The following is a 72,089-nucleotide window of genomic DNA, read 5'->3' as shown; positions in this document are numbered from 1 at the left end:
ACTTTTTACAGGCTTCTGTCTCCAGCCTGGGTATCTGGAAATCCAATATCTGCACTGGAAGTGAAGTGATTTGTCTCAAGATGATTCTGACTACATTCCCTGCTGTTGAGATTTGTTCAGTGGTTCCCATTGACTCAAGTTCTGCTGAACTCAACACATAAGGCCCTTCATGATCTGGATCCTCTTCACTGGAATAATGATCTTCTTGTGTCTCTCCCATGCTAGACAGCAGGCCTCTCAGAGACAGCAGCCTTGCATTCGTGAGCACCCAGACTGGTGTCTGGCACACAGCAGATGCTCAGTAAGTGTTGCTGAATAAATGAGCATGCTCTTAGTCAAGAGATTCTATCAAGAATGGTTATAACTTCATATTTAAGGTCTATAGTGGGAAAAAAATATTGAGTTAATTTTGGTTTCATGGGCCAGATAGAATATTTTTGTAGTCCTATTATGTCTTCCCTCCTGCCTCATCGCACCCTTCTTCCTTTTTCCCTTCCTTCCTTCTTCCCTTCCTTCCTTCCTTCCTTCCTTCCTTCCTTCCTTCCTTCCTTCCTCCCTCCCTCCCTCCCTCCCCCCCTCCCTCTCTCTTTTCTTTCTTTCTTTCTTTCTTTCTTTCTTTCTTTCTTTCTTTCAACAGCTTACATTTATTGCATACTCATGGCTGGCTAGTGGAAGATGAAAAATAGGAACACAGAACACATAATGAGAATTATATGCGAAAATCCTTTGAAAAGTATAAAATGCCATAGAAATGTCCGAGTTGGTGATGATGATGATAATGCAATCCCAGCCTATTGGTTGCAGGCCTATTATTTTCCAAAATTGTTTGCAAGTTAGCAATTAAGCCATTAATGCAAATCTTCATGTCCTTGCTTACTCTCCCTGACCCATTCCTCTCAAGCTTGAGTAAGTGATCACTTACAGAACATTAAGTTAAGTCCATTTTAAGTCATATGCCTGATTTTGAAGCAAAATATCTTTTTTTATTATTTCAACCAAAGCCAAGTTGTTTTCGTTGTTGTTTGTTAAAGCAGTTGCACATTATCCCTGCTCTGCAGATACGAAGGTTGCTTATTCACAGGCAGGATTTGGCAGTAACTGTAGAGAATGACTTTGGCAGACGTAGCTGAACGGACTTAAACTTGAGTACTGGCTGCTTCCCACATAGAAATTCCCAAAGCTATTCTTAACAGGCCTCACAAATCTAACAGTGAAATGATTTGCTGATGAGAAACATCTGCCTTTGGGCCTAGTGAAGATTCCATAGAAAGTTCTACTTTCTACCCTGCAACCTTAAATGGGTTTCCCCTACTAATCTTTATCATGGGGAAAACCCTTGAAACATTCTCTCCCAGTTTCATCATGGGCTTTTACATACTGTCTCTCCTTAGCAGAACAGATTAGATTGTCTTGTTGTTAGAAAGAACAGAGAGGCTATTGAAGATGATGGAGTTAACCCCTACCCCATTATTGGTGTAGGACCTGAAACTTTGGGTCTCTTTAGGAGTGAACATAGAAAATGCCAAAAAAAAAGGACCTGTATTCATCGGAAGATGATTTAAATATTTACCAACATATATTTAAAGAAATATGAATGCGGTATGTTTGATCATTTTAGAAATTTTCTGATTTGTATCTAAGGAAAGGGCAGTGTGATATTGGTTTCAGGTGTATAATGCAGTGATTCGACAATTCTATACATTACACAGTGCTCGCCATGATCAGTGTCGTTGCCGTCTGTCACCAAAGTTATCACAATATTATTGACTATATTCCCTATGCTGTACTTCTCAGCCTGTGACTTATTTATTGTATAATTTTGGAATGAAAGAAACTCAGCTCACTACACGCAGCAGTATATCCAGTCTAACCCAAGACCACATAAATGGGCATTAAAGAAGAGGAACGAAAATCAACCAGTATAAAAACCATTCAGTGCTAGACAGAAAAAAAAATGGTCAAGTCCTTAATGAATGTTTGATTCAAACATCAGCTTAAAATTTAGGGTCCACATTTTCTAACTAAAATGGGAGATTTAGATTCACAAGCAATAAAGAATGAGGGGCTATTAATGAAGAAAGACAAATGCTACAGTTGGGGGAGCCTGAGTTATATTTCTAACACCTACTGAAGAAGCCCCATGTTATACTACATCTTGCAGAAAGGAGTGCTTCTTTCTGGTGATGCATCTTCTACACCCCCGCTCTCTTGGTAGGAAAAATCTAATTTTAATGTGTGCTTAGGCATGTGGTGTTTATGGGAAAAGTTGTGTGTGGGGGTGTACTTAACTACTCAGGAGGGATCTGAAGTATGATTCAAATTTCAGAAGGTTTTCCTACTTCTGAATATCAAGGAACCAAAACAGGCAAGGAGATGAATCTACTTACAAGCCAAGAAAAGCAACAAGGCATTTTCATATCACAAAAGTAGGGTAAATTTTTGCCATGAATTATTTAAGAAATACTTTCCATCCCCTGAACAGATGATCTAGTTCCTGTCCTAAATTAGCAGTTTCCTTTTAAAGACTACATGAAGGGTATTTTGATTCAAGACAAATGAAAACCAATCAGTAAGTTTTCCATCTGACAGCTCTGCCATCTTTAACGTCAGAGAGACCGGTACAATATTTAATACGTTATACTGTCCAGGTATTGTACCATATCTTAATCAACATTATAAAAGCTAGGTTTTATAACTTAATCTTAATTTTTGAAAAATACACAAAAGGCATAAAAATATAAATTTTCATAACCATTTTGTCATCATTTACTATTTACACAGTCTTGGTTTCTGTTGAATTTTGGAAAATTCGAGATCTCAGTCTGCTAATGAATCAGAGTCCAAAATAACTGCAGGGACGGCATCCTTTCGAGGCCAATTTCATGATCCTTCCTGGCCTCTGAGTGTTGACCTGTTGCCCTGAGATGAATGAGTTGACAGGGGAAAGAGAAGGAAGAAAGAACCTAGCCCTGTACAGAGTCATGGCCTCAATTCTTGGTTTTGTTAGTTGGCGTAGTGAGTGAGAATTTCTTCTACGCCTTGATGTTTGTAATAGAAATCCCTGGGGTAGAATATAGACATGCAAAAGCTCAGATACCCTTGATGAGAGTTGCTTCATAAGTTTTGGCGCCCACTGGTACTTTTTTCCCAGTCCAGGGAAATGGATAATTATCTTGGTTCATGGTGGGTGGCATATCACTGCCAAATTGTTCTCTTGAGAGCACAACAGCCTCAGGTTTTGCAGCTAATGGTCTGAAATTTTTGGACTAATTGATTTAGATTTGTAATACTTCTTTGTTTTATGTAAAAACTCTTGGTCTTAACACTGAAGGACCATTGTAGCCTTGCAGCTTTAAATTTTTGGTCTAATTGAATTAGATTTGTAATACTTCTTTGTTTTATGTGGAAACTTGTAATTACCACTGAAAGACCACTGTAGCCTTGCAGCTTCTCCCAGGGAAACTTACCTCTTTGTTCTACAAAGCTTCCCGAAAGATAGTAAGCTTCAGGAAGGTAGGCAGTAAGCCTGCTTTCCTAGCTTTTTCTTCTTCCGCCATGATGGAGCACCGTTCTCTGCCACAGAACATTCCACGGAGGCTTTGCTGAACCGAATCCTGTACGTGTGTCCCTGCTTCTGGTGGCGATTAGACATGAGAAGCTGCCTGTATGAGTGGAAAGAAAAGTAGAAATAATAGTCTGGCAACCATTGTCCAGGTTCTGTCTTTGCTGCCTATTAGTCATGTTATCTTGAGTAAATCACTTAACCTATCTTCAGCTTCATCTTTTTTTTTTTTTTTTGGCCTATAAAATGGAGTATCAGAACATACCGATACTGGAGAAAGAGTATCATGGTGATCAAGGGAGAAAATGTATGTGTGAAAAAAATGTGTCCTATATATAGGACACACTGTGTGGTAGAAATCCAAAGCATAATTAGAACTACACATTACAGTGGCGAAGTATTGAATTTCAGTGTCTAGCTGATTCTCTGATGGGGATCTGAAATCTTGAGTAAGGCACCTCCCGTGACCCCCATGCTGCCCCAGGACTCATTTGTCTCATCGATGCTTAACCTGTTTCTCTCCAAGATTTCCTTCAGATGTAAATATCTTATTTCAAGCCCCAATTCCCTGATTTGTATAAATGAGAGATCATGTACTATCCATTGAATTATATCTTTGTATGTTATTCAGTATTTTAATTTATCCAAAAAATAAAGGACTGGGCACATAGAAAGTAAACAAAAGAGGCCGAAGTGTCACTGGAATTCTAGGCACTTTAGTTTTACTCCAGTGAGTATTCTGCTTCCTGGACTCTTCCTGCAGAGCTTCTCCTCTGTGGGGCTCAAACTCCACTAGGTCCAGATAACAAGGCCATTACGGGGCCATTGTAGTGGTATGGCAGTGGCGATCAACTTCGATAAAGAAGTTTCTTAAGGAGATCATTTTTATGATTGTTTCATTGTCAGGGTGGGAGAGTTCAGCCTCCCTTTCAACACTCAGCTCAAGTGACCCATTCTCCAAGAAGTTTCCCCGACCCTCGCTTCAGCAGGCAGTTGAAGTGACCACTGCCCACTTTGTGTGCCCATCCTGTGCTCTGCAGAGAGGTCTCTCACGCTTCACCCAGCCATTCATGACACCACTTGGCTTCCGTGATTACTTCCCTTTACCTGACTTGCCCTTTAGGACAAGACTGCGTCTGTGGATCGTGTTTGGTAGACTTAATGAAGTTAACTGGTTACATAAATGGAAGATACAAAAACAAAATGAAGTCCAGAATAAGAAGGATGAGCAAAAAGAAGTAACTGTGCTAAGTTAGCTGAAGAGAACTGTAATAGCAAGTTTGGGAGATGTCGTAGAACAAGCTGTTTGTTGTATGACTTCATGATAGCAGCCGGGCTATGGATGAGCAGTGGTGGGCAGGTCAAAATGGCTGATGTGGCCAAGTCAATACCAACCAGGCTTCCAAAGCCGATTCAAAATTTTGACCTGAGAAGGTTAATAGGACAAGATGATTCATGCTATTTAATGCATATTCTTAGCCTGGGTGATGATGACAGGCTCAAGTGTGATGTGGGACATTATGAATCTAAGCAGGACAACAAAGATGGCTTCCCCCTGCTGGTTAAACAGCAGGGCTGTGGCTTGGGACAGATCTTGTTTGGGTCCCCATCCTCTCTAGCTGGGTGGCTTAATACAACTTCCTTTACTTAAACATCCACAGCTTTATTTTCCTAATTTTAAAATGAAGTTGACTATAAAGGCGACTCCCTCAAAGCACTCTGAAGTTTGAGTACAATGGTCCATTTAAAGCACAGAGACATTGCCTGGTCATAGCAGAGAACAAGCAATGCTTCATTTTTGAGCACTGGAAACGTTGAAAACTTTGCAAGAACAGGATGAAGTCATTATGCCTTGAGCCCTTGGACACCTGCTTTTGGGAACTTGAATCATGAAAAGTTGCCTTTCTTTCTCTATTTATTCAAAATATTTATTGAACGTTACAAAGCACAGGGCTAGGTTCTAGGAGAGATACAAGCACATTATGTATAAAATGCCATCTCTGTGTTTCAGTGTCTTGCAAATGAATAAAGATAAGACACATGTATAAAACAGTGAAATTAAAAAAAAACCTGCATATAATGAGCTGAGAAGCAGAAAAAAAAAAAAAAGGCTCTGATGGGAGAGATCAGAGAGTCAAGTTTAAGTCCCAGACTCTTATTCGTTTTCTGGGCTTGGGTTAGTCTTATGAACTTTCTAGCCTTTGGCTTCCTCACCTGGAATGTGAGAATGTTGATTTCTCAGATCTCAAGATTGCTATTGGGCCTGAGGATTCCAAGCCCAGTAGGGTTATCGCTGCCATTCTGACCAATGCTGGAGGTTGAATCTTCAGGAACTCAGGGAATGATTTACATAGAGTGAATACATTTTGGCCTGGTCCTGAAGGATGAGTAAGATTTCTATGAGCAGAGAAAGAAGGAGGCTGGTCTTAGAAAACGTGGGAGCAAAAATCCGGAGGTGGATAGTGACAGGACTTTTTGCATTTGTCTATGAAACTAGACTCGGAGGATGGGTTTAGTCAAGTAATTCAATCTCAGATTTAAGTAAGTCTTTTTTTAAGATTTTATTTATTTATTTGAGAGAGGGAGGAAGAGTGGGGGGAGGGGCAGAGGAAGAGGGAGAAGCAGACTCCCTGTTGATCGGGGAGCCCTATGCGGAACTTAATCCCAGAACCCTGAGATCATGACCTGATCCGAAGGCAGATGCTTAACCGACTGAGCCACCAGGCACACCATCAGATTTAAATAAGTTTTACTGATAATATTTCCTTAACAAGCACCAGCCTGGGTCTTTCACATATGTCACCTAATTTAACTGGCCAGCAATATGGTGTGATATGGGTATCACTAACCCTCTTGAGCAGATGTTAAATGGATATACATGCAGCTGACCGCAGAGCCACACAGATAATGCAAAAGAGTGACGTTCATTGTCTGGGGCAAAAGGCACATCTGGATTCACATGTGGCCCATAAGCACTCTTGTCAGCTTTTGGCATGTGGAAACTGAAGTTCAGAGAGTTTAATGGAACACAGTGGCTGTATCATAAGCCTGGATTCAAATCTGGGTATCTTGAATCGAAGTCTGGTGTTTTTCCTCACGGCACGATCTTCCTACTAGAAACATTGGGAGAGAATCCTGGAATGATAGGTAGTACCCCGAATCCTGGAATGGTAGGTAGTACCCCGAATCCTGGAATGGTAGGTAGTACCCAGATTGTAAATAGCCTTAACATCTGCCCAAGGATTCAGATGGTGTTCAGTGACCTGCTGAAGACTCTGAACAGGACCATGAAAGAATCAAAATGGTAGTTTGTGTCTGTTAGAGACGCAGGGTGGTGGTGACGAGAGTTGAGTTTAGGGGTGGTGTTCTAAGGATAGAAGTAGGGTGATTGAATGGAAATGAGATGTGAAAAATGCATCACTGGCTATTGATAGAGCCGAGGAAAGACATCAATCAAACGTGACGTGTTCCTGTGCTAGGGAGGTCTTTCTTAGGCCATCCCCCCTGGCCTACTCGAAGGAACTGACATATACAGACAGTAGTTGAAGCTATGTGAACGGTTCAAGGAAAAAACACTTAAAGTCCCGTGATGGAATCTACATCCGTGCAGCACAATTCACCAGATCGTAAACCGGTTACAGGAAACTCCATCCCCTGCAACGATAACCAAGGCAGAGATGTGCGGATTCAGAAATGTCTCCCCTAGGAATACGGGGTGGGGCTTCAAACGGTAATACCAAAACTCAAAAAAATCAGTCCAAATTCAGAGAGCGTTTTGGTTGGTAAGTGAGCACCACTTTGCTGCGAAGGGCTTAGCTAGATGAGCCTGAAGGAGAAACTATCTTCTTGTGTGTGACCTCATCAGTTTCTCTGTTTTAATGGGCTCTTTGCAATTGCTTATCTGCCAATACCCTGATTATACAGTTGCCCTTATAACCACAAATGGATACTTTTTTTTTTTTTTCCTGCAGTGGAACTTCACAAATACTGCTTTGAATTGGAAACTGGAAGATCTGATGGAAAGACAAGTACTAAATGCCCAAGGTACATCTGACATGGATGATTTGAAGCATTATAAAGCTTCCTAATGAAATGAAAAATGGTAAACTTCAGTAAATTACTACTAATTAAAGCGTTTTTTAGTATAGTTAGAGGACAATGTTACGTTAGTTTCAGGTGTACGTGCTGACCACAGTGTAAGTTACCATGATTAAAAAAAAAATCTATTGAATACAGAGGTAAATCATTACTATTAATTTAAAAAATCTATTGAATATAGAGGTAAATTGTGAATATAAAGTGGCCAATCCTTTCTGTTACCACCAACAGTGTCAATTCAAACCCAATGTGGGGCAAAAATTGAAAAAAATTGAAATGACCAGTGTAGCTTTTAGCGCAATTTGAAAAATATTTATCTCAGTGTCCATCTTATTAAAACAGAAAACCTTTAAAAGCATGTTGGAAAGACGACGATTGCTCTCTTACCTAATGGGATCCTTAATTATGAATAGCTCATATACGGTACAATTAGAATATAGCAAAGCAAAACTGAAGGTAATGTAATAGAAAATGCAAATACATCTACTCTGTTACGTTTTTCAAAAGTCATCTGAGCTGGAATCCTGTGCAATGTATCATGGACTCCTCCTATTCCTCTCAATTCTAAAAAGTCCAGGCAACATGTGGAAAAATATGATAATATGGGAAAGTATACCTCGTATTAAATATGCTACGAATCAGGGCACATCAGTTTGCCTAGATGCACAAAAATCATGTGGACTGGTTTTTATTGAGTAGATATTCTAAGGTTAAAAATTGGCGTTCTTTGCCAATATGAACCCTTAATCTAAATATTTGTGATTTTCTTTTCCCTTTCTTTCTTTCTTTCTTTCTTTCTTTCTTTCTTTCTTTCTTTCTTTCTTTCTCCCACATGAAGCCCTTCGACTTAAGCATAGTGATCGAAGACAAGGTCTTGCCATCCAGAAGGATTGTGGACAGAAGAGAGATTGAAATTGGTGGGTAATGTTATTGCTTTTTTTCCGTTCATAACTGCAAAGCCATGTGCTAATCGAGCAAGTCTGTGTGCACACATGAGCTTCCTGTCTGGGTGGGGGTCCTGATGGGTCCCAGATCCCCTTGCTTTCCAGGTGGGTAACAGCCTTCGAGTCAGTCTTTTGTGCTCTCTGTACCTTGATTTGGTAATGGTATGAGAAGAAGGTGCAAACCCTAGTAATATTTTTACAGCCAGAGTTAAATCAGATCAGCCAGATTTTCGCATGACGGTTTTTCCTGACTTACTTCGATATACGGTATTTTTCTAAAGAGTGCTCAGAATCATTCCAAGCCTGACACAATTAATCTCATTTGTGTTTTATTTTTCCCCCTACATGAAGTAACACAGATATAGTATTACATGGCCCCCAAACCTTGTTACCAAAGTAAGAAACACAAACTTTGGATGCGATTTCACTATGCTGCACGTGGGAATAAGCCCCCACAGCGACCACTCAGTACCATCTCCTACTTATTTTTATTTATTTATTTATTTTAGCCTGGGATCCTGGATGGGGTGGGCCGTTTTGTTCATGCATTGCTCCTGTTCACATTTTTTCCTTTCTTTAAAATTGCCGAAGCTTGGCTGTTGCTATTTGGTGTTGCTCGACCCCTCTGGTCCGCAAAGGACTCCCGAGGGTGGAGGAGAGCTTCCTAAAGTTCTGAAGGAGAAAATTTAATCAGCAAAGTAATCATTTCTGCTGTGATGGAAAAAAAGGAGGCCAGTGTGAATGACAAAGCAGCTGTAGACCACCAAAAAAGTCAATGGAATTGGAAGGAGGTAGACCTTAAAAAAAAATTGCTCCAAAGACATAGCTTTAAAGGGAAAATGAATCAGAAAAGAGCTCTGAAGTGCTAGAATGCAATGCCTAATAACTTTAAATAGTCCATTGGGTCTTCCGGAATTTTTTTTGTTCTTCTTCAAGAATAATCTGCTTACATCGTTAAGACCTCAGCTAAGCTCAGTAACACAAATTACCAGATGTTGTATCCCCGAGTTTTTCCATCAAAAGACCAACCACCAAGCTTGTTGAAAGAGAGAGGTCATTGTCCCTCCCTGGCTATAAAACTATTTTTGCAACTCCTAACAAATGAAATGAGAATACCTTTCAGCTGTCGAAGGAAACTATCTCCCGCTCCTTCGAAGTCTCCCTGTTTCGCTTTGTTATTTTCTAATAATGCACTCATGTGTAAGCTAATAATGTGAACAGAGGGAAAATGAAGAGACTTAAAAAAAAAAAAAAGGAAAAAAGCAGAATGAATTAGGGCAATTGAGGTCGCTCTGTTTCATTTTTTGCTGGAAGGATTTTAGCCCTAGTTTTTACCTTATCGCTTATTACACAATTTACGATAAAATGAGATGTGATTCCATTCTTATTGTTGGGCTATAGCCTATTGAACATGCATATATAGAATTCATTTCAGATTTAAACACTATCTTAATTATAAACTGAATAAAATGGACAACCTATCGGGTTCTCTAAATTGCATTCGAACAAATAGTTTCATTTTTTATCACATTTCTACCGATGACATACTGGGTATAATAATGTTCAGGGACTATTCCGTTTTTATGCAGTGCCTTAATTGGGCCAAAGTATTTCCCATGTGACAACTAATAGTTTGTTTCTGACTTACAAGTTTGAGAACTTGAGCCATATGTCATGCCTCGCAATGTTTTTCACGAGGCTCTGCTTCAATCACATTACCAGGAAATCTTCCTGTTTTAAAATCACCTGCAAATGATATAAATATTGCATGATGAACACATAGTAATTATATTACGTGTAACTTTCTATTTTTTAAAAAAATAATGTCATTATTTGTATTTAGGATTCATGTATAGAAGCTTTTCCAACAAAAGCCATGCACCAAATTGGAAATATTGCAAGAAATATTCTGATTGGGTTTAAAAATGAAAGATACATTTAATAAGATATCTAATGCAATTTTTGAAGAAAACACATATATGCATGAGCCTAAAAAGTTTAGTCTTACGTTTGTACTTACTTGCTACAACCTCTGAAAATTGCTGTAAAGAAGTTATGTACATGATGAAACATAGTTTAGTTATTTGGCATAGTCCTTCCAAGTACAAGCTAACATAATAATATAGGTCCTACTTGTCAAAATATGATACTGTGTATTCTATTAAAACATTGATTTATAGTCATAGGATACTTTGCAACACAGAAGAATCATGTTTAGAAAAACTATTAGAAATTGTAGGCAACATACGGTTTTGTAATTAAATGTATATTTTAATATATGTAGCGTTGTTGGAGAATTTCTAACTTAAAATGACTTAAAAGTAATTTCACGTATCAAAGAAGTAACTACTTCTGTAGCAACAAGGGAAAGCAAAATAATTAACACTTCGATGTTAATTGTTTGTTAATGTGTTAAATTTTCCAAACTGCCCCATTTACTTACTAGGTAGTTTTGTTTAGCACCCAAAGAAAATGACACATACATACAGATAAACACACACCCATATACTTTAGATGTTTGTCTTCTTTTTAAAGTTTCCTTGCGGCATCTATTTAAAAAACAAAAACAAAAACCTGGGCCGACCAGTCATTTAGAATAGAGCCTGGCATTTTCTGAACTTTGCACCTAGACCACAAAATAAAACAGTTGTCCTGTATGACCCGCGGGCCACCCTGTCCCCCAATGTCCTCTTGCAGATACTTTTTTTGAACAGTCCAAATGAAAGTCGATTCATTTCTCCCTTTTACTTTTACTTTAAGCAGGGGGGTTGTCCAACACACACATGTGCGCGCGCTCACACACACACACACGCACACGCGAATACAATTTTTAGTCATTTTTTCAATTTAAATGATTTGCTATCACAGTTAGTCCATCTTTTATCTCTAAAATAGTTTCAACCCTGTTAATGTGTGCATGTACTTTTTTCTTATCAGCCTCTCAGCAGCATTTGTGATTCATAGCACCATCAAAGTGATAATAAACTCATTCACAATACTAACAAACACGGGGCTCCCAGTTATTTACGAGGCAAATTCACTGCGAGGCTGGGCTGCGGAACAGGGGAGAATCAAGATGGTGTTGATTGATAAATTGACAGGTTAATTTACAAGTGGATAATAGGAGTTAGACCCAGAGGGAAAGAGGGAAGGTCTGGATTCTAGCTTGGTTGCACTGCCATCTGTCTTATGCTCAGAAATCTGCAGGGCTGCCGACTGTCAGGATCAAATACATCCGCATTCTTCCCAACTTAAAGACAAAGACCTCCATTGACTGCTGTGTGATGGGCTTGTTGCCTTGGTTCTTCACACAATTGACCCTCAACGTGTCAAAAACAGTGCCGCGTCCCAGTGTGTTTTAAAGTACCACTTAGAACATGATTTAGAATGTTATTCTGTCAGCTTCGCAGAATAAACAACGAACAAAATTGTTTTCAAGACGGTATTTCACAAATATTAATTGTTGTTTGATTGCTGATGGTTGAAATGTATTCTTTCAAGGTTCGGGGCCCTTGATATGTCTTTGTTTTAGGGAGCGCGTCTTCCCCATCCCCCCAAATACCCCCTTTTCTTCTTTATCTTCGATGCTGGCTGGTCTAGCTGTTTATAGCATATGATAAAACAAATCCTATGCATCTCCTCCTATCAACCTCCCCTATTATTCTTGTTCTTCTAGAGTTTTGTTTTTGTAAATTTTGAACGTCTTTGAGAATTTGAAAAAAAAAAACAAGTTCACCAAGTACTTTGGAAAATGGAGTATTCGTACATTTGTTTATTTTTCTCTTCCAAGGGAACATTTTATCTTACGGGTCAGCCATTTATGTTATTAGTTTTGGAGGAAAAATCTTCACCAGCCAATTTTGTTTTCCTCCTCCAGGTCTGGTATAACAGGAACGTTTCATCGTAAGTTGTCAGGATAGCACCCCTTTATTGGGCTAATGCCACTGTTAGATCTCGAGTCTGTAACTATTGCCACTTGAGAAAGAGCCTAGGCTTTGGTCTTTTAAAATCAGCTGGTTGGAGACTGTTGGGAGCACTGGCCGTGCCCCGTGCCTCTCAGACAGCGGGCTTTTGGTTCTTACTTACTAGCACCTATAATCAAGGGGGCTGAAATTCTCTGCTCTTGACCTGAACTCTTCTTCCCCAGATCGCCACGTTGTAAGCGAACGCCCTTCTCAGATTCGAAAGTTCATTTAATGCTTAGCTTAATGTTAAAACTTGGTAGATTTGAACAAATACTGGGCAGTTCAACATGTTTTGAAAGGAAATTCAAAAAGGCACAAAAAAAGCATGTCTGCTCAGCTTCTGTAATTCATTACAAAGCGCCAACACTAATATTTTTAAACAGATTGTCTCCTATTCATCAAGGTATTAAAATGAACTATTAAAACTATGCCTTTAAGTTGAATAACATGACAAAGCCCATGGAAAATATCTGATCAAGAATGAATGTCAGAAAAATAAAAACAAATAACTTTGCTCGCATGGAATTTTATGGTGTCACAAGGTTAAAAATGTCTCCTTAAAGGGTAAATATCCTTTGAAAAGAAAATGCATTTATGTGTGAATGGGAGGTTGAATGGCTCTCACTGCTTTGTTTAAAAGTAGACAATCATCTTTGTAATTTTTTTGGCAAGTTGTATGGTTTTCAAAAAAGACTCATAAAGGATCATAAGTTTATATTTCAGATTGCTAATTTTTCTTGATGTGGTGACCGTTTTATTAAAAGGATCTCTTTTAGTCAGATAAGGATTTTAAGTAGTGTTTAAACTCCATAATATACTCAGTAAACCTGAATTCTTTCTTTAGACTGAAGCAAGGTATTTTTCTTTTCTGAGGACTAGGAAATATTGCATTACATAATGTCTTTCTATGCAGAAACTTAATGACAAGAGATATCTTATACAAAATAGAGGAATAATTGATAGCCGATTTATAGAAATATGTGATTTTATGCCATGTTTCTATAAGGAATCTATCAGAAGATAAATGTGTTCAAAATTCAGTCTAATGTTAGTTTCCTCCTATTTCTAAATTCCAGTGGTAAGACTATTGGAGTTACGGAGACACAATCTCCAACATGCTCTACTTTTCTAACTTCAAACGCGTACGTTAACTTTCTAGAGATTTATTTTTTAGTTAATAGTTCTAAAAGCCCACGATCCCACTAGAAGGTGGCCAGGCTTATTTTAAACAGAAGCATGTTGATATAAAAGAGAAGAAAAACCCAAGGCAAAATGGACAGGCACCTCTCATTTTATGGGTTTGCAATTTTGAATTCTTTTTTAATAAGACACACTCCTTTCTGTGGAAGTTGAGGAGAGATTTTCTGCCTTTTTCTCTCTGTAGGTACTAAAAGAAATTCTGAAGTAAAAAAAAAAAAAGATATCAGATCTAATATCCCACCCAATTTCTGAGTTAAGCCCGTGACAGGTATGTTTCGAAGCAGGACTATTTAGACACATTGATTTTTCTTGTCACTTTCTTCTTATTTCATATGTCACATCAAGGCTTGGAAATTAGATGAATGTAAGAAGGGTCCGCTGATCATTGTTCCTCAGGAGGGATTTTCAAAGTCAGCTAGCTGTGTTTGATAAGAGTAGTGCTGCTCGGAGCTTCCCTCTGCCTACAGGGAAGTTTAGGCAAACTCCATTTTACCACGTCTCCCATATTACTGAGATTCTTGGTTGTCAAGTAGGCGTCTATGTCACTGAAGTCTGGTAAATCTCAAAAGTAAAACGTTAAGGAAAAGAAAAAAAAAAAAAAGCTTGAATCATCTTTATCCCTCTTACTTCAAAGTCCTTTGAAATGAACGAGGAACTCCAATTCTGGTAAACAAATTTTGTGAAGTAAGTCATGCAGGTAATTCTTGCTTCAATGGTACGTTTCCAAGATCACATGTTGACATCCAATCTTTGTGTTGGGAAGCGTTTGTAATAATAAATAGAAATCAATGCTGGAGACGGAAGGGTGCATCAATTATGTTTCTTTTATTTCCCAGATTCTTTTCTATGTCGTGTCTATCTGTCCCTGTGATTTTTTTTCCCGCATTTTAAAGCGTACTGTTGTTTAATTGGCAACACAGATTCTGAGTGCTGATTGAGCCTGAATTGTATTTGACAGAAATAAAAAGCTGGCTTTATTTTACATGAAGTATGAAATATTATCATGGTCCTTGAGTTTGAATAGGGAGATTTTTTTTTTTTGGTGTATCATACTTAAAAAGAAATTTCAGAACAGGTATGAAAAATTAAAAAAATAATAAATTAAGCAAAGTCCTGTAGAGCTGCTTGGCCCAGGAAAAGAGAAAAAAAAAAAAAAAGCCAAAAGAGCTGAAATAGAAGAAGGGAGGGCAGGGGATATATATCAAAAAGTTTAAAATTGAAAATATTTAGGAAAAAGAGGACCTTCATTTCATTCCCCTAGGAATATGTTCTTTCGTCTATCCTTTATTTACTATAGAGAGGGGGAGTTCAGAATGGCCTGGCAAAGTTGCAGGAGGAAGCTGGTTCGGACGTCTGAGGTGGGCACTTTGCTTAGCTCTCAGGCAGACGGGGCTCACGCTCCTCCACAGACCGTGCAAATTTCATGGCCAGAGTCTCAATTATGAAACGTTGCATGGAGATTTGGGGAGGAGGAAAGGATCATGGATACCATCCTAGTATAACATAGGGATCTCCTTTTCAGAGCGCTTACAATTCCTTTCCCGCCCGTGGTCAATCTAGAGTCTTTAGGAAATTTTATTTGAGCCCACGGGGAGAGAGCGCTGGCTAAGCTGTAATTTCCTATGATTTGAAATATGGCATCTGCAGGCCTCCCGGGTAGGATCCCTCAGCAAAAAACAAAAACAAAAACAAAAACAAAAAACAGGTTTTATCTTTTAAACTTGGCTGAATACCCAGTCATTTTTTAACACAAATTCCCTTTAATACATTTTCCTTTAAAAATACGTCCACGTAATTGTGTGGACACTTTTGGACAGTGGCATATTGGACTATGTTAATTTTTTATTAACATGATATTTTTAGCCTAAATGAAATGTTTCTCCTAGTCCCATTATTTCAAATAATGAATTAAATTAATTAATACAAAAGAATGTTAATGTATTAATATAAATGAGCATTTATGAAAACTAAGACTGAGGTCAAAATGCTAAATCAGAGAACAACAACAACACAAAAAAGTAGAATTTCCCGGAGTAAAAAATCATAGAAATTTAAAGTTCTAAACCTGGGTGATGCTATGGTTCCACCTTTGCCACAATTTTGACAGTGTAGGGAGCCGAAATCCAGAAAGATAAAATGAGGTCCCAAGTTCTCGTGGGTAGTTAATATCAAATCAGTGGCCAGGATCCAAGTCTGTGGATTCCCAGACTGGGCTGGTTCCCACAACAGCATGCTGGAGACAGATCCTGTGGCCGTACGATTAGAGGGGCTACAGTGAGCAAAGAAAGCTTGCCTCTGAGCCTCGGTGTTTACCATCTCTAAAATGGAGACAAGCACACTGTCTTCTATTTCTAAGCATTAAAAACAAGACTTTAGAATTTCACCAAACATTGAATTAATGGGGAAAAAACAAGGGAAGAACAGATGGGATATCATTTATGATAAATGTGGATTCTTTCATCCATCAGTAGGGAATACAAGGCGGGAATGCAGGTTGACCATGGCAATGATCATTCTAGATTATATCTTGGCAAAGTTATGGGGCAGTTATGGCCCATCATCTCTTCTATGAATACACACACACACACACACACACACACACACACACACATGCATGTGGATTCTTTCTCAGAGAATTCCTTCTGCCATATAACTATTTTGAATTTCATAAAATGGGACCAGAGTTTGGGGTAAAAGTGTCACTCTTCCCTTGGGAAGAAATTTAAGTCCATATTTCCCCTCGACCCTTGAATTGTAGTGACACAAAACTGTCCTTGATGAATTCTCAAGATATTTGAATCTGTCCAGATAATCAGGCAGTGTGTGTGTGGTGTGCATACGTGTGTGTGTGTGTGTGTGCGTGTGTGTGTGTGGTGTGCAAATGAATGTGTGTGCATTTTGGGAGAGGAGGGTGCCTAGTGTGGTTATTGGGCACTTGAGAAAGGAGCCAGCGAAGAGGTGACACATAATGGGAGGAGATAGATGTAGGGTAGTTTGACATAGTTTTTTAAAATGAAGTTGAGCCTTGAACAACACAGGTTTGAACTCCCCAGGTCCACCTATATGCAGATTTTTTTCGATAGATACAGTACAGTATTTTCATGTATTTTCTCTTCCTTATGATTTTCTTCATAACATTTTCTTTCCTCTAGCTTATGTTATTGTAAGAATACAGCATAAAAATACATATAATGTACAAAATATGTGTTAATCAACTGTTTGTGTTATCTGTAAGGCTTCGGGTCAACAATGGGCTACTAACAGTTAAGGCTCTGGGGAGTCAAAAGTTACACATCAATTTGTAACTGTGCAGGCAGTGGGTGTATGCAACCCCTCACAATGTTCAAGGTTAACCGTACTTCTTAACTTGGTGACCATGACCACAATCTTAGATAGTGGTCATGGTCAAAATACCTGGGAAATTGACATTGGGTTCAAGGCATGTGTAGTCCCAAGGGCAAATGGAGGACCAAAACTTCTGTGCCTGTTTGGGCTGCTTTGGCAGGTTGGTGACCCCATGGTTCAAAAAACAAATGGATTTCACTAAGATGTCATCAATTTGCAGTCAAATTTACATATTGATATTACTTCTGGTGTTTCTCCATAGGTCTGCTTAGTGATGGTGGTGATGATGATGATGATGATGATGAAGACGATAGCATTTATACAGTGCTTGTTACGTTCTGAGCACTTTATTACTTGTATTAGACAGGCTTCTTTAGAGAAACAGGACCAGTAGGAGATAAAAGAAGATTTATTATGAGGAATTGGCTCATGTGATTACGGACGCTGAGAAGTCCCACGATTTACCGTCTACAAACTGAAGACCCAGCTGGTGGTGTAATTCAGTACAAGTCCAAAGGGTCAGGGAAGATGAGATGAGAAGTCCCAGCTCAAGCATGCAGCAGGAAGCAAAAAGGGGCAAATCCCTCCTTCTTCTACCTTTTGTTCTATTCAAGCCTTCAATAGATTTGATGATGCCCACCCACACTGGGGATGGCAATCTACTTTACGGAGCCCACCGATTCAAATGCTAATCTCATCTGAAAACACTTTCTAAGACATACCCTAAAATAATGTCTAATCTGGGCACCCCATGGCCAGTCAAGTTGACACATAAAATTAACAATCACAGATATCATCCTCTCCACCACTTGTGATTGATTCTATTACTATTGCTATTTCATAAATGAGGGCATAAAAGTCAGAGACATTGGATAAGTTTATCCAATGTCACCTAATAAGTAAATGATGAGGGTGGGATTCAAACCCAGGGAGTCTGATCTAAAGACAAATGCTTAATCACTACACAGTACTCTCTCTGTTAGGGAAACAGAGATAAATTGTTATTGTGGATGATGAGCAAAGAGAACTGCATATTCAGTGAATTGTCAGGAAAATTGTTGAATTGGCATGAGGTCAATTCAAATAGATAATGTTCCCAGAACTGTTCACCTGACATCCTCTTCCCTCCCTATATCCTGCATTCGTTGAAAAGATTTTATTCACATTTTCACACTGTCTTACCTCCCTCCCCCTTCTCACTCCATGATAAAGTCAGGGCAAGAAAACGGTTCATGTTTCTTTCAATTGGTACGTTTCTTGACACAAGATAAGAGTTTCTGGCACATATCATTTCTTTGTTGTGGCTGTTAGGAAACTCGGAAGTAAGTTTTGTGCCCATTTCCTATATATTTTTTTTCTTAGACAGCTCTTAGTAAATGATGATGTGTGTTTTGGGGGCTTTTGATGTCTATGGGATCATTTTGTTTTTTTATCTCCATTCCTGTGTGGATGGAAGATAGGGTTGAAGGAATATTTGAATAAATGAACTTCAAATATCCAGAAATACCTTCCAAAAAGTGAATTGGAAAACTATTTTTAAGCCACTTCTTTTTGAGGAAAGCTAGCTAATGAATCTATAAAATATAAATGTCACATTGTGTTTTCTAATTACGATAATATATGTCCATGGTAGAAAGTCTCACCACACAGAGAGAGCCACCACTAGTGTGGGTATTCTATCATGAATTCGTAGCTAATAAAAGTCATGAACTATATATAATTTTGTGTATGTCTGTGTGTCTACGTGTACAACCTACATTTTGGCAAATTTGGGGTCATGTTACGTACTCTTTCAGAACTTGTTTTTACCATGTAACAATATATTCTGAGTATTCCCCACATCATTACATATTCTCCCAATTATTTTCAAACAGTCTTACAACGGGATTCACTTCAGGGCTGACCTCCTATAAGTAAGGGTTCATCTCGTGCATTTAAATGTTTATTTACATGTAGCAACATAATCCATGCAATCTTGCATAAATCCCGCTATGTAATTATGTTCATGGACTATTATTGACGGGATTATTTTTCTTTTCCAGCAAATCTAAGCATATCTTGAATATGGAACATGCATTCTTATAACAACATTATATCAATAATTTCAAACTCAGTTTACAAAACTCTCCTTCCATACCTGAAGTTATTTTCACAGCTTTGGCCATGGGGCCACCGGAGACAAGAGCTATAATTTCTTCTAGGCTTTCATGGGACTCCAAAAGAAACTGAATCCCAGAGATGAGGAGAAACTCTTTATCTGAACTGTGATGTAACCCCACTTCCTCCCTACCCTCTGAGAGCAGTTCTGAAGGCACACGCTTCAATGTTCTTACTTCCTAGCCCTCAGAGAACAGGTGCTACATTCATCACAGTGGTAACTTGTCCAGTGTCTCCTCTCAACCAAGACATATAATTATCTTGGCAGCCCACTCTTACGTCCCTGGGCAAGAGGACCTTTATTCTCTTTACTATCCACTAACTTTAGGACTCTGTTCTCTTTTTAGGTCTTCCTATCCTTTCTAGAAAGTTCCTTCCTATTCCCATAGAGCTTCCCAATGGTCTCTTAGCCCACACAGATTTCCTATGCCACTCCTCCCTATATTAAATTCTTGTTCTACACTCTCATTAGCTTCCAATAATTCTTTATTAGGAAGTATTTATGTTGGTGAAAAGATGTTCAACATCATTCTTCATCAGGGAAATACAAATCAAAACCACAATGAGATACTAACTCACACCTGTAAGAATGACTGAAATTAACAACTTAGGAAACAACAGGTGTTGTTTGGTGAGATAAAGATGTCGGGAAAGGGGAACCCTCTTATACTGTTGGTGGGAATGCAAGCTGGTGCAACCACTCTGGAGAACAGTATGGAACTTCCTCAAAAAGTTAAAAATAGGGGTGCCTGGGTGGCTCAGTCAGTTAAGCATCTGCCTTTGGCTCAGGTCATGATCCCAGGGTCCTGGGATCAAGCCCGGTGTCAGGTTCTCTGCCCAGCAGGAAGCCTGCTTCTCCCTCTCCCTCTGCCTGCCACTCCCCCTGCTTGTGCACTCTCTCTTTCTCTCTGTGTCAAATAAATAAATAAAAATCTTTTTTTTTAAAGTTAAAAATAGAACTACTCTACAACTCAGCAATTGCCCTAATAGGTATTTACCCAAAGAACACAAAAATAGTGATTTGAAGGGGCACATGCAGCCTGATGCATTATCAACAATAGCCAAATTATGGAAAGAGCCCAAATGTCCATCGACTAATGAATGGATAAAGAAGATGTGTGTGTATATATATATATAATGGAATATTACTCAGCCACCTAAAAGAATGAAATCTTGCCATTTGCAACAATGTGGATGAAGCAAGAATGTATTATGCTAAGCAAAATAAGTCAGTCAGAGAAAAATAAATACCATATGATTTCACTCATACATGGAATTTAAGAAACAAAACAGATGAACATAAAGGAAGCAGGGAAAAGAGAAGGAAGCAAACCATAAGAGCCTCTTAACTATAGGAAACAAACTGCAGATTGCTGGAGGGGAAGTTGGTGGGCGGATGGGCTAAATGGGTGTTGGACATTATGGAGGGTACTTGTTGTGATAAGGACTGGGTGTTATATGTAAGCGATGAGTCACTAAATTCCACTCCCAAAACCAATATTACCCTCTATGTTAACTAACTGGAATTTAAATAAAAACTTGAAGCCAACAAACAAAAAGGACGTATTTACGTTGGAAAGCTGGGTTGACAGAGTACTTCAACACCAGCCAGTTGAAGAAGAATCAGAGTTGAAGCCAGGGCATCACTGAAATTTCACTGAGAACAAGCGAGAAGTATGGTTAAAATAAGATTAGTTCACAATATTTCCAAACACAGCTATTATCTTAGACTATTTACATCGGCCTGATATAGCCAATGACTTTCTAAGAACCTCAATGTAAGTCATATGGCATTTTCTGAAAGCACTGGATGTAATGAGAAGTGGGTGGAGAAATCCATTTTGACTTGTAAAGGAATTTTGATATTGGGAGGAAGGACAAAGCCTCATAAAAACTTAGATAAAAAAATTGGAATGCTGCAATGATTGTGATTCTAAGGGAAAAAAAATATCCTGTTGAGTATATTTAATACTTCACAGCCAGAGTCTTTAAGAAGCTTCACCATCTTACATCATTTATTCCTTGGTTTCTTCCACTTCAGGTCAAGATCAGTCAACACCAAAAGGTAGTCCTGATGCCTGGTGCTCACTCTCATGGCCCTGTTTTTCACAAATCTTTCTGATTAATGGACTTTGTTCTTGAAGAGTAGGACCGTGTTTCATCTTCTGTAATCATGTCTATAGGAAAATGCCCACTTGTGCCTATACCCTGGGACCATAGGGATTTTGTCCTTAAATATCATCTAATCAGGGTAACACATTTTTTTTTTCAGTGCTGGAATCCAATTTTCAAATGGAATCTGACACTGAACCTCCAAATAAATGCTAATAAAAGAAGGTCAGTGAAGGATTATTCAACCCACACTTATTCAGGCTCCCTCTCGACCATTCCTTTCTTTTTGGCAACCCTGGAAAGACAGGAATAGAACCATATGCACGGTTCTGTTGATTACAGTGGAGAATGAGTGATCTCATATAACCTCCTAATTTTGCTTGGGAAACTGAGGGTTCAAGAGATGAAGCCACAGAGCAGGAGTAAAGCAACAAGCATTAGATAAAGCTGAGTCTAGAAGTCAGATCTCCTGAAAATACCCATTATGTCTTTTTTTTTTTAAAGATTTTATTTATTTATTTGACAGAGAGAGAGACAGCCAGAGAGAGAGAGAGGGAACACAAGCAGTGGGAGTGGGAGAGGAAGAAGCAGGCTCCCAGCAGAGCAGGGAGCCCATCGCGGGGCCCTGAGCTGAAGGCAGACGTCCAATGACTGAGCCACCCAGGTGCCCTCCATTATATCTTTCTTTTAAGCAGGAGGGAAAAAAAAAAAGAGTCTAAATAGAAAAAATAGAAAACCTTCCTGCAGGATACAACTTTGAGAAGAGTTTACACGTTTTTTTAAAGATTTTATTTATTTATTTGAGAAAGCAAGAGAGAGAGAGAGAGAGAGCGCGCGCACAAGTGGGGGAGGGGCAGAAGGAGAGGGAGAAGCAGACTCTCTGCTGAGCAGGGAGACTGACATGGGGCTTGATCCAAGGACCTTGAGATCATGACTTGAGCCAAAGGCAGATGCTTAACCAACTAAGCCACCCAGGCACCCCAAGAGTTTATATGTTTTAAAGTCCATGTAGACATAGGAATGTTAGGTGCTGAGGATTTAAGCCATGAGTCCACATTTCTTAATTTCTCTATTTCCTTTGTACTTCTTGAATGTACCCGTGGATCATATTAGTGGTACCTGAAATCCATAGGCAGATGGCTCTGTTGGGTATTCAATACTATTAACGTTCACTTAGGACTCTGCTACTGATATCATTGTGATGATAGACACGAGCTTGATAAAGATATGGAGCAAATGGATGACAATTTTTTTTTAAGCATTCTGAAAATGAGAATAGCATCAGATCTCAGAATGTTGCCAAATGTTGTTGTGGACTGTATGGTATCTTCTTCGAACCCATCTTCTCATGGCAGAGGGAAGCCAACCGAAGAGCAGCCCTCTTCTGAAATTCTACCTGAAATACTGAGAGGAACATTAAAAATTTGAAGTGGAATAGGGCTGATAAACAGCAGCTTGTTAGACCTAAATGCTCTTTCTATTTGGGTAAAACGGTGGAGTTCACAAAGATTTCTGGAGTTTCTCATCACAGTCCCTTGTGTCTTTTGCAAGGTGGATAATTAATAATAGTATGTAGCAGAATGAGGGTGGCAGGCCGTCTTCTGTCCCTGGCTGCCTGATTATTACTGTAGGAGGTAGAAATTGGTGGCCTGTTTATTGATAGTTCTACTCGAAGCAAATTATGATTTACTTCCGTTTTATGTGGGAAGGAAAGATCAAGTCAAAGACACAAAGTAGAAATATTGAATCATGGAGTAGGGCTCACGGGCAAAGTCCTAGATTACAGGGGACAGTTGGTGAGAGGAGTAAACATGGAGGGCAAAGGCCTGTCTATAGTTTGTGGTTTCTCTTGAGCTGGAGCAGAAGGGGGAGATTTAGAGACTATTTGTTGTGACAGAAAATCATTTCTGATTGGTTGTGGGGTAGAGAAGTAGAGTTTAGCAGATACGGACAATCTCAAATGAGAAATCTTGACCTGTGTTTCATGGGGCTGTGTGTGCCCGATTAACCGGTTATCACTTCACCCACCCTTACTCCAAGGGAATGCTTTGTCCAATCAAGAAACTAGAGTAAAAATTAGAACTAAGTCCTAGCAAGCTTAGAGGCAATGTAACTAGACAGACGTATAGAAAGTGTCTTTTCTTGAAAAAATTTTCCTAAAAATTGCTGTCTAAAAGCAAAAAACTTGGTTTCTTCCTGCCTCATCTTTATGCTCAAGAAAATCTGGGAGACCAATCTTATTAGTGCAAATGTGTGTAGCAATGGGTGGAGCAAGCTCTCTGTTGTGTTGATGACCCAGTGATGTTCACTGTGGAAGTGTAAATAGGACACATATGAGGCATGGCAGAGACCTTCAAGGGCATTGACCTTGGCATCGTGGAGACCTGGGTCCAGGTCCTCTCTTAAGTCCCTTGCAAGTTTTGTGCCTTTAAGTAGGTTATTTAGTTTTTCTCTGCTTCAGTTTCTTTAGCCGTAAACAGGGGGTAATTGTACCGAGTTCATAAAGCTGCCATGGCAAGTACAAGGCATAAGTGAAATAAATACAATATGAAGCTTTCAGGAATGATAGCTGTGGTTACCATATCCCTTATCCCCCAAATCACCTTTCTCGTGATGGCTTTCGCCTATAGCCCTATTTCTAAGTTTGTATGTTGGAAATCACCTTGTTCCTTTAGACAGCTATTTGGAGATGATCTTTTTCTCCCGCAAAATTCTGTGAAGAATAACCTAGGGTCCCTAGATGTGGTACAAGTCCTTTCTTTTATCTGCTCTGATGATCTGCAGATTCTGCGGCAGAGAGAATTTTGAAAAGGAAAGAGCCAGATCCCACTGTGGGCTCTCCCAACAGCTGGGAACCTAAGAGAATTTTGTAGCTTACTGACGCATCTCTAGACATCACTAATCTGTAAAATGGGTAACTTCCAGGTTCCTGCCCCTAAACTAAAGTCTTCAGCTGTAAATTAAGAAAATATAGGGTGCCTGGGTAGCTCAGTTGGTTAAGTGACTGCCTTTGGCTCAGGTCATGATCCTTGAGGCCCAGGACTGAGTCCTGCATTGGGCTCCCTGCTCGGCAGGGAGACTGCTTCTCCCTCTGACCCTCTCCCCTCTCATGCTCTCTCTCTCTCTCTCAAATAAATAAATTAAAAAAAAAAAAGAAAATATAATAATGAACAATCTCTTAACCTGTTAGGTCATCTATGTGGAATCAAGTTTTCTCCTTTCTAATTACATCATGTCTAAGTCTGATATACATATCACTTTATCTCCATGTAGGATAAGGTTTTAGAAAATTATAAACATGTATTTTTAACTTGCACCCCCACATCCAATTTATTAGAAGTTATTTCTGTCAAGACTTTCTTCAACATACATCCCAAAGCTACCCACTTCTACCCAACAGGGTAGACGAAGTCCCTCCGGACTAGGAGAGGTGTCTTTCACTTGGGCTTCATATTTTCACTCTTGCCTTCCTACAGTCTTACTACCCCTTAGAAGTGGGAGATCTTTAAAAAGGAAATTAGATTTTGTCACTTGCAGACATAAGGACTTCAGATGCTTTTTCACTGTTTTTCATGAGATCTAACCCCCTTATTGCATCTAGAGCTTCACGCGATCTTCCTTTCTACTCACCTTCATTTCCAGTTCTTCCACCACTGACCCTCTTCCCTAGCTGTAGTGAACTCTTGGGTTTCACTAGCACACCAAGCTCTTTTTGGCTCCAGAACTTTGTCTTGTGTCTACCTCTTTCTGTAAAGGGTTTGCATGTTCTCATCTCTCTGAACATTACACCCCAGAGATGGGTTTCTGGAATATTCTATCAAAAATAAGCATCTTATTACTTTCTTTTGGTTTCTTTATATGCTTATCACATCTGCAATTGTATTAAAAATAATAAAAACTTTAATAATTCATTAACCATTGAAGAAACTGAGCTGGTCATAGAAAGCCTCTAGCTTCAGACTGACATGTAGGTAATTTTTCCCCAGCTATATTGAGATAAGTGACATATATAATATTGTGTAAGTTTAAGATGTACTTTGATGATTTGGCAGACATATATAATGCGAAATGTTTATCACAATAAGGTTGGTTAACACGTCCTTCACCTCACATAATTACCATTCTGTTCTTGCTGTTGATATGGTGAGAACATTAAAGCCCTTCTCTCATAGCAACTTTCAAGTACACGATTACAGTGTTGCTAATATAGTTGTCATACTGTGCGTTAGAACCCAGGAACTTATTCTTTTTGTTACTGAAAGTTTATACCTCTTGATTATTGTCTCCCCATTTTCACCACAACAAAGCCCATGGCAACTACCATTCTATTCTCCGTTTCAATAAGTTTGATTTCAGATTCCACGTATAAGTGAGATCATACAATACTTATATTTGTTGGTCTGACTTATTGCACTTAGTAAAAATGCCCTCAAGGTTGTCCCACTGTTGCTACAAATAGTAGAATTTTGTTTATTTTTCATGGTTGAGTAATGTTCTACTCCAAAAACATTCCATTAAAAAATATATATATATATTCCATTTGATATATGTATATTTCATTTATATGTATGTGTGCATATCTATATCTACTCTATCTATCTATCTATCTATTTATCTATCTATCTATCTATCTATCTATCTATCTATCTATCTACAGATTTCCCTTCCTATCTGAAAGTGGAGTGTTCCTGTTAAATCTTTAGTAAGGTGGAATGGTATAAAGGGAAGAACATCTCCAGCTTTCAGCAAGTTTGCATTATATTACTTCACTTTTATGAAAGACCTGCATTAGTGCCTATTTTTGCTAACTGAAAAAAAATTTGAAGAGGATTTTTGCTTTCACAAGAAAAGCTGTTATCATACTAATATGGGTCATTCATAAAAGTAAGGGGGCACAATGAGAACTTTCAGAAAGCTGGGGATACTTGTATACCACATTTTCTTTATCCATTTATCTGTCCACAGACATGTAGCTTGTTTCTGGGACCTAGCTATCATGAATAATGCTTCAACGAACACAGGAGTGAAGACATCAGATATTGATTTCATCTCCTTTGGATACACACCTAAGAGTGGATTTGCTGGATCTATGATAGTGCTATTTTTAATTTTTTAAAGAATCTCCATACTGTTTTCCATAGTGTCTGTACCAGTGTACATTCCCCCCAACAGTGCACAAGGGTTCCCTTTTCTCCCATCCTCCCCAACATTTGTTACATCTTGTCTTTTAATGTTTTAATTGTTATGTTAGTCACCATATAGTACTTCATGAGTTTATGATGTAGTGTTCCATGAGTCATTATTTGTGAATAACACCCAGTGCTCATTGCAATACGTGCCCTCCTTAATACCCATCACTGAGTTACTCCACCCCCCCCCACTTCCCTATCTGCCACCCTCAGTTTGTTTCCCAGAGTCCATAGTCTCTCATGGTTCATCTCCCTCTCTGATTTCTCCCCCTTCAGTTTTCCCTTCCTTCTCGTAATGTCCTCCATGCTATTCCTTATGTTCCACATATGAGTGAAGCCATATGATAATTGTCTTTCTCAAATTGACTTATTTCACTTAGCATAATCCCCTCCAGTTCCATCCATGTCAATGCAAATGGTGGGTATTCATCCTTTCTGATGACTGAATAATGTTCCATTGTATATATGAACCACATCTTCTTTATCCATTCGTCTGTTGAAGGGCATCTTGGCTCCTTCCACAGTTTGGCTATTGTGGACATTATTGCTATAAACATTGGGGTGCATGTGCCCCTTCTTTTCACTACATCTGTATCTTTGGGATAAATACCTAGTAGTGCAATTGCTGGGTCATAGGGTAGCTCTATTTTTAACCTTTGAGGAACCTCCACACTGTTTTCCAGAGTGGCTGTACCAACTTGTATTCCCACCAACAGTGTAAGAGGTTCCCCTTTCTCCACATCCTCTCCAACATTTGTTGTTTCCTGCCTTGTCAATTTTTGCCATTCTAACTGGAGAAAGGTAGTATCTCAATGTGGTTTTGATTTGGATTTCCCTGATGGCTAGTGGTGTTGAACATTTTTTCATGTGTCTACTAGCCATTTGTATGTCTTCTTTGGAGAAGTGTCTTTTCATGTCTTCTGCCCATTTTTGACTCGATTTTTTGTTTTTTGGGTGTTGAGCTTGAGAAGTTCTTTATAGATCTTGGATACCATCCCTTTACCTGTAATATCAATTGCAAATATCTTCTCCCATTCTGTGGGTTGCCTCTGAGTTTTGTTGACTGTTTCCTTTGCTGTGCAGAAGATTTTTCCCTTGATGAAGTCCCAAAAGTTCATTTTTGCTTTTGTTTCCCTTGCTTTTGGAGACGTGACATTAAAGAAGTTTCTGTGGCCGATGTCGAAGAGGTTACTGCCTATGCTCTCCTCTAGGATTTTGATGGCTTCCTGACATTGAGTGCTTTCATCCATTTAGAGTTTATCTTTGTGTATGGTGTAAGAGAATAGTCGAGTTTTATTCTTCTGTATATAGCTGTCCAATTTTCCCAGCACCATTTATTGAAGAGACTGTCTTTTTCCATTGGATATTTTTTCCTGATTTGTTGAAGATTAGTTAGTTGACCATTGAGTTGAGGGTCCATATCCAGGCTCTCTATTCTGTTTCATTGATCTATGTGTCTGTTTTGTGCCAATACTATGCTGTCTTGGTGATCACAGCTTTGTAATATAGCTTGAAATCAAGCAACGTGATGCCCCCAGCTTTGTTTTTCTTTTTCAACATTTCCTTGGCTCTTCGGGGTCTTTTCTGGTTCCATACAAATTTAGGATTGTTTATTCCAGCTCTTTGAAAAATGCCATTGGTATTTTGATTGGGATGGCATTGGAAGTATAGATTGCTCTGGGCAGCATAGACCTTTTAACAATGTCTATTCTTCCAATCCATGAGCATAGAATGTTTTCCCATCTTTTTGTGTCTTCCTCAATTTCTTTCATAAGTGTTTGGTAGTTTCTAGAGTATAGATCCTTTACCTCTTTGGTTAGGTTTATTCCTAGGTATCTTATGGTTTTTGGTGGTATTGTAAATGGAATTGATTCCCTAATTTCTCTTTCTACAGTTACATTGTTAGTGTGTAGAAAAGCAGCTGATTTCTGTGCATTCATATTGTATCTTGCCACGGTATGAGTTCTAGTAATTCGGGGGTGGAGTCTTTTGGGTTTTCCACATAAAGCATTGTGTCATCTGCGAAGAGAGAGAGTTTGACATCTTCTCTGCCAATTTGAATACATTTTATTTCTTTTTGTTGTCTGACTGCTGATGCTAAGATTTCTAGTACTATGTTGAACAATAGTGGTGAGAGTGGGCATCCTTGTCTTGTTCCTGATGTTAAGGGAAAAGCTCTCAGTTTTTCCCCATTGAGAATGATATTTGCTGTGGGCTTTTTGTAGATTGTTTTTATGAAATTGAGGAATGTTCCCTCTTTCCCTACACTCTCAAGAGTTTTAATCAGGAAAGGATGCTGTATTTTGTCAAAAGCTTTTTCTGCATCAATTGAGAGGATAGTATGGTTCTTGTCTTTTCTTTTATTAATGTGTTCTATCACATTGATTGATTTGTGAATGTTGAACCACCCTTTCATCCCAGGAATAAGTTCCACCTGGTCATGATAGATAATCCTTTAAATGTACTGTTGTATCTTATTGGTTAGGATCTTGTTGAGAAATTTGGTATCCATATTCATCAGGGATATTGGTCTGTAATTCTCCTTTTTGATGGGGTCTTTGCCTGGTTTTGGGATCAAGGTAATGTTAGTCTCATAGAACGAGTTTGGAAGTTTTCCTTCTGTTTCTATTTTTTGAAAGAGCTTCAGGAGAATAGGTATCATTTCTTCTTTAAATGTTTGGTAGAATTCCCCTGGGAATCCATCAGGCCCTGGACTCTTGTTTTTTGGGAGGTTTTTGATTACCGCTTCAATTTCATTACCAGTTATTGGTCTAGTCAGATTGTCAGTTTCTTCCTGTTTCAGTCTTGCTCGTTTATAGGTTTCCAGCCAGGCATCCATTTCTTCCAGGTTGCTTAATTTATTGGCATATAGTTGCTGATAATAATTTCTAATAATTATTTCTATTTCCTTGGTGTTAGTTGTGATCTCTCCCCCTTTCATTAATAATTTTATTAATTTGCATCCTTTCTCTTTTCTTTTGGATAGGTATGGCCAGAGGTTTATCGATCTTATTAATTCTTTCAAAGAACCAACTTCTAGTTTCATTGATCTGCTCTACTGTTTTCTGGTTTCTATTTCATTGATCTCTGCTCTAATCTTCATTATTTCTCTTCCCCTGCTTGGCTTAGGTTTTATTTGCTGTTCTTTCTCCAGCTACTTTAGGTGCAAGGTTAACTTGTATATTCAGAATTTTTCTACTTTTTTAAGTGAGGCTTGTATTTCCCCATTAGGACTGCCTTTGCAGTGTCCCATAGGTTTTGGACTGATGTGTTTTCACTCTCATTGGTTTCCATAAATTGTTTAAATTCTTCTTTGATTTCCTGGTTAACCCAAACATTCTTAAGCAGGATGGTCTTTAGCTTCCAAGTGTTTGAATTCCTTCTAAATTTTTTCTTGCTATTGAGTTCCAATTTCAAAGCATTGTGGTCTGAAAATATGCAAGGAATAATCTCAATCTTTTGGTATCAGTTGAGACCTGATTTGTGACCCAGTATGTGGTCTATTCTGGAGAAAGTTCCATGTGCATTCTAGAAGACTGAGTATTCTGTTGTTTTAGGGTGGAATGTTCTGTATATATCTATGAAGTCCATCTGTTCCAGTGTGTCATTCAAAGCTCTTGTTTCTTTGTGGATCTTCTGCTTAGATGATCTGTCTATTGCTGAGAGTGGATGTTGAGGTCTCCTGCTATTAAAGTATTATTATCAATATGTTTCTTTATTTTGGTGAACAGTTGGCTTATGTAGTTGGCTGCTCCCATGTTGGGGGCATAGATATTTACAGTAGTTAGATCTTCTTGTTGGATAGATCCCTTATGAATGATATAGTGTCCCTCTATATCTCTTACTACAGTCTTTAGCTTAAAATCTAATTTGTCTCATATGAGAATTGCTACCCCAGCTTTCTTTTGAGGTCCATCGACATGAAAAATTTTTCTCCATTCCCTCACTTTCAGTCTGGAGCCACCTTTAGGGTCAAAATGAATCTCTTATAGACAGCATATGGATGGGTCATGTCTTTTTATCCAGTCTGCAACCCTGTGCCATTCATGGGAGGATTTAGGCCATTCATGTTGAGAGTGATTGTTGAAAGATATGATTTTAGTGCCATCATGTTGCCTGTGAAGTCCTTGTTTCTATAGATTGTCTCTGTAAATTTCTGCTCTATATTACGCTTGGTGTCTTTCTTCTTTTATAGAACCCCCCCTTAATATTTCTTGCAAGGCCTGGCTTGGTGGTCACATATTCTTTCAGTTTTTATGGTCTTGAAAGCTCCTTGTTTCTCCATCCATTCTGAAAAACAGCCTTGCTGGATAAAGTACCTTTGGCTGCATGTTCTTCTCATTTAGTACCCCAAATATGTCTTGCCAGCCCTTTCTGGCTTGCCAGGTCTCTGTAGACAGGTCTGACATTATTCTGATGTTCCTCCCTCTGTAAGAAATCTCTTCCCTCTCGCCTTTTTCAGGATTGTTTCTTTGAATCTAAGATTTGCAAGTTGTACTTTTATGTGTTGGGTTGTTGGTCTGTCCTCATTGATCTTGGGAGGGGTCCTCTCTGTGTCTTGGACATGAATGCTTGTTTCCTTCCCCAGGTTAGGGAAGTTCTCAGCTATGGTTTGCTCAAATATATCTTCTAGACCTCTCTCTCTCCACCCCCTCAGGGATCCCAATAATTCTGACATTGGAATGTTTCATGGTGTCATTAATCTCTCTCAGTCTGATCTCTTGGGCTTTAAGCTGTTTTCCCCAGGCCTTCTTGGTTTCCTTCTTTTCTATCATCTTATCTTCTAGCTCACTAATTTGTTCTTTTGCCTCGTTTATGCTGGCAGTCAGAGTATCCAGTATAGAATGCATTTCATTCACAGCATTTTTATGTTCGGCCTGATTAGATTTCATTTCTGCCCTTAGAGATTCTATATTGTCACTAATATTTTTCTCAAGCCTAGATATTGGCTTCAAAATTGTTACTCTGAAGTCTATCTCTGACATCTTGCTTATATCTATATCCATTAGGTCTGTGGCAGAGGCCATAGTCTCTGATTCTTCTCTTTCTTGGGGGTTCCTCCTCTTAGTCATCCTGTTGGGGGGTGGTTGAAGGAATGTACAGAGTTCAAAGTATTAACCACGACCCAAGCAAGATGCACCTGTTTTATAGGGACCCTAGGGTTGTTGTCCTATTGTTCTTCCAGCCTTTCTTCTGCGGGGGCGGGGGGGGGGCTGCCACAATGTTACTCAGACAACCCTGCTTGGGCAGGGTTACCCTGACCCCTGTTGGGTGGTGGGCTCGGTGAGAACTGGTTTTTTGGGCTTTTGTTGTCTGGCAGCTTTCCCTGGCAGCTTTCTGCATCTCTTCCAAGTGTTAGAGCAGAAGTGACCACATCCAAACCTCTGTCTCAGAACAGAGAAATTGCAGTCTGCTCTTCATTGAGCTCTCCAGGACACAGTCTCCGTTTCTGTCTACGCTGCTAAAAACCACAGCCTCCCTGATTATGCACACCACACAACTCTCCCAGAGGTCAATCCCAGGGCCAGCACATCTCTGCCCTTGGTGCTTCTAAAACTGCGAGGTGCCCCTGGTTCATGTGTGCGTACCCACAGCTCCTGGATCCTGTCAGGGGCTGGACTAAAGTCCTTTCCCCACCACGACCAGTCTGCCAGTCTGTGCCCAGTCCCCAGTGCAGAACACTTTTGCGCTCTGGTGTTATAGCACTTTCCTGGTGCCAACTTATGGCAGCTCCCTCCCCCTTCTGTTTATCTTCTGATATCTACCTGCAGAATCAAGTCTCTGCCCTTCATACCTCAGGACAAATGGTGTTTTTCTGCTTGTAGAGATCCAGATATATATTCTTACATCTCAAGCTGCTGTTGTAGGTGTTCAGAATGGTTTGGTAGACATCCAGCTAAATTCAGGGACCAGTGGAAATAGGGTCCCCTACTCTGCTGCCATCTTTCTCCTCAGTCTGTTTTTTTTTTAATTTTTTAATTTTTAATTGAAAGTCAGTTAGCCAACATACAATACATCATGAGTTTCTGTTCAATCTTTTTGATAACAGCCCTTCCAACAGAAGTGAGGAGATATCTCATTCTGGTTTTGGTTTGCATTTCCCTGAAGATTATTCATGTTCAGCACCTTTCCATATACCTCCTGGCTATTTGTATATCTTCTTTGGAATAAAATGTGTATTTAGGTCCTCCATCCATTTTTCAGTCTGATTATTGTTATTTTTATTTTATTTATTTACTTTTTTTCTTTGTTATTGAGTTGTATGAGTTCCTTACATAGTTTGGATATTAACCCCTTATCAGATATATAATTTGAAAGTATTTTCTCCTATTCTGTAGGTGCCCTTTTCCCTTCGTTGATTGTTCTTTTGCTTTGCAGAAGAAGCTTTTAAGCTTAATGTGGTCCCACTTGTTGATTTCTGCTTTTGTTGCTTGTACTTTTGGTGTCATATACCAAAAATCATTACCCACACCAATGTCAAGCTTTCCCCCTATGTTTTCTTCTAGGAGTTCCATGGCTTCAGATCTTACTTTCAAGTCCCTGGTCCATTTTGAGTTAAATTTTGTGAGTGATGTAAGATAGAAAGTCAGTTTTATTCTTCCGGTTTTCCCAACACCATCATTGAAGAGACCATCCTTTCCCCATTAGTATTCTTAGCTCTCTTGTCAAATATTAGCTCTTGATTTTGTTTCATTGGCCTATGTGTCCGTTTTTATCCCAGTACCATACTGTTTTGATAAGTATAGCTTTATGATATAGCCTAAAATTAGGAAGTATGATGCCTCTAACTTTGTTCTTTGTCTGGACTGTTTTAGTATTCATAGTCTTTTGTGGTTCCATGGAAATTTTAGGATTGTTTTTCTATTTCTTTAAAACATTCTGTTGGAATGTTGATAGGGATTTCATTGAATCTATAGATGGCTTTGGGGAGTATGGCCTTTTTAACAATATTAACTCTTCCAATCCATGAATACAGGATATTTTTCCATTTATCTGTGCTTCGATTTTTTTTCCTCAATGTCTTATAGATTTTTGGTGGATAGATCATTTACTTCCTTGGTTAAGTTTATTGCTAAGTACTTTATTGCTTTTGAAGCTATTACAAATGGGATTGTTTTCTTTGTCTAGAGATGATGAATTCTCTCAATTTTTGTTTCTTTGGGAAAGTCTTTATCTCACCTTCATTTATGGAGGACAACTTTTCTGGATAACATATTCTTGGTTGGCAGTCTTTTCTCTTAACACTTTGAATATATCATCTTATTTTCTCTTGGTCTATGAGGTTTCTGCTGAGAGGGTTTGCTTGTATGAAGGACACTTTAAAAAAAATCCTGCATTTAAAATTCTTTCTTTGTTTTAGGAAATCTTATTATAATGTGCCTTGGAGAAGATTGTTTCTGATTGAAATTTTGGAGTAAACTGGTAGTGTCATGAACTTGGATGCCCAAAGCTCTCTCCAGATTTGGAATGTTCTTAGCCATTATGTTTTTGTGGGGTGTGTATGTGTGTGTGTATTTTATTTGTTTGTTTTGTGTGTGTGTGTGTGTGTATGTGTTTGTTTTTGTTTTTGGGTTTTTTTTCCCATTATGTCTTTCAATAATAAGCTTTCTACCCTTTTCCCTCCCTTCTCTTTCTGGGACTTCAGTGATGTGTAGATTGTTTCTTGTAATGGTGTTTCATAAGTACTGTAGGCTTTCATCATTCTTTCTCATTCTTTTTCTTTTGCTGTTCTCACTGAACAGTTTCAAATTCTCTGTCTTTGAGCTTATTCTTTCTTCTGCTTGCTCCAGCCAGCTTTCGAAGGTCCCTATTGAATTCTTCAGTTTAGTCGTTGTATTCTTCAGCTGCAAAATTTGTTTGGTTCTTTTGTATGTTTTCTCTCTCTTTTTGAACTTTTCATTTTGTTTTTTGTATTGCTTTCTTGATTTTTAAAGTTGTCTTACGTGGTCTTTTGTAGCTTTTTGAGACTTATTTATAATTCTTTGTTGAACAATTCCTGTATCTCCACTTCTTTCAGGTCATTTTCTGGAGGCTCGCTGTGGTCTTTTGGTGGAATCATGCCACGTTTCCCTGTTTCTTCATGATCTCTGTAGCCTTGTGTAGGTGTCTGTACATTTGAAGAAGTTGTCATCTCTTCCAGACTTTATGGATTGACTTCAGTAAAGGAAAATCTTCACTTGCAGGTAGAGACATGCTAAAATATGCCATGACTCCAGTCTAGCTGTGTAAGGTAATAAGAGGGGCTGTGTGGCAGCTCTAGATCCAGGGGGGTGCGGTGATTCACTGGCTCAGGCCCCAGGGGTACATAACACTGACAACTACATGGCCCTTGGGGAGTACTGTGGGGATCTGCAGAGACTGCAAAGGCTCTTAGGGTCCTCAACAGCACTTAGGTCCAGTGGCTAGGGCCCAGGGTAGGCCATGGTGGTGGCTGGAATTGGTGGTGCACACACACTCGGCTGTGGGGGTCAGCTGTACGTGTCTGTGTAGTGGCAGAGGCCAGTTGCAAACACAGCACTGCAGGGCCAGAGTAAGCAGTTAGTCCCGAAGCTAACAGCCAGCACACACAACTGTGGGGCTCTGGCTGTTGGTGTTCACAGCTATGATTGTTGTTTCTTGCCATGGCCACATAGTAGTGGAGACTGGAACTGGGAGTCAAGTTGAAGGCATGCAGGTGAACAGCTGGAGGGACTGCTGCTGTTGATCCCAGTGGTGGAAATCAACAACAGTAAATAGGGCTGCATTCACTCACATGAACAGTTGTGTGGGCCCTGAGTGTCAGCATACCCTCCTGGACCTCCTAGGGCACAGTCTTCTCTCAGATGTGTGCATTGCAGTGGAGACCAGTTTTGGTTAGCAGGCTGGGGGCATGCTACTGGATAGCTGGGAGAGGCTAGTTGCAAGTCAGCCTGGTGGTAGAGGCCAGTGACAGGAGATAGGGTTAACCCCAGGCCCATCAGCAGCTTTGAGAGCCTTGGTGTCATGGAGTGGCAAAGCTGCCTGAACTGGCTACTCGTGCAGGTCATGGGTTCCTGCAGGGACAGGGGAGAGAGGAAGGAAGGACTCAGGCAGCTGGTATCAGGGAAAGCAAATACCTATGGGACAAAACCCAGTGAAATCTACATGCTGTCCATAGCAGCTGTGCTGGCCATTCGTTTCTTCAGTGGCAAAAGCTGCTGGGGTCATCTGCAGGGCAGGGGTCATTGGGAACTGTGGCACTCTCACTGCACCCTGATACTGGTAGCCCCTGATTTCCTTCTTTGTTCCTAACCCCCTCTGTGTGGTTCCACTTTGTGATTTCTGGTGGAACCGAGAATGAGACCTTTGTGCTGTGCCCTAGAAGACAGGGGCAGCTGGTTGTTCACCCTTTTCGAGTTTTTTGTCCTGCTATGTCGCCGAAGTTTTTAAAGTGGACTCCAGAGCTCTCCCAGAGCTGTTTTCATGTGTGGATCATGGTCTCATTGTTGATCTTAGTGGAAGGACATGGCTGGGGTTTCCTACTCCACCATCTTGGTGATATCACCCTTATGGGTAACTTTTTATTATATCACCCAAACTATAGATAATTGCTAGCTTACACAAACCACTAAAAGAATAAAGTGGAGAAGTTACAATGATTATTTTATGACGTGAACCCACACAAAGAATTTGCCCAGTAGTGCATAAGAAAAAAAATCACAAACCAATCTCCTATATGAGCATAAAAGTAAAAATTCTAAATAAATACTAGCCAATGGAATTTATCTGTGTGTGTATTGATAAATGTGCATCTATCTATTATTTATTGATCTACCAATCTACCTACCTATCTATCAGAAGAGTGTAAGGGTCTTTGGGTAACATAATCCTAAACTGGTATGAGAAAAAAAATTGCAAAATATGGCGTTTAAAGATGAAAGTTTGTATGTCTTACAAAACAGTCAAAGTGGAAGCTGTGTTTTTAGACAGGTGGCTAAAATCCATCCATCATTTAGAGAACAAGGTTCTCCCCTTCTTGTTGTTCAACGATTCCGCAGGCCAGTGGTTCTCAAACAGTGGTCTATGGACTAGCACGGACTAGCTTCAACATCCTCTATAAATTGGCAGAAATGTAGAATCTCCGGGCCCACCCCAGATGTACTGAATTGCATGTTTTGTGGGCCAGAAATCACTTAAATAAGTTCTCCTGGTGATTCTGCCACCCAGGAAAGTTTGAGAATCCATGGTGCAGGGGGAGGACCAGCAATCTTCTTTTGTCAAAGAACAAATAGTAAATATTTCAGTCTTTGTGTAGTAGGTGTTCTTTGTCACAGCTACTTAACTCTGCTGTTGTAGAATGAAAATAGACATAGATAATGCATAAGCAAATGGAAATTATTGTATTCCAATAAAACTTTATTCATAAAAATAGTGGAGGGTCAAATCTGGGCCTCACCAGAATTTGCTGGATCTGCCCTTGGGCATTGCCCTCAGCTCATGGTCAAAAGCGGGATTTGTTCCTGCTTGTTGAAAGAGATAAGAAAGGAGCTTCAAGATAATGGCTTGGCTTTTAAGCTAATTTGCATGTTGCATATATCGCTTCCCTTTTGTTGACCTGATTTAGTTACATAGACCTATCTAGCTACAACTGAGACTTGGGAATGAATTCTCTAAACTTGAAATTGGATAAGGAAAAAATGAGATAAAAATCAAAAAGAAAAAGATAAGACTACATTTACTTCTAGAAGATGTAAATTGACTACATAGAAAAACCAACAGACTCTACACATTATTAGAATAAGTATAAAGTTTCACTGTTCACTAGATAGAATATAATTATAAATAATAAATTCCTATTCGCCAGGCATAACTTCCTATATAATACAATATAAAAATATCCCATTTATAATTGGTAACTTTATGGAAAAATTGTAGAATATTAGTATGGGTTGTAAAAGAAAAATGAATAAATGGAGACATATATTCACATAGAATGTCAACATTATAAAGATTTCCATATTCTTCAACTAATCAACAAATGCATTTCTCATAAGAATCCCAATGAATTTTTTTGTCAGACTGAACAAGCTGATTCTCAAATTTACATGGAGCAGCTAAGGTAATATTTAAGAGCCAATAGGAGTCATTCTTGACAAGATTTTAGTCTCTTATTATAATGATTACAATAGTAAAACATTGTTACAAAAATTGTATATAGAATAATGGAGTCGAACAGTGAGCTTAGAAACAGATTCACCCATATATAGAAATATGATCAATAATACAGATGATATTATGAATAAATGGTAAAAAATGGCAACAAATAAATTATTTTAGGACATCAGGTTACCCATAAAACATCGTATCCCTTTTATTTTCCATGTATGTAGATTCAAAAAACAAACGCAAGAAGCAAAAACTTTAAAATTTTAGAAAAAATTGAGGAGTCTAGCTTTATGATATTGGAGTGTGAGAATTTTTTTGATATGGTAAAAATATACAAATCATAGATAAATTGGACTGTAATAAAATACAAAAAATCCTACTACTTTTTTTTAAAAGATTTTATTTATTTGTCAGAGAGAGAGAGAGCACAAGCAGGGGGAGCAGGAAGCAGAGAGAGAAGCAGGCTCCTCGCTGAGCAAGGAACCCATTTCAGGACTTGATCCCAGGATCCTGGGAACAGGACCTGAGACAAAGTCAGATGCTTGACCACCTGAGCCACCCATGCATCCCAAAAAATTTACTAATTTTCAACAAAAACATTTTATACAAAGTTAAGAGGCACAGTTCACAGCTCAGAAGAGCTCATATCAGTATCAGGAATTGACAAAGAACATCTGAAGCTTAATAAGGAAAACAAGCAACTAGATAGACACTTGATCAAAAGAAATGAACATGTAATTCACATAAAATAACACACACATAACCAATAATTAACAGAATTGATTTTTAAACTTACTAACACACAGGAAAATACAAGGTAAAATCATTAGACATTATTTAACAGATTGGAAATATTTTGGAGTCTGATAATAAGAATTGGTGAGAATGTGTGGAAATAAATTCACAGATTTCCAGCAAGTGAGTAAATTGGCAGTACCACTTTCAAGAGCAGTCTTACAATATCTACTGAAATTGAAGATGTCCATACACTTTAATTCACGATTTCCAGTTCTATCAGAAACGAATATTTATGTGTAAGGAGACATATATACTAAGCTTCACTGCAACATAGTTGTACAAAGAAAAATTGAAAAATACCTAAAAGTTCATCAAAGGCAAGTGGACAAATATATCTGTAAGAAGGAATAAGGACTACAACACCAGTGATAATTAGCAATTTAGAACTACATTGATCAATGTAGATTTCTTAAAAGAAACAATAATATTAAGCCAAAAATGATAAAAAAAATATACAATGATAAAAAAGTTCATGATCAAACACACAATAAAATAGTATATATATTATATTGATATTCACATATGTAAATATGTAAAGAAGGGAAAGTAAAAGTACTTCCCTGAAGATTTTAAATATGGAATTCAGGATAAGACCTAACATCCCAGGTAAGAAATAGAAGGATAAGATAATGTGTTTAGGAAGAAAACATACAGAGTTTCAACTTTATTTGCAAAGTTTTATAATTTAACCCCAGAAACAAATGTAGCAAATGTTAATGAGTATTAAGTTAAAAGCTGGGAGTTAGGTACGCAAATATTCATTATATTCATATTTATAACATTCTAATGAAGTATTTTATATAAATATTTAAAGTTTTTCTTTTTTAAAGTTTTTATTTAAATTCCAGTTACTTCACATAACAGTGTAACATTAGTTTCAGGTGTATAATATAGTGATTCAATGGTTCCATACGTCACCCTGTGCTCATAGCAGAAAGTGCACTCCTCGAAGAAGTAACTTCTCATATTCTCACTTCTATCCCAAGCCACCTCTTCCCAAGAGATAAGAATTAGTCTGTCAGGCTGAGGTGCAGGGGGGAAATTGAGGAAAGGGGCAAGCACCATGTTATTCCTTCCATGTTCAAACTTTCTACATTCATCATCAGCCTACCCCTGCAAACATACACATACCACCTAGGTTCTTCCTTCCCCTTCAATAAAAAACAGAAAGCTCTTTGGTTTTTGGAGAAAGAGTACTCTCTTTGCTAAAGGAGCCAAACTAGAGTTTCAGCCCAACAATGGCAGCTAGTATACACATGGTATTTAATTTGTCCACAGTGTGACTGTCATTTGTCCACAATGTGACTGTTATTAGTGAAGCCAAAAAAAAAAAAGGGTAGAATCTTCTGATACATTGAATCTTCGTTTACTTGACATTTCAATCTTACCAAAATGACAGAATTTTTATCCTGAAAATCAGAGCAAATGTGAGAGAAAACAATCAAGAGAATACATAATCTTTTTCAGAGGAGGGAGCATGGTCAAGAGAGAGGATCACACTACCCTCATGTCACGCTGACCTTTGATCAGGGTCAACTCATCAGTTTCCTCTCTAGTTGCTCAACCAACACTCACCAGGCTCTCTGTTGGCACTTTTCATGCCCACATTTGTAGCCTGCAGGAGCTAAAATGGCTCCTTCCTTTAGGAGGACAAGGTGGGCAGTAGAGAAAATTCTAGAGAAGCATGCTTGGGTACAATCATGAGAAAATTTTCCTTAACTTTTTCATTAAGATTTGATTGCAGAAAATCTTACTCTGCATGGACAGTAAGAATAATTCACTAGTAATTCCACGGAATAATTCCACTCCCCAGCAAACATCTTGAACAAACACACTACCGTATTTCATTAACAAGGCTGTTGGGGAAAATGCAAATATACATTGCTACAGGGACAGATAATATCTTATGAGCAAGGTACCGCTCATCTTTCATTCTGTTCCACCATTGTATAGCTCTATGATCTGTCTCTAATACAAATTTTTTCCCCAGGAAAATACTTTAGTACCTTAAACTGTCCAAAACCCATTTGATGTCTAGACATTCTTTTTCAATCATCAAATAACGAGTCTCTGGGGAAAGACTTTTCCTACTGATGTGCTCAGTAGGTTGTTCCTGACTGGCTGGTTTCTGTCCCGGTAATGCACTCCATCTCACCTGCTCTTTCAAAGACTTCTCAAAGTCACATCTAATTAACACTGGTTCTGGATATCAAAAGGCTTTGTTATGACTTCTTATACTCAATGCAGGCAATTTCTTTAGATCTTTCCGATCTATTAAAAACATTGTCAAAATGACGGAGCCTGATATCTAAAATATGTACATTACTTAAGTGTCTCTTAAGTGTTCCTTAAGTGTCCCTTTGTCTTGTGTTGTTTTGGTATTTTGCACCACTTACTTGCAGTCCGGGCTCTCTGTGACCAGCTCTCCCCTATTTACAAATTATACATACAGAGAACAGAACAGTGGCTGCTGGAAGGGAGGGGGAGGGGATTGGGGGGGTGGGGAAAATGGGTGATGGGGGTCAGAAAGTAAACTTCCATTTATAAAATCAATACATGTTGAAGGGTAATGTACAGCATGGTGACTGTCATCAAGAATATTGTAGTACATACTTGAAAGTTGCCAAGACAATAAATTCAAAGAGTTTTCAGTAGAAGAAAAAAGCTATCTGTAACTTTGTATGGTGAGAGCTGGCAACTAGGCTTATTGTGTATACACAATAAGTGTATACAAATATCGAATCATTATGTGGTATACTCAAAACTAATATAATGTTATAAGTCAATTATACCCCAATAAAAAAATCAAATACTTATTACAATGTAAATTTTCATCACAAGGAGCATATTTTTAAGTCCCTCAGAATCCAATATTAAGGAACCAGATTATATCAGTTTAATATCTTCCACAGAGTTCTTGTTGAAATGTTGTCTTTATGTATCTGAAAATGTCATTACAGTTCTAAAGAAAACTCTGCGGATGTTTGAATTTGAATAGGTTTCTGAGCAAAACTTGGTGAAATGAAATGAGAAAAAACAATTTAAAAGCTTCCTATGAGGAACTCCTTATCCAATCGATCGCATGAATAAACCTGGATTCCTTAAGTATCTTATTAACTATTCCTCATTAATCAGATCTTCAAATCTGTCATTCACATGGCTGCCCTAGTTATCTTTCTAAAACCTAAGTAAGTTGACCTTTCTCCCGTTCATCACAGCCTTCAGGGGCTGACAGATGAAAGAATAACGCTGAAATGCTTTAAAATGACATTGGAGACCTTCCGCAATCTTGTCCCAAGCTCTCGTGGCCTCATCTCCCACCAAATTTTATCTTACCACTTACACTCTCATTTTTACTCAATAGCGTACACACTTATAACGCTGTGCCTGTCCTCACAGTGTTCATAACGTTCCCATATGCAAATGCCACTGATTTATAGTCTTCTGACTGCCTGGGTCACAGTCAGCTCTTCCTTATTTTGCTTCCCCTGTGAAGATGTGTCATCTCTTTGGAGACAAATTTTATTTTACCTCCTGTTTTAGTTACTGGCTTGTGGTCTCCTCTTTGCAAAGTAAATGCTGTGAGAGAAATTAGTCTCTTATTCAGCTTTGTATTCTCCCAGTAGCTGGGACAGTGACATTCAGATAATAGGTCCTCAATGCAGGTTTGTTGAGTCATTCAGAAATGAGACCCCTTACTCAGTTGGAGGGCTGGTTGAAATTGACATCATTTTTTAAAGTGATATTTTATTTTCATGCTTATGCTCTTTCTCCCTCTGTGTGGAAGGATTTGCTATAATGAACTGTCAGGTTATTTATTGCAAAGTTACAGGACTTGACCCAAACTGGGCTGGCATTGACACGATAACCGAAGCACAGAAATGGGTCTAACAGATGGGAATGGGCATAAGATAAATGTATTGTGGTCTCCAAATCAACAGGTATGAGAAGGTGAAACTGTCCTTCAATTTTTAAGAAACTGAGTGGCTAGCTGGTTATCCTTAAGTTCTCATCAACAAACTAATTCTCATAATCTACCTTTTCTCTCTGACTCAATTCCAACTTTACCCCTGGGGTTACAGATGATTTTTTTCACAGCTTCCTTCCCACCAGTGGAAATGGAGTGAGCCCGTTCCAGTTCGTTAAACAGAGGGTAGTCAGTCTGCTGAGCTTAGAGAGCCGTTAAGAATCCTCCCCTGGGGGGCGCCTGGGTGGCACAGCGGTTAAGCGTCTCCCTTCGGCTCAGGGCGTGATCCCGGCGTTGTGGGATCGAGCCCCACGTCGGGCTCCTCCACTGTGAGCCTGCTTCTTCCTCTCCCACTCCCCCTGCTTGTGTTCCCTCTCTCGCTGGCTGTCTCTATCTCTGTCAAATAAATAAATAAAAAATCTTTAAAAAAAAAAAAAAAGAATCCTCCCCTGGGAGGCTCCACTGATCCAATGGAGATTCACCGCTGATTGGTGGAGGAAAATGTTCACCTGCCCTTACAACCTGAGATCACCAGGTTCCCCAATGCTATGAACACGGGAAAACACAACGCTCCCAAATGAATGGAGAGAACACGGTAACTGGCCATGTTCTCTGGTTCTAGATCAGCTGAGTCTCTTCTCTGGTTCGCACACCCACCCACGAAAGCAAACAAACAAAAACACCAACATATCCATAATTGGGCCAATTTTCTCCTTTCACCTGCGGAGACAATGTTAGGTACTTTTTTTTTTTTCCATTCTTTTTTAGCAGGTAGGTGTTTAATTGAATGGAAGAACTTGATACGGTGAGAAAATGAATCCACAGGTGCTAAGTATATATATCTTAGTATATATATCTTGTGGAATCTGGACCACAAGCCATGTAAATGTCCAACTTCTTTTTTTTTTTTTTTAAAGATTTTATTTATTTATTCGACAGAGATAGAGACAGCCAGCGAGAGAGGGAACACAGCAGGGGAGTGGGAGAGGAAGAAGCAGGCTCATAGCAGAGGAGCCTGATGTGGGGCTTGATCCCATAACGCTGGGATCACGCCCTGAGCCGAAGGCAGACGCTTAACCGCTGTGCCACCCAGGCGCCCCTGAATGTCCAACTTCTAAGAGATTAGTGAAAATTCTATCAAAGTGATGGTCCATTTCATGCTCCCACAGGAAGGGGGTAACAACAGCCATTTTTTGGCATCCTTGCAAAAATATGTAACTTTCAGATTTTTAATCTTATGCCAATAAAGCAAATAAAGTGCTATTGCATTATTTTTGTTATGATTTTAATTTGCTTTTCTCTGATTACAGATGAAGCTGAGTATGAAATAGCCGTTCATGTTTTTTGTCCTTTGCTTTTGGGATTTTAGGATATATCTCTATCTATCTATATATCTATGTATAACCATCCATAGTATAATCTGTAATGTAAATATATGTAATTTGTATAATATATAATAAATTATATATTAAATAAATATATTAATATATTAAATATACTTATTTATATATTTAAATTACATATTATACTGTATATGATGTTATTCACTTGAAATATATGAATACTTTTTAATACTTTATCACCTGGTAGTATTTTTTAGTTTTGGATATGATGGAAAATATTGCGCATTTTTAACATTTTGGAAGACATTTGATATGTTAATTAGATTATGGTGCTATACATCTTTTATCTTCTTACTGAATTTTTTTTTTATCTGTTTAAACTATCATTTATTGAGAGTAGTATATTACTATGGTGAATTTTCCAAATTCTCATTATGGTTCTGTCATTCTGCCACTCATATCCTGAAGTTATATTGCTAGGTGCTTATGTTATATTCTCTTGTCAAAGATATTATTATATTAGTATTCTTACTACTCTTTTTATCTCTAGTCATCCTTTTCTTTTAAAGTTCAATTTTCTGGGGTGCCTGGGTGGCTTTGGTCGATTAAGTATCTGACTCTTGATTTCAGTTCAGGTCATAATCTCAGGGTTGTGAGCTCAAACCCTATATAGGACTCTGTCTGGGCATGGAGGTTGCTTAAGACTCTCTCCCTCCCCCTACCCCTCCCCCCTAAAAAATTAAATAAATAGAATAAAGTTCAATTTTCTGATTTTAATATATTTCCATCAACTGATTTTTTGGCTTTCACTTGCCTGGTACATTTCTCTCAATCCTTTATTATCATTCTGTCTTTGTCCTTCTTACTTTTATTTTTAAATCTAGACTGTCAATATGTAATTTTTAAAGGAAAATTCCGTCAATTCACATTTATTATGATTACTTATTATTTGGATTTATTTTGTGCTTTGTATTTATCTTACGTTTTCAGCATTCCACTTTTTTCCCCTTTTTTAAGTTTTTCTGAATCAATCTATATCAACATACATTCTTTTATCTCTTCTTCCACTGGTTTAGATAATATAAATCCCCCTTTTTCCCCCCTTACTGGTCCTACTTTCATTTTAACTTGTCAATGTCATTAACAAAGGCCAAGTATTATCAGCCTCCTCAACAAATGTCTCAGAATATTTTAAATTCAATAACCCTCTCTCTTTACTTACATATCCATTCATAATTTTTGTTGTTTCTTTTAGTACCCACATTAGCAATTATTATCATTATTAAACACCAATTTTTAAAATTCACACACATTAATATAATTATAATTCTATATTATGTAATTATATAATGTATATGATTATTATTGTATATTATATTATTGGGTTATATGTTACCATATTCACACACATGCTGTGCTACTCCCTTTTACATCTCTGAATGTCCTTTAGGGCTTACTTTGCTTCATGGGAATTACATTTTTGGTGGCAAACTCTTCCAGTTTTTTTGTCTTTTTGGAAGATTATTTCACTGGATTGGATAATTCCAAATTACATTTATTTACTCCCTGACCTCTAAAATGTAATTCTACATTCTTCACTTTTTCATTTTTATGTTGGAAACTTGTCAGCAAAAATGTCACTTTTAAAAGTAATCCATTGGGGCATCTGGGTGGCACAGCGGTTAAGCGTCTGCCTTCGGCTCAGGGCGTGATCCCGGCGTTCTGGGATCGAGCCCCACATCAGGCTCCTCTGCTGGGAGCCTGCTTCTTCCTCTCCCACTCCCCCTGCTTGTGTTCCCTCTCTCGCTAGCTGTCTCTCTCTGTCAAATAAATAAATAAAATCTTAAAAAAAAAAAAAAAGTAATCCATTGTATTTTTTTTTTCTCTCTGAAAGATTTTAAATTCACTCCTTTTTCTGCGGGCTTCTGCAGTTTTACTACAACGTAGCTGGGTGTGGAAATTTATTTGTCCTGCTTGGGATTCCCTGAGGTTCAAAAATCTGAGGATTCACGTGTTTAAGTTACTGTGGAAAACCCTCAGACATAATGTCGTGAAATATTGCCTTCCTCTCATTTTCTATATTTTCTCCTTCTAGAGGTATAATTAGACATGTATTTGTTTAGACTCCAGCCACCATATCTCTTTAACATGACTTTTATATTTTTTGTCTCTTTGGAAAGTATTACTGATAATTTCTTCAGATCTATCTTTCCATCTTGATTCTCTCCTTTATTGTATCTAAACTAATATATAAGCAAATCATTGATTTTCTTTTTTTTTTTTAAGATTTTATTTATTTATTTGACAGAGATAGAGACAGCCAGTGAGAGAGGGAACACAAGCAGGGGGAGTGGGAGAGGAAGAAGCAGGCTCATAGTGGAGGAGCCTGATGTGGGACTCGATCCCATAACGCCGGGATCACGCCCTGAGCCGAAGGCAGACGCTTTAACCGCTGTGCCACCCAGGCGCCCCTTCACTGAGGACTTTTACATGTGTATTGCAAGGAATATTTGTATGTAGCATCTTTTCTTGCAATATTTTTATTCAGCGTTATTATCAGAATAATATTGGCCTCATAGGATGAGTTATGAAGTATTCCCTTCTCTTGTATGTTTTTGGAAGAGTTTGAGAAGTACTTATACAAAGCATTAAAAAAAAAATCTTCTTAGAATTCACCAGTGAAAACATGTAGTCCTGGGCTTTTCTTTGCTGGGTGTTTTGATTTTGGTTCAGTGTCTTTACTTGCTGTAAGTCTATTCAGATTTTCTATTTTTTTAAATACTGAGAAAAGTTAACAGTTTATTATAATTTGTTTTACTGAACAATCTAGGAAGTTTGCAGCTATCAGCAATTACAGTGCAATTTCAGGTGCAATTCGGAATTCAGTTTTGATAGATCGTATCTAGGAACTTGGAAATTTCATCTGGGTTATACATAATTTTTGATATATATTTGTCTGTAGCACTTCCTTATAATGCTTTTTTATTTCTATAAGACTGTTAGTGATGTCTCCACTTTCCCTCCTGATTTTAATAATTTGTTCAATCTAGCTAAATATTTGTCAATTTCTTGATCTTTTCAGGGAACCAACTTTTGATTTCATTGATTCTATTATCTTTCTACTCTACTTCACTTTTCTCCATTCCAATCTTTATTATTTTATTCCTTCAGCTTGATTTGTATTTAATTTGCTATCATCTTTCTCATTTCTTAAAGTGTGAGGTTAAATCATTGGTATATTGATATAACTTGCTTTCATTTTTGTGTTTACAACTATAAATTTTCCTCTGAACACAGTTTTCATTGTAGCCCAGAAGTTTTGTTATGTTGTCTTTTCCTTTTTATTCATCTAAAATATTTTCTAATTTTCTTCGTGATTTCTTTTTGACCTGTTGCTTGTTTAAGAGGATGTTATTTAACATTCACAAATTTGTGAATTTTCATTTTAAGTTTTCCTTTTGTTATTGATTTCTAACTTTATCCCATTGTCGTTGGAGAAGATATTTTGGATTACTCTGATCATTTTAAAATTCATCAAGACTTATTTTGTGGCCTAACATGGTCTGTCTTGGAGATTATTCTATGTATAGTTAAGAAGACTGTATGTACTGCTGTTGTTGGGTGAAGAATTCTGTATATTTCTGTTAGGTATACCTGGTTTATAGGATTGTTCAAATCTTCTATTTCCTTGTTGAATTTCTATCTGGTTGTTCTACCCATTATCAAAAACCAGTAAATAAAATCCTCAGCTATTATTGTTGAACTGTCTATGTCTCCCTTCAATTATAATTTTTTTTCTTCATATATTTGGGACTTCATTGTGGTGTGCATATAGGCTTATAATAGTTATATATCCTTGATGGATTGATCCTTTTATGTAATATCCTTCTTTTTCTCTTGTAAGAGTGTCTATCTTGAAGATTCTTTTTCTATTAGCATAGCTACACCAGTTCTCCTTCATTTATTTGCATGGAATATCTTTTTTTTTTTTTTTTCTCTGCCCTTTGCTGTTCATCTGCCTTTTTCTCTTCATGGTTTTAAATCTAAAATGAGTTTCTTATAGATAACACATGGTTAGATTATGTTTCCAAAATTATTCTGCTAATCTCTGCTTTTTAACTGAATAGTTTTGTCCACTTCCATTTAATAAGCAGATAAGGAAGAACTTACTCCTACCATTTTAGTATTTGTTTCTGTAATGCTAAGACATTATTCCCATGGTTTCATTTAGGTCTTTGTTTATGATTTCTTTTAGCTCTTTGAGTATATTGTAAATTGTTGAGTTGAAGTCTTTGTCCAGTAAATCCAATCACTGGGCTTCCTTAGGGACTGTTTCTAGTAGTTGCGTTTTCCCTGCTGTGCATGGACCATCTTTCTTCTTTATGTCCGTGCCTCATTATTTTTTGATCTGTTGAAATTTAGACATTTGGAAAATTCTAATGTGGCAGCTCTGGAAATTAGATTCTCTCCTTCTCCCAGGCTTTGTTGTTACTGTTTGTTGTAGTTGTTATTTGTGATTTTTTTGAACTAATTTTGTGACGTCTATATTTCTTGTGTGCCACTGATATCTCTGTTTAGTGGTCAGCTGGTAATTTGAAAGAGATTTCCTTAAACACCTGGAGCAAAAAAAAAATCCCACAAATAAAACTAAATACAAAATACAAAAGCTCTCAGTCTCTGCTGATCAGAGGTGTGTGTGTTGGACCACCCTTCAATGCTCAGCCAGGCAGTTAGCCACTTTGCCTTAGCCTTCACTTTCTGCTTGTGCAAATTCCAAAGGTTAACCGGAGATGAAAGTTTAGAGCCTTCTCAAGGCTTTTCAGAACATGTACCCAGCCCCAAGCATACACAAAACCATTTGGATTTCTAGGAATACATGAAAGCATTTCAAAGTCCTTATTCTACAAAGCAACTCATTACCTAGTCTTTCTTCCCAATCCTTTTGGTTTGTTCACTGTTTACCCAACTGTTCTCCCTTGTTCCAGGTGATAGTGGTTAATATATCTGCCTGCAGTTTTTCTTCAACAAATAATCCATGGATAATTGCCCTAGGCCTGAGAGAGTTCTGAGTTAGGCATAATGAAGGCAAGCCCTTTGACCTGGTTCTTCAGGGAGCCACCAGACAGGTCAAAACAACCATAATTCTTGAGAATAAGGTCAATACTGCTTTCTCACATCCTAGGAACCTCTATCAAGAAATTGTGTATTATTATCTTCAAGGCTGACACTGAACTGTGTACTGGGGGATGGTACTGAGGTAAATGAAAATGTCAAAATCTCTAAGAACAAGACTTGGTTGATTTCCTTTCTTTCTTTCTTTCTTTCTTTCTTTCTTTCTTTCTTTCTTTCTTTCTTTCCTTCTTCTTTCTTTCTTCCTGTTTCTTTCTTTCTTTCTCTTGATTAAATGTTTCCTTGATTGTTTTAAGCTTTTGATTGGATTCCAAAGTTCCCCTCCCCCCTCAGTGGATTCTGACAGTTATTACCAGATTATTTGTTGTTTTTGTGGAGGTACAGACTTTTGCAGTTCCCTACTCCACTGTTCTTTGCTGGTATCTCAATGAATGTTTTATTATTTTTTGGCTGTTTTAAAAAATTCCTGAGTGAAAGAATCCATTCCGGGTTATTTTGTTAATAAGAAAAACTGCACCAGACATTTGACAAGATTCAGTTGCATGGAGTGAATAAATTAGGCAAGGACTGCTCCTGACAGAAAAAGGAATCTATAAGACTTAGAAGCAGGCTTAGAATCACTCCAAACTGTCTCTCTCTTTAACTAGAAAGACGGACATTAAGTATATGATTTTCATTAGCCAATCAAGTATAATTATCCTAATAAAGAAAAAGTGTTTCTATATTTGTTGTGCTTTGAGAGACTTATGAATTTACCTGTTTAAGTCAGTGCACTTGATGAGAATTTTCTACCAAAGAAATTGCAGTGTGTTCTAATAATTATTTTCCTCGAGTGCATTACAATTTCATCATGTGCTTATGCAGTATTAAGTCAATAGTAAATGCAGAAGAACCATTAAATTTTTATGTTTCAGGAATTTATTTTTCTTTAGGATACATTTAAGTGATAAATTATTTATTGTAAATGGATATTTGGGGAGCTAAGTGCTAATTAGGAAATTTTTTGCAGATTGTTCCTCAATTAGTAGATTAGCATTAATAGAAGTATATTTGAATGATATAAATTTAATGGCTTAATTTCATTAATGTGGTTAAAATAATAAATGCATCAATTCAAAGAACAAAAGGAATTTATTTCCAATAGTGGACATTTCACTGGTGGAAGGAACACTAAGTATTTGAACCTATTTATTCTTTTGATTGATAAATCCACCATATCAAAGTAAGTAAAATAGAAGACCTCACCTCTGGCCACAGAGTTTCACACTGCTAAATTCTGTTTCTGTCCATTCCCTGGAAGATAAAGTTAAGTAAGGCATGCAAGGTGTTGTTTTATTAGGCGGAATATTCTGATGAGAGTTTTGTATCTTAATGGAAGTGTGGTCAGCAGAACTCCAAAGATGTTCTTTAAGATTCCCATCCCATGATTATTTAACCAAACACTAATCTAGATACTACTGTGAGGGACTTCGCAGATGAAAATAAGGTTCTAATCAGCTGAACTTAAATTATAGAGATTATTCTGGATTATAGATTACCTCAATGTAATCATAGGAATCCATAAAAATAGAAGAAGGCAGAAAAATTAGAGAGATGAAGTATAAAAGAGAGGCAGAGGCAAGGTGAGGTAGGTCGGAGAGATTCCAAGCATGAGAAGAACTCTACTTGCCATTATTGCCTTTAATGATGAAAGAAGAGGCCCATGAACTAGAGAATGGGGGGTAGCTTCTAAGAAACTGAGAAGGAGACACGTGACTGGCCAACATGAAAATGAGAGCCTTAGTTCTGTAATCAAATGGGCCTAATTTTTCCCAACAACCTGAGCAAACTTGGAAGCAGATCCATCCTTAAAATCTCCAGAAGGGAATGCAGCCCTACTAACCTCTTGATATCCATCTTGCCAAATTCAGAAGAGAGAACCAGCTCAGCCATGCTATGCCTAGATTTCTAAGCAATAGAACTATGAGATTTTAAACTGCTAAGCTTGTAATCACTTATTATGACAGCAATAGAAAACCAACACAGAAAGCAAGGTAGAACAGACACCATTTAGAAAATACTCATGGCAGGACACCTGAGTGGCTCTGTTGGTTAAGTGTCTGACTCTTGATTTCAGCTCAGGTTATGATCTTGGAGTTGTGAGCTAGAGCCCCATGTTGGGCTTTGCACTCAGTGGGTAGTCTGCTTGAGATTCTCTCTCTCCCTCTTTCTCTCCTCTGCCCCTCCTCCTGTTCTCTCTCTCTCAAATAAACAAATAAGTCTTTTTTAAAAAAGAAAATATTCATGGCAAGAGGCAAGGATGTTGAAAGTGGAAATGGCATCAAATGCCCAGGTGTGGCAACACCCAGAAGTAGTATCCTGCTGAGATCATTCCTGTGCTTTAACTTCATATGTATTTCTGCTGCATAACCTCCTTTGATCTCTGGCCATTTTTTTATAACTAGTTTTGCCACAAGAATTCCTATTCTGCTTAAGGCTGGAAAGAGTTGGTTTCTGTTGCTTTAATCAAGAAACTTGAAGTGTATAGATGTTGGAAATAGAGAATGGTGTAAGCAGTGGAACTCAATGGTTAATATTGGTATTTGGAAGGATTTATCTTAACTATTTGGAGCTAATATAGTCTTCTAGGCTGGGGATATGGAAGTCCATTGTATATAATGGATTGCCTCTAGCGATTACCTGTAGTCACCTACAGCACTCAGAAGTACTTTCTGAAGCAAATATTGAATGACTATTTTGCTGTTGGTATGAGTGAAAGACAGGAATATGTCAAGGTGGTTGCTGAAAAAGAATGACCATCTCAAATCCTGAAAGATTGTTCAAGACACTAATTGAAATCTAGATACTTTTTTTTTTTTAGATGAGGGGAAGGGCAGAGGGAGAGGGAGAGAGAAAGAAACTTAAGCAGGCTCCAGGCTGGGCTTGATTTCACAACCCTGAGACCATGACCTGAACCAAAATCAAGAGTCAGTCACTTAACCAGATGAGCCACCCACGTGCTCTGAAATCCAGATACTTTCTTGATCTCATCTCATGCTTCAATAGAGTAGAAGCAGTCAAAGTCTAAGCTTAATGTTTGACTTCAATTACAATATCTACTGAATTCAAAGATTCTCCATATCTTTTATGTCAAAGATAGAAAACTTGATCAGGAAATATTAGAACCCTAATAAGTAAATTGAGGATATATGAGAAAATACAGATTACTTATACTTCTCTTGCGGGACAGAAGAACCTCCACTGAATGGTATTATCAATTAAATTCAAAGCTTCACCAGATTTTAGATTAATAAGACAATCATTGGGAAAATAAAGAATTTAAAGAAGGATACATAAGGGAGATTTAGAGGTCTTGTCATTTCCTTGGAAGCTGAAGTAGCCCTCTTTCCTTGTTGATGAGACTCTGTTGCATGAAAGTGTTTTAAGTAACATTCTTGCCAAAAGTATTTAACTATTAATTATTCCAGAATACTTCTGGAAAAAATTACAAACTCAAACCTTCATAAAAATGTTTTCATAGTAAAAAATATGCTAATGAATTACTAATTCATATTGACCCAAATCTTGGAAATGTGTATAAGGATGGATATTAGCTTTTTTTTTTAGATGAGAGATCATTACTTTTGATTTGATCAAATTAATATGATTCCAGTATGCTAGTCAGATTCCCTGGAAGTGATTTTAATTGTTTTCTTGGATGGATGCCGAAAAGCTGAAACCTGGAACTCAAAGGTGATGAAAGACCAGAAAAGCTTTGTCTTAATACATAGAGGAAACCCCTAAGACTTTGGGATTAGAAGACTGCAGTACATTGGTCATGTGTTTTTCTAGATCATTTAATTTAATTATATTCTCCAAGAAATACCAAAAACACTCTTTCTAAGATATTGAGAAAAATATTGTGTCACGAGAGCACCAACATCTATGAAACATGCTTATTAGTAATTTGTTTAGGATTCAAGATGCTTTTGAGAGACTGTACTTGAAATAGGTTTTGGTTTTGGTGGGCAGGAGGATTGCAGAGGAGCAGAAGCCAGGTGGTTGCATTTAATCTCCAGAATAAAAAGGCCAGCATGGTAAACAGAATGTCAAGGGTCTTTGACCTTGGTTAACGATTATGAGATCCTCTAAGACAAAGCAGATACAGAGTTATTAGAAGTTTTCCAAATTTCTAAATGCAACTAGGTTATATATGTTGGGAGAGGATAGAGCCTCATGTCTGGTAAGCTTAGGCTAATTCTGAGAAATCATGATACGTATTTGCCACCCTAGACATAATCTCAACCTCTGAATCAGTTCCTAGACCCAGTTGTCCTTATTTATATATCTATTTATTTATTTATTCATTCATTTATTTAATTTAATTTAAATTTTACTTAGCTAACATCAGTGCAATACTGGTTTTTAGATCCAATTATCCTCAAATGAAATGGAGGCAGATAACATCATGACTTGACCTTGTAATGATATCAAAGTATGTATCGTGATTCTTTCACCAAGTCTTTCTCAAAGGGATATGAAGATATTCACCACAAAAAGGGGAAATACCTAGACTTTTTGTGGATTAGCAGATACTAACCCAATGTTAACACTATTGATCAAAAAAACCCTGAAATACCACTGTGCTCCATTAGAGTGGTAGCTTATGTATATCAGATAATAAGTAGATATTTGGCTTAATGGAGTCCAAAGTCATTCTGTTTTCCTTTCCTAGTTACGCAGTATATATTTGAAATGAGAAAGTCTATATTTGAAATACATTATACACACACACTGGGAAAATCCCCACAAGGTTTGTGACCCATAAATAAAGGTTATTATGGTACCATTGTGTCCCTTGGAACTTCTTTTTCTAAATGAAATAGTAAATTAAGAGTAATACCCCATCCTCCTGAAAGAGATTAGTGCTGCCATCAAAGACTTGAGAGATGCAGGAGTGCTGATTCTTTTTTTTTTTTTAAGATTTATTTATTTATTATATATATAGAAAGAGCAAGGGGAGGGACAGAGGGATAGGGAGAGAATCCTCAAGCAGACTCCCTGCTGAGCACAGAGTCCTATATGGAGCTTGATCCCAGGACCCTGAGATCATGACCTGGGCTGAAATCAAGAGTTGGAAGTTTAACAGACTATGCCATCCAGGCACCCCAGGGGTGGTGATTCTTAATATAACTCTACTTATCTCTCTAGTTGCAGAGGTGCAGAAAGCGAGGGACCTCACAGAATGAGCATGAATTATCTTAAATGGAATAGATTTAACTCCAACTGTAGCTGCTGTTCTTGATGTGATTTCGCTGCTGGAGCCATTCAGCACACTCACCGGCACCTGGACTGCATGTGGATTTGGGAATGCATTTCCTCTCTCTCCTAATAAACAGAAGATATTAGCAGAAGTTTGCCTGAACAAACAAGAGCAACATGCCCTCTCTGTCTTGTCTCACGGTGTCAACCATGCCCAAATGAGTTTCCAGGACCCTTGACTGCCTCATCACTTCCAGAGGACAGTTCGCTGCTTGCCCTTCTCCATAGATGATACCATATGGATAGCAGGAGGAGAGAGAGGATTAATAGGCATTTAAATACCTTAGCAGGACACCTGCACGGCATTGGTTTAGAGGTTGATCCCACAAAAATGCAAGGTCTTACCAGCTCAGTGATTTTCTTCTGATCCACGGATGTGGCAATTAGTTTGTCCATGTGGTCAGGACATGCGAAGGGCAAGTTCAGAAACCTGTAACAAAGAGATTTACAGAGGAGGCATGGAACTTTCTGGAAGACCAGATTGTGAGGTTGTTTTGGGCCGCTTACCAAAGGGTCACACCCTCTGCGGAGGGGGTTCTTAATAATCAGTACTGGTTTTCTTGAAATAGCTCTCCTTTGTGCTAGTTACATATTTCAAGTGGCCATGGAACAAGGTTAAATGCTCAAGGTGGCTTAAAAACATGGACTTCCCTTTTACCAAGGTCATTTAGGCTACTCCCGCTAAAGGATGTCCAATTCACCATCCACATAAGTAACATTAAAATACAGACCTATATTACATCTTAGGAGGACCAGCCAGATGTTTTGTAACAAGATAATAACACTGAAACCTTTCTAAGATAGGTTGCCACTTTTCCTCACTGGAAGACATATTTAATATGGATTTGGACTTGTCTTTGTCCATCAAGCATCTGCAAGGAATACTATACAGAGACTTATTTATTACTCTAACATTGTTATGGGTTTCTGCATAACATCACTTCTAAGGGTGGGGGGGACTTGAAGGAAACAAGAAAGGCAAAGGACTACTATATTTTGATTCATTAGCCTTACCGTATTTGCCATAACCCAGAAGTATCTGTCATTACAAGAACTTTGAATGGCCTACTGAAGTCTCTGTAGTAGTTACTGTAACTGAAGTTACAGTGCTACTTTTAAAAATGTTTGCTTCTTATTTCTGTAAGTTTGGGGTCTGCTGGTTTAGAGATATTAGTCCACCAGGGAAAAATATTTCCACCAGGACGTACAACATTTCCATTGCATTGGAAGCTAATACAACCTGGTCATTTTCAGCATCTTATGACTCTAGGAAAAATGGAAACAACAGACATTTTAGCATTGGTTGGTGTGACTGATCCTGGCTGTAAAGAAAAAATAAGATTATTACTTCGTAATGGAGGAGGCTGATTATGGGTGGAACCCATGTGGTCTCTCAAGGCACCTTCTTCTCTTACCTTTTATAATAGTAACATTTGATGGAAAAAATAAAACCATACACTGAAGAGATTATGAAAGGCCTGTCTCCAACAACAATAAAAGTTTGAGTAATCTGCTAGGTTGAAAACAGCAACAACCTCTTGATCAGCTGGGGTGTTGGTTGTAGGTAGATGCAGAACGGGAAATGAGGGAGAGAAGTTGTAAGTAGCAGCTCTGTTTCATGCACAGTTGCCCCAGTGAGGGTAATAACCACTACACATGTCTATTTTTGTTGTGTGGTGAGTACATTTACACACCTCAATTTCCCATTTATTTTCTTCCTCCTTCAGCATTGTATTTGGGCTATGCTACTTACCGGTTGCTTCCAGAACGATGAATTTCAACATGTGATGATGGTGTCTGCATATGAGGAATGAACATCACCCAGGAATCCTGGACTTTGAACAGGTTCAAATTAATTGACAAGACTTTGAGCTGTCTCCCTTTGGGAAAGAGTGAGCATGTTTATTGTGGCATGACTGTCTGATGGGCTGAGTATCCATTTTCTGTTTCCCTTCTGGAGGTGTGAGCAGAGGAAGTAGGATTCAAATAGAGGACAAATAGTGGTGGACCCTTCTGTATCCTGCCTTCTTAGTGTCTGTATGCCTTTTGTAGTTTAGGCAAGGTCCCCACTGTGTCAGTGTTGGTGGGATTCCATTTCAGAAATGAGAAGGACCATGTTGTCTCTCTTCTCACTTCATAGTAGTTGGAATGAGAAGTTTTTGTTAAGATTTATTTTATTTATTCTAGGGGGCAGAGGAGCAGAGAGAGAGGAAGACAGAGAATCCTCAAGCAGATTTCCCACTGAGCACAGAGCCCGAGGTGGGGGGTCCATCCCAGGACCCCAAGGTCATGACCTGAGCCAAAATCAAGAACTGGCTGCTCAACTGACTGAGCCACCCAGGTGCCCCAGAATGAGATTTTTGTCCTAGGCTCAGCTAACTGGGACTCTATATTGAAGGAGTGATGCTGAGATATAGGAGAATTTTAGAAATGGTTTAATTTGGCTTTAGAACTGCTGAGACCCATGGTGGGGTGTTGCAGTCCCAGAAGCTGACTGCCAGAGGCGGTAGGGACAATGCAGTTGGGTTAGGTTCCTGGTCAGAGCCATCCTGTACCTGGTCCTCATGCCTACGTCCCACTTGCCAGCAGCCCCCACGTGACACCAAGACCTTGAGCTCTCTGATGGCCTTTGTGGCCGAGTTAATAGAAGTGGTTTGTGTGCCCTCTGACTCCAGCTGGTAAAACAGTACTACTGGTATTTTGTTAATACTTGTGTAGTTTAATTTTATTTATTTGTTTATTTATTTATCTATTAAAGATTTTCTTTTTAAGTAATCTCTACACCCAATGTGGGGTTCGAACTTATAACCCCAAGATCGAGAGTCACATGCTCCACTGACTGAGCCAGCCAGGCACCCCACTTGTATAGTTTTATATATGTGCATGTTTGTACCTATATGTAGTTATATATATGTATAGTTATATGTATAGATTTATATGTACATAGTCTATATAACAAAATATCAACTTTTTGCTAAGTCATCATAATATTTTTTCATTTTCCTTTCCATTCTTTAGACTGACATTCACTATTGATATTCATGAGAAGATAAAGGCAAGATATTTTTCCTCTAACTGTATTCTTCCCCTGAATGAAGAGCTACTGTTTATTTCACTTAAACAAGTATAAAATTCATTTTAATTCTACCTTTTACAATTAGATTCCTGATATTGATCACGAAGCACCTTTCTGCACGTGACACTGTGTTAAGTACGATGTAGACTGAATGGACAGCCACGGGGACCTCCTCCCCAAGGCAGCTCGCAGCCCATGAGAACTAGCGTGATTATAAATAAACATGAACATCCATAGACCAGGACAGACATGGGGGAAATTAATATTTTTATCTATTTATTTGATATGGAGTACAATGGTTGGGTGTCAGGAGGAAGATTTGGGAAAGAAATAATATTTTTCTATGAGAAAGAAACATGGACCATTTGAGGACTTTTTTTTTTTCCCCACCAATAGTCAGCATAATTATTCAACTTGCTGGTAAACTTTACAGATTCAAAATGAGTTCTTCCTCTATTCATTAAGATAGCATCACGAATGCTTGGCATAGACAGCATATGTCTGTGCAGGACAATGTGCTATGTCTGACTGCTAATAAGTCCCTCATGAAGTTGAGTCTTCTGTCTTTATGACATTTGAGCTCCTGGCATACTAATTTTATCTGACACAATACAGTCAGACCCTCCGGATGTGTCTTCGTATTGATCAGTTTCATATAAATAGTTGGTCTTTGTTCCTTTTAAGACGTGATCCTAGAAATAACTGTCGGGCGAATAATGACAGAAAACTGCATTTATTCTCACATTGTTTAACAGATACAGTTTGGGTTGATATTAGAAAATGTTTCGCAATTGAATGTATTGTACCAGCCATTTAAGGCTTCAAAAGGAAGTTGAAATAATATTACTACAGCTTTGTGTAAAATTTGACAAAAGTGAGAAATAATTAATATTATCTCTGTTAAATGCCAATTAGGCAGTTACCTGATCTTTATTTAAAAAAAAAATCTAAAATAGATGTGGGACTGTTTGTTGCCCATGGATATTAACTCCTTCATACTTGCCTTTTTTTCCCAGTAAGCCATCTACTTCAAGAGAAGCTGGGCCCTTCTCCAAAGCAAGGAGGAAAATGCTGATCAGTCTAAATTAGCCATGGAGATACAATGACCCTTTGGTCAGTAATTCGTTCAGAAATGAGCTCGTGACACAGCTCTCTCCGGTGAGACTTAAATAGAGATTCTAAGAAAGTTTCTCTTGCCATTAAAATGGGAAGAAATTTTCTCCTCTACTACCACTGGAAGTATCTGTGTGAGAATACGGTGCTTGGAACTGTTGCAGACATATTACAACCAACAACAACAACAAAAAAAGTCATGAGGGCAAAGGCCAGTGTGTCAAGATTTGCAGAGCAGGAAGACAAAAAGACCCTGGCTCATGGATTACATCATTAAGGCAGTGAATTATCCCTCAAGCTGCCCTACCCTTGGGCTTATAATTATGTGACATTTCAAAGTCATCATTATGTAAACCACTTTCTGCTAGGTTTTCTGTACTTGCCACTAAAGCATCCTAACTGATTTAATAAATACCTTTATTATCAAAAGAAGACTAAAATTGCTATTCAAGTATATGTAAGTTAGAGGGACACAGTTACAGGGGCAGTATTGATTAGATTCTATTAGGAAAGCAAATCCTCGACAAACTTGAGTACTTTATATTATTCGTGTATTGTCACGCTACTGCTGAGAATCACAGAGAACACGCTGGAGTGGATAAGGGAAATGGCACATCTTGGTGGAGTCCGCCATGGATGGAGATGGCTTGGATATTGTCATTATTATCATCATCATTAATATAAGCTCTAGTAAGAATCACCCGTGCTCCCTGGACCTCAGTTTTCTTAGCAGCAAAGGGAAGTGATTATATAATTTCGTTTCCTAAAAAATTCCTTCCAGTTCTACATTTTTATCTGCTTTATTTATTTTAAAATCAGATTATGTTTCTTCTAAGACATAATTGATAAAAGTTCCTAGAACCCAGGAAAGATTTTTTTTTCATGATTTCCTTTCCTTTCTATGAGATGAGAAGTTATGTGCTTTGACACAAGCACTACACCAGGCACTGGGAGTGAAACGCCAAGACAACAAAGATGTGACCCAAGCCTTCGCTGATCAATGGAAGAGAATCATTTAAAAATAATTACCAGTATGAACATTCACTGGAATCTAGAGAGTCTGAGAATATATGCCCAGAGAGAGGAACTGGAAGCTGGCCTTTAGGGATATGTAGGATTTACCCATTTGAGGGGTTTGGGGTTTTAGAGAGGGGAACAGCATGGCTGAATGTCCAGTGTAGAGTGAAGGCTGAATACATTTGAGAAACAGAAGGGATTCCAATGGAGTTGGGGCCATGGGGAGACATGTGTAAGATGAAGCTGGATGGAAAGGCAGGGAATGGTCTTAGAACACTGACATATTATGTAACTTCATCACAAAGACAATGGTGATTGTGATTTGGGATATAAAAGGCAAAGTTGGAGGGATCCATGCTTTCATTTTTCCAGACATACTTGCTTTCCTCTCTATTCCAAATGTGACTCAGCGACTCTCTGGACATATCCTATCTATCCTTGTGAAATCTATATTGTCAGGACCTCCACTTCCAGGACTAAGTGACATTACATAAGAGGTTCACTTTTTGGCAGAAGAAATCAAAGTGGAATGAAGAGGAATAGTCGAGATAAATATTTTCTAAGTGATTGAATGTCCATCATCTGTTTTTAGTATGGTAATGACTAGACAACCAGATGGAACAAGCCAAGTTGATCAGAGGAAAGAGCAGTATACTGCCATCTAAGCTTTTAACACATTTGAAGACTATTAATAAGTTTAGATAACTGCTCACATCCGTACTCTGCAGCCATTGCCTGGCTTAGGAATTGGAATCAGTACAATCAATAAGAACATCCAAATACTTTCTTATACTAGTCATGTTGACTTATTATTATCCCAGATGAGACCTATTGAATTTGAATGTAGATCCATCTATTAAAACAATGTGTCAACTTTTATATGGATGCAACATAATATCTCATATTTTACAGCATTCAGAAATCAAATCTTAATAAGATCCCAATATTATTTTTTTTACTTGGAAATATTTCCTATACATAATTTATTTTAATTTTTGAGATTATATTTTATTTTTATTTTTTTCTTAAGATTTTCATTAGGAATTCTGGATATTGGTATTTATATTCTTCATAAAAAGCATCTAAGATTCAAGCCTTGCAATTCACTTATTCTCATTAGAGTAGTGAATTTTTTTTACGCATTTGCATATATTAATTTATTTAATTCTGCCCGTAGCCCTTTATTTTTTTTAATGTTTTTTTATTATATTATGTTAGTCACCATACAGTACATCCCTGGTTTTTGATGTAAAGTTCGATGATTCATTAGTTGCGTGTAACACCCAGTGCACCATGCAATATGTGCCCTCCTTACTACCCATCACCAGTCTATCCCATTCCCCCACCCCCTCCCCTCTGAAGCCCTCAGTTTGTTTCTCAGAGTCCATAGTCTCTCATGCTTCATTCCCCCTTCTGACTTCCCCCCTTTCTTTATCCCTTTCTTCTCCTACCGATCTTTCTAGTTCTTATGTTCCATAGATGAGAGAAATCATATGATAATTGTCTTTCCCTGCTTGACTTATTTCACTTAGCATTATCTCCTCCAGTGCTGTCCATGTTGCAGCAAATGTTGAGAACTCGTTCTTTCTGATGGCTGAGTAATATTCCATTGTATATATGGACCAGTCATCTGTTGAAGGGCATCTTGGTTCCTTCCATGATTTAGCTATTGTGGACAATGCTGCTATGAACATTGGGGTGCATATGGCCCTTCTCTTCACTACGTCCGTATCTTTGGGGTAAATACCCAGTAGTGCAATGGCTGGGTCATAGGGTAGCTCAATTTTTAACTTTTTAGGGGACCTCCACACGGTTTTCCAGAGTGGCTGTACCAACTTGCATTCCCACCAACAGTGTAGGAGGGATCCCCTTTCTCCACATCCTCTCCAGCAATTGTTTCTTGCCTTGTCAATTTTTGCCATTCTAACTGGCATAAGGTGGTATCTTAGTGTGGGTTTGATTTGAATTTCCCTGATGGCTAATGATTTTGAACATTTTTTCATGTGTCTGTTAGCCATTTGTATGTCATCATTGGAAAAGTGTCTGTTCATATCTTCTGCCCATTTTATGATTTGTTTATTTGTTTCTCACATATTGAGCTTGAGAAGTTCTTTGTAGATCTTGGATACCAGTCTTTTATCTGTAGCATCATTTGCAAATATATTCTCCCATTCCGTGGGCTGCTTCTTAGTTTTTTTTTACTGCTTCCTTGGCTGTGCAGAAGCTTTTTATCTTGATGTAGTCCCACATGTTCATTTTATCTTTTGTTTCTCTTGCCTTTGGAGATGTGTCATGAAAAAGGTTGCTGTGGCTGATGTCGTAGAGGTTGCTGCCTGTGCTCTCCTCTAGGATTTTGATGGATTCCTGTCTCACATTGAGGTCTTTCATCCATTTGGAGTTTATCTTTGTGTACTGGTGTGAGAGAGTGGTCAAGTTTCATTCTTTTGCATGTAGCTGACCAATTTTCCCAGCACCATTTATTGAAGAGACTGTCTTTTTTCCACCGGATGTTTTTTCCTGCTTTATCAAAGATTAGTTGCCCAGAGAGCCGAGGGTCCATTTCTGGGTTCTCTATTCTGTTCCATTGGTCTATGTGTCTGTTTTTGTGCCAGTACCATGCTGTCTTTGTGATCACAGCTTTGTAGTATAGCTTGAAATCCGGCATTGTGATGCCCCCAGCTTTGTTTTTCCTTTTCAACAATTCATTGGCGATTCGGAGCCTTTTCTGGTTCCACACAAATTTAAGGGCTGTTTGTTCCAGTTCTTTGAAAAACGTCATTGGTATTTAGATCGGGATAGCATTGAAAGTGTAGATTGCTCTGGGTAGCATGGACATTTTAACTATGTTAATTCTTCCGATCCATGAGCATGGAATATTTTTCCATCTTTTTGTGTCGTCTTCAATGTCTTTCAAGAGTGATTTGTAGTTTCTAGAATATAGGTCCTTTACGTCTCTGGTTAAGTTAATTCCAAGGTAATGTATGGTTTTTGGTGCTATTGTAAATGGGATGGATTCCCTAATTTCTCTTTCTTCAATCTCATTATTCGTGTATAGACATGCAACTGATTTCTGAGCATTGATTTTGTGTCCTACCACATTACTGAATTGCTCTATAACTTCTAATAGTTTGGGAGTGGATACTTTTGGGTTTTCCATATAGAGTATCATGTCGTCTGCGAAGAGAGACAGTTTGACTTCTTCTTTGCCGATTTGGATACCTTTTATCCCTTTTTGTTGTCTGATTGCTGTTGTAAGGACTTCTAGTACTATGTTGAATAATAGTGGCAAGAGTAGGCATCCTTGTCGTGTTCCTGATCTTAAGGGAAAGGCTTCCAGCTTTTCCCCATTAAGAATGATATTTGCTGTAGGCTTTTCATAGATGGTTTTTATGAGATTGAGGAATGTACCCTCGATCCCTACACTCTGAAGGGTTTTAATCAGGAAAGGATGCTGTATTTCATCAAATGCTTTTTCTGCATCTATTGAGAGAATCATATGATTTTTGAATTTTTCTTTCTGGATAAAATCTATGACACTAATTGATTTGCGAATGTTGGACCACCCTTGCATCCCAGGGATGAATCCCACTTGGTCATGATGGATAATCCTTTTAATGTACTGTTGGATTCTATTAGCCAGGATCTTGTTGAGGATTTTGGTGTCCATATTCATTAGGGAAATCGGTCTGTAATTCTCCTTTTTGAGGCGGTCTTTGCCTGGTTTGGGGATCAAGGTAATATGGGCCTCATAGAATGAGTTTGGTAGCTTTCCTTCTGTTTCTATTTTTTGAAATAGCTTTAAGAGAATAGGTATTATTTCTTCTTTGAATGTTTGGTAGAATTTCCCAGGAAAACTGTACGGGCCTGGGGTTTTGTTATTTGGAAAGTTGTTTATCACTCTTTCAATCTCTTCATAATTAATTGGCCTGTTTAAAAAATCACTTTCTTCCTGTTTCAGTCTTGGTAGTTTATAGGTTTCCAGTAAGTCCTCCATCTCTTCCAGATTGCTTAATTTATTGGCATAAAGCTGTTGATAAAAGTTTCTAATAATCCTTCCAATTTCATTGGTGTTGGTTGTGACCTTTCCTTTTTCATTCATAATTTGTTAATTTGGGTCCTTTATTCTTTTGGATAAGTCTTGCCAGTGGTCTGTCAATTTTATTAATTCTTTCAAAGAACCAGCTTCTAGTTCTGTTGATCTGCTCTACTGTACTCCTGGTTTCTAATTCATTGATTTCTGCTCTAATCTTGGTCAACTGCTTCCTCGTGCGTGGATTAGGCCTGTCCCTCTGTTGCTGTTCCAGCTTCTTGAGGTGAGAATATAAAAACTGCATTTTAGATTTTTCTATTCTTTTGAGTGAGGCTTGGATGGCTATGTATTTTCCCCTAAGGACTGCCTTTGCAGTATCCCATAGGTTTTGGACTGTTGTATTTTCATTCTCATTGGTCTCCATAAATTGTTTAATTTGATTTTTGATTTCCTGGTTTATCTAGTCATTCCTGAGCAGGATGGTTCTTAGTCTCCAAGTGTTTGAGTTTCTTCCAAATTTTTCCTTGTGGTTGAGTTCCAATTTCAAAGCGTTGTGGTCTGAGAATATGCAGGGAATAATTTCAGTCTCTTGGTATCGGTTGAGACCTGTTTTGTGACCCAGAACATGGTCTATTCTTGAGAATGTTCCATGGGCATTAGAACAGAATGAGTATTCTTAGGTTCTGGGGTGTAGTGTTCTATATATATCTATGAGGTCCAACTCATTGAGTATGTCATTCAAAGCTCTTGTTTCTTTGCTGATTTCTTGCTTAGGTGATCTGTCTATTTCTGATAGTGGAGTGTTGAGGTCCCTTACTGTTAGCGTATTTTTATCTATGTCTTTTTATTGTGGTTAAGAGTTGGCTTGTGTATCTTGCTGCTCCCCTGTTGGGGGCACATATATTTATAATTGTCATATCCACTTGTTGGATACATCCTTTAAGAATAATATAGCGCCCTTCTGTGTCTCTAACTATAGTCTTTAGTTTAAAATCTAATCTGTCTGATATGAGAATTGCTACCCCAGCTTTCTTTTGAGGTCCATTGGCGTGAAAGATGATATTCCATCCCTTTACTTTCAGTCTGAATGTATTTTAGGTTCAAAATGAGTCTCTTGTAGACAGCAAATGGATGGGTCATGTCTTTTTATCCAATCTGCAACCCTGTGGTGTTTTATGGGGGCATTTAGGCCATTTACATTGAGACTGATTATTGAGAGATATGATTTTAATGATGCCATGTTGCCAGTAAAGTCTTTGTTTCTATAGATTGTGACTTGATGTTCTATAGCACTCTTGGGGCCTTTTTACCTTTATAGAACCCCCCTTAATATCTCCTGTAGGGCTGGTTTCGTGGTTATGAAATTGGTCAATGACTGGTGATTCTGGAAGGTCTTTATTTCTCCATTAATTCTGCATGACAGCCTTGCTGGATAAAGGATCCTTGGCTGCATGTTTTTCTCTGAAAGAGCTTTAAAATGCCCCCCCCCCAACCCTTTCTCTCATTCCAGGTCTGTGTAGACAGGTCTGATGTAATTCTGATAACTTTGCCTTGGTACGTGAGAAATTTCTTTGCCCTGGCCACTTTCAATACTGTATCCTTGGATCTAATATTTGCGAAATGCACTATGACATGGCGTGGCGTAGGTTTGTCATGGTTGAGCTTGGGAGGGGTCCTCTCTGCCTCTTTGACATGAATGTTTGTTTCCCTTGCTAGATTAGGGAAGTTTTCAGCTACAATTTGTTCAAATATCTCTTCTAGACCTCTGTTTTTCTCCACCCCCTCGGGGATGCCAATGATTGTGACATTGGAACGTTTCATTGAGTCAGTAATCTCCCGTAACCTACATTCCTGAGCATGGATTTTTTTTGAGTCCAGATTCTATTTTAGCTTTTTCTTCTACTAACCCATCCTCTAACTCGCTGATACGTTCTTCTGCCTCATTCACCCTGGCCATCAGAGCCTCAAGTTTTGACTGCATTTGGCTCATAAAATTTTTAATTTCTGCCAGGTTCGCTCTCATTTTTGCCCTTAGAGATTCTATATTCTCATTAACATTTTCGTTAATACTTTTTTCAAGTCTACACATCATCTTGACCCTTGTTACTCTGAATTCCATTTCTGATAATTTGGTTATAACCATATCCATTCGTTCTGTTGCAGAGGTCACAGACTCATTGTCTTTTCTCTGCTGGGGGGACTTCTCCTTCTCGTCATTCTGATGAGGACAGGTTGCGGGGTTGTCCAGAGCCCAAATTATTGACCGGGACCCAGGCTGTGCGCCCTTGTTTTATAGGGATCTTAGGGATGTGGGCTTCTTGATTTTTCAGCCTGCCTTCTGGGGGAGGGGCCTGCTGCGTCGATACTCAGGCCACCCTGTTTGGGTAGAGTCCCCATGTCCCCTGCGAGGGGGGATGGGGATGGGCACCCTGTGAGCCGGTATTTCAAGGCTTTTGTTCTCTGGCGGCTTTCCCTGGCAGTTTGCTGTGCCTCTTCTGAGAGTCAGAGCAGCAGTGGCCGAATCTCAGCCTCTGTCTCAGAACAGAGGGATCGCGGCCCGTTCTCCACTGATGTTCTGGCCACTTTAACTCCGTTACTGTTGGTGCTGCTCAACCCTGCAGCATCCCAGGATATGCGCCCCACACCCGGCGTCCCTGCCCTCACTTCCAGGGCTGGCGCGTCTCTGTCCTTTGTGTTTCTAACACCACCAGCCACCCCCGCGTGCTCCTGGAGCTCCCGGTCTCAGTCTGGATCCAGTGAGCACACCGGAATTCCGGAGTTCCGCGAGATGCCTGGTGGCATGCGCTCCCGGCTCCCAGTCTCAGTCTGCTCTTTCGCGGGTGCTGGTCCGCGAGTCCGCTTGCTCTCCCGTGCAGGTGGCTACCGCTTCCTGGAGCCCAAATGCGGTGGCTCCCTCCCCCTTCCATTTATCTTCCGATATCTGTGCGTGGTTTCAAGGCTCCCCGCTTCGTACCTCAATACTCAGCGCTGGAGATGTTCAGTTGTAGAGATCCAGATGTATCTTCCTGCGTCTCCGGCTGATTCCATGGATGTTCAGGCTGGTCTGGTACCTATCCAACTCGACTCAGGGGACCGGCTGAAGAAGGGATCCCCTACTCCTCCGCCATCTTAATCTCCTCCCTGAGTAGTGAATTTTTGGGTATGTCTTTCCCTTAAGTGTAAGTGTTTGTTTTGATAACTATTGGTTCTGTGGCATATACTCTGGTACCTGTATATTTTTCAGCTGGGCATCCATGTTTTTCGAGAAAAAAATGAGGAGCATGACAATTTTTTCAAGTTCTAAAAACTAATATAAGGAATACCTGTGACATTCCAAAATACAGTGTAATTTTTTTTTTCTGCACTAGCCATGACATGCTTGGATCTATTTTAAAAATCAGCAGCGTAGATTAAAAAATTGGGATATGTTGGAGCATTACCTTCATGCAGACCAAACCTGATACCAAATATAACAGGAAGAGCTGAACAAAACAAGAGCAAAAGCTCTGTTGAAGTGTTAGAGAGCTACCAAAGCAGGTAACACTTGGATGCCAGGATGCAGTTAAAGAGGGAAATGCATAGCAGTGAGCCTGACATTCTGTGCCTCTTTTCCACTTAAGTCATATGACAATTAATAAGTGACACAGGTCCAAGAACCTACAAAGTGAAGTGGCAAGTAGCAGAAAGAAACAAGGACTCTGAGCAGAGATTTGGAAGTTGTATAGGATAAAGGAGACAGAATCTTGGAGTTCCATGCTACCCAGGCAACCAGGACATGAGAGACCAAGATGCCAGAAATAATTAAGTATGTTTAGTTGAGCTTTTTATTCTGTTCCATGTTTCCCATGAAGACATTTGCTGATTCAGAACGAAGAAGATAAGAAGTCAAATTAGAAGTAGGAGTTAATAGTCTAAGAATTCAAACAGAGATTAAGGAAATCTCATTAAATTGAGGAGATAAATTTGACGTTAGAAATCTTTAGGAAGTGAGGCCATGATAAATAGCCAGAGCTCCAGTTAGGAACATCAGAGGATTATACCTTAGAAGTAAGAGCTTTCTTGTCTAATCAGTCACCACAAGGTACAATGAGGCTATTGGCATGTAAAGTGTCCCAGTCCAAATGCAGATCTAGTCTAAGTGTAAAATACACACCAGACACTGAAGCCTTATTATAAAAAGAATGCTAATATCTCATTAATAAATTTATAATAATAGCACTTTGGAATAATTATATTTTGGCATATTGGGTTAAATAAAGTAAACAGTAAAATTACTTTCCTCTTTTGCTTTCTACTTTTTAAATGTGCTATTGGATAATTTGAAATGATAAAGTGGCTCACGTTACATGTTTATTGAATAGCATTTTGGAAAAATGATTCAGAAATAAATGAGCTCTCAAAAAGATTATAAGTGAGGGGTGCCTGGGTGGCACAGTGGTTAAGCGTCTGCCTTCGGCTCAGGGCATGATCCCGGCGTTATGGGATCGAGCCCCACATCAGGCTCCTCTGCTGGGAGCCTGATTCTTCCTCTCCCACTCTCCCTGCTTATGTTTCCTCTTTCGCTGGCTGTCTCTATCTCTGTTGAATAAATAAATAAAATCTTAAAAAAAAAAGGTTATAAGTGAGGTTTCAGCTTGATTATTGCCAAGTAGATTGAAGATGATCTACTCCTTTGCTAACTGCCTTCAAGAAAGCAAAAGAAAATATTCTCTGAAAAGTGGTGACTACGGCCAAAACCTTAGAAAACTGCTGTATATATTTTTTAAATTTGGCATTTAATCAACAAGTATCAGGTCTACTAGAAGGTAAGACTAAATAATTATAAAGCAACTGAAAAAGAAAAAAAAAACAATAAAAATAGACCCATAGGGGATTCAGATACTGACATTGTCAGACATAGGCTAAAATAAATGCTATTAGTATGTTTAAGAAACTAGATGCCAACATGGATAATTTCACCCAGTAATCTAGAATGAAAAAAATCAAAGAGAAAGCCTAGTACTGAAAAATAAAATAAACAAATTTAAAAAAATGAATAAATGGTCTTAAAAGCATATTAGACACAGAAAAAGATAAGAACAGTTAACTGAAAGCCAATTTACTAGAAGAGATCCATACAAAAACAGAGACAGAAAAAGTGCAAAATACATAAAAGAACACAAGCATATTTGTAATGCAATGAAAAGTTAGAATATTCCACAATTTAAATACCATAAAAGAAGGAGAGAGAGACTGTCCAGAAGTGATATTTGAAGTGGTATTGGACATCTAGAAATGGTGAAAAGCCTCAAGCCCCCAATTTTAATATATATAAACATAGAAGAGGATAAATACAAAGAATTGCATATAAGCATACCAATGGTAAAATAGTAACAATCAAAAACTTGGAGACAAATCTCAAAAGCAGCTAAAGAAAAGCGATGTATTACTTCAGAATATAAGCAGTAAGGCTGACAATTGACTTTACAAGAGAAATTATGGGAAAGAGAAGAAAATGGAATGGCGTATTGAAGGTGTTTAACTACTAACCTAGGATGCCATCCACTAAAAATAGTCTTCAAAGATGAAGGTGACAGATATCTTGACACACACTCACCTGAGCGAATTTATTTCCAGCAACTCACACTTAAAATAAATGATCAAAGGAAGCAATTTAGGGAAAAAAATAGATTAAGACAAGAAAACGAAGGGGAAAAAATGAAGAGCAATAAAAATAGACATTAATAGTCAAATGTGTACATATATTTAAGTATACTTTGAATATATGCTACTACTGCTACTACTAATAATAATTAATAATAATAATAATGTATTCTTTGAAGGATGTTGAGCTTTCCAGAAAGTGATGAGGGTTAATTTATATTAGACACTAGAATCAAGGATGTATGTGTTATCTCTATGGTAAAAAAATGAAAGAAAGGGGAATATTTAACTAACAAATGAATAGAGAAGAAAAATGGAATGAAAATGGAAAAAAATAATAAGATGATAAATTTAAATTCAAATATATCAATAGTAACAAATTATATCAAATATAAATAGATGAAAGGATGAAAAGATTGGATAAATCTAATGAAAAGATTAGATAACTCTTAAAAGATAGGATGATTTTCTGACAAAGATTATTAGACTGCGTAAAACAAGTAGAAAATTATACATACATATGCATATAGATATGAAAAATACAGTTGATGTATACGACTTTCTTTATATGTCATATATGTATATGATATATAAGTATATATATTTTAGAAAGTTTAGGAAATTAAAATGGAAAACTTAAGCCATGCAATAATTACACAAAAGAATGCAAATGTCCAATTATAATAGCAGGTAATGTAGACTTTAAGGCAAAAATGTTTAATAATGATAAAATTTCAATCTAACAGGATGACATAAAAATTCTAAATTTATATGCACCTAAACCTAGAACCTTAAAAGAGAGAGAGAGATTGATAAGACAAATAGGAGAAATAAATAATTTATGATTATTGTGTGATTTTAACTACCTCGTTCAGCAACTAAAAGAAGAAACAGACAAAAATTAGTTACAAGTATAGATGATTTCAATCACATGATTATCAAAATTGACTTTATTTACATACATAGAAATCTGCATTCAATAACTTAAGACCATATGCTGAGCCATATGGTCTTGACAAATTTCTAAAGATTGAAATCACAGAAAGTATATTCTCTAACCACAATGTAATTACAGTAACAATCAATAGAAACAGAAAACAGAAAAGCTCTGACACTTGAAATTTATCAATATATTTCTAAAGCACTCAGAATGGGTATTAGAATGTATTTTCTGCTGAATGACCATGAACGTGCACTTTTCAAGACACATGGGATGCAACATAAGTAGTGTGTACTGGGAAGTGACAGTCTTGAAAGCATACATTAGAAAAAAAGAATGACTGAAAAATCCCTGACCTACGTGACTTCTAAAGAAGTTGGAAACAGAAGTGCAAATTAAACTTTCAAAAAAGTAAAATGAAGGAGGCAATGAGTCACAGCAGAACTGTAGTCACATAATTTAAAAAATACACTATAGAGAAAATAGTGAAGTTAAAAGCTCACTTTTCAAAAGACCGCTAGAATAAAAAGTAAGGACAAATTACTAAGATCAGGGGTGTGAGCGGAGGAGGAAGAAACACCACCAGTAAGATAAGAGGATATTAGTAAGCAACTTTTAGCCAATGATTTTGAAGAGTTACATTAAATGGACAAATTCCTATGAAAATATAGCTTTGAAACTCTGATACAAGAAGAATTACAAGCAACACTTATTTCTGTATTTATTAAGCACATCAAATATATTATTAAATGCTATTCCCCAAAGAAAACTCTAGAACCGATGGCTTCACTGTTGATTTTTTTGAACATTTAAGGAAGAAATAATGTTGTACACAGACCTGTCCCATAAATAGAAAAAAAAAAAAACAAGAAAAGAAATTATTTTCGTTTTAGAAGACCAGCATAGCCCTGATACCAAAACAGAAGGGAGAAACAATTAATGGTAGTCACAGTATATTCATGCAATGGAATACTATAGAGCAATTAAAATAAATTAACCACAGGGGCACCTGAGTGGCTCAGTCAGTTAAGCATCTGCCTTCGGCTCAGGTCATGATCTCAGGGTCTTGGGATTGAACCCCACATAGGGTTCCCTGCTCAGTGGGGAGACTGCTTCTCCCTCTGCCTGCTCCTTTCCCTGCTTGTGCTCTCTCTCTCTCTGTCAAATAAATTAATAAATAAAATCCTTTAAAAAAATAAAATAAACTACAATAGAAGATACCACCAACATAATATTGAATTAACAGGAGCCAGACAAATTAGAATATATACTATTATTCTATTCAAATTATACAAAAGGGTACATTGAGTATGATTCTATTTATATAAGCTTTTAAAATAAGTAGCATGAATCTCCGGGGTTAGTCACTAGGATATTGGTTATTTTTAGTTGGGAGGGTGGGTTAGTAACTTGGAAGGGAAATGAAGGTGTATTAATGAAACAATGTTGTTTGATCTGGATGCTGCTTGCATGGGTGCCCTCCCTTTGCGAAAAGTCATCAAGTTTCACCCTTATGATCTGTTTACTTTTATGTAGGTTGCACTTCAATGAAAATGTTTACTTAAAAATTTACACGATAACAAGTTATAAAGCTGAAAGATACTTTTCCGAACCATCATTAAGAAGAAAGAAAGAAAGAAAGAAAGAAAGAAAGAAAGAAAGAAAGAAAGAAAGAAAGAAAGAGAAAAGTTCGATCAACGATGTTAGAAGAATGACAAATTAACCTTCTATCATCTCTATGGAAAATTGTTTGATGAAAGTGTTGACACATGAAAAGCCAATCAAAGATATGCAACCAAAAAAATATAGGAAAACAGTACTGGAGAGTGTCAAGTTCCCCACTGGTAAAAGTATTATGTTATTTTTCTTAGAAAAGTTCAGCATGTATCATTTAGGATGCTTTTAGTTATCTATCATACTAATTATATTCTAGAAAAATGGCTTACATTAGTTGAAACAGAAAGGGAAACTAGGAGCTCATCCAAGAGGAGGTTCGAGGTGGATAGACTTAGGGTTATCTAGATCCAGATTCTTC

The sequence above is a fragment of the Ursus arctos genome, unplaced genomic scaffold, assembly GCF_023065955.2.
Source record: "Ursus arctos isolate Adak ecotype North America unplaced genomic scaffold, UrsArc2.0 scaffold_28, whole genome shotgun sequence".
In the NCBI taxonomy this organism is placed as follows: Eukaryota; Metazoa; Chordata; class Mammalia; order Carnivora; family Ursidae; genus Ursus; species Ursus arctos.
The sequence above is the reverse complement of the archived record's forward strand: the minus strand, read 5'-3'. Positions refer to the sequence as shown.